This window comes from Helobdella robusta, assembly GCF_000326865.2.
Source record: "Helobdella robusta unplaced genomic scaffold HELROscaffold_30, whole genome shotgun sequence".
Lineage (NCBI taxonomy): Eukaryota > Metazoa > Annelida > Clitellata > Rhynchobdellida > Glossiphoniidae > Helobdella > Helobdella robusta.
In genome coordinates this window covers 2,194,714-2,266,802 of record NW_008704502.1, presented here as the reverse complement: position 1 = coordinate 2,266,802, position 72,089 = coordinate 2,194,714, and the positions used below count along the sequence as shown (strand labels likewise).

At 34.8% G+C, this 72,089-nt stretch overlaps 10 protein-coding genes across 10 annotated transcripts in view; 5 read left to right on the top strand and 5 right to left on the bottom strand.

The window, feature by feature from the left end:
• HELRODRAFT_142791 (hypothetical protein) overlaps positions 1 to 6,691 on the top strand; it is a gene marked incomplete at both ends in the record, with an annotated part of 13,858 nt that extends 7,167 nt beyond the window's left edge. Inside the window, one exon of the mRNA XM_009022167.1 lies at positions 6,469 to 6,691. Coding sequence (XP_009020415.1) covers positions 6,469 to 6,691 — 223 coding nt within the window. The remainder of the gene's footprint in view (positions 1 to 6,468) is intronic.
• Positions 6,692 to 13,237: 6,546 nt separating this feature from the next.
• Positions 13,238 to 23,730, bottom strand: HELRODRAFT_112672 (hypothetical protein). Its single transcript, XM_009022166.1, has 18 exons — positions 23,559 to 23,730; positions 22,744 to 23,187; positions 21,126 to 21,218; positions 19,770 to 19,864; positions 19,327 to 19,426; positions 18,711 to 18,923; positions 18,464 to 18,559; positions 17,974 to 18,052; positions 17,411 to 17,535; positions 17,004 to 17,116; positions 16,805 to 16,937; positions 16,145 to 16,234; positions 15,636 to 15,740; positions 15,110 to 15,230; positions 14,570 to 14,644; positions 14,264 to 14,545; positions 13,391 to 14,233; positions 13,238 to 13,355 (listed from the first exon to the last, which is right to left on the bottom strand). Exons 2-15 carry the CDS (start codon positions 22,993 to 22,995, stop codon positions 14,589 to 14,591), a joined length of 1,671 nt encoding a protein of 556 aa, XP_009020414.1. The 5' UTR covers positions 22,996 to 23,187; positions 23,559 to 23,730; the 3' UTR covers positions 13,238 to 13,355; positions 13,391 to 14,233; positions 14,264 to 14,545; positions 14,570 to 14,588.
• A 4,884-nt stretch (positions 23,731 to 28,614) lies between these two features.
• On the top strand, positions 28,615 to 33,182 carry HELRODRAFT_192254 (hypothetical protein; the record flags this gene model as incomplete). Its single annotated transcript, XM_009022165.1, has 7 exons — positions 28,615 to 28,712; positions 29,893 to 30,029; positions 31,246 to 31,459; positions 31,570 to 31,741; positions 32,154 to 32,254; positions 32,559 to 32,765; positions 32,985 to 33,182. Exons 1-7 carry the CDS (start codon positions 28,620 to 28,622, stop codon positions 33,180 to 33,182), a joined length of 1,122 nt encoding a protein of 373 aa, XP_009020413.1. The 5' UTR covers positions 28,615 to 28,619.
• A 2,661-nt stretch (positions 33,183 to 35,843) lies between these two features.
• HELRODRAFT_174740 (hypothetical protein) lies at positions 35,844 to 38,151 on the top strand (the record flags this gene model as incomplete). Its single annotated transcript, XM_009022164.1, has 4 exons — positions 35,844 to 35,895; positions 37,219 to 37,398; positions 37,615 to 37,715; positions 37,786 to 38,151. 4 exons carry the CDS (start codon positions 35,844 to 35,846, stop codon positions 38,149 to 38,151), a joined length of 699 nt encoding a protein of 232 aa, XP_009020412.1.
• Positions 38,152 to 40,289: 2,138 nt separating this feature from the next.
• Positions 40,290 to 40,916, top strand: HELRODRAFT_81668 (hypothetical protein; the record flags this gene model as incomplete). The annotated part of the gene is made up of 2 exons (XM_009022163.1): positions 40,290 to 40,436; positions 40,821 to 40,916. Coding segments are annotated over 2 exons (243 nt in total), but the record flags the coding sequence as incomplete, so codon positions are not given.
• A 1,542-nt stretch (positions 40,917 to 42,458) lies between these two features.
• HELRODRAFT_192253 (hypothetical protein) lies at positions 42,459 to 54,060 on the bottom strand (the record flags this gene model as incomplete). The annotated part of the gene is made up of 7 exons (XM_009022162.1): positions 42,459 to 42,911; positions 43,026 to 44,546; positions 44,868 to 45,491; positions 45,693 to 46,096; positions 46,405 to 46,558; positions 46,688 to 53,447; positions 53,881 to 54,060. The coding sequence occupies 7 exons, from the start codon at positions 54,058 to 54,060 to the stop codon at positions 42,781 to 42,783; spliced, it is 9,774 nt and encodes a 3,257-aa protein (XP_009020410.1). The 3' UTR covers positions 42,459 to 42,780.
• A 1,906-nt stretch (positions 54,061 to 55,966) lies between these two features.
• HELRODRAFT_151353 (hypothetical protein) lies at positions 55,967 to 56,434 on the top strand (the record flags this gene model as incomplete). The annotated part of the gene is made up of 1 exon (XM_009022161.1): positions 55,967 to 56,434. A coding segment is annotated over one exon (468 nt), but the record flags the coding sequence as incomplete, so codon positions are not given.
• An 808-nt stretch (positions 56,435 to 57,242) lies between these two features.
• On the bottom strand, positions 57,243 to 60,458 carry HELRODRAFT_100540 (hypothetical protein). Its single transcript, XM_009022160.1, has 8 exons — positions 60,402 to 60,458; positions 59,884 to 60,129; positions 59,432 to 59,618; positions 59,030 to 59,165; positions 58,636 to 58,837; positions 58,425 to 58,491; positions 58,263 to 58,338; positions 57,243 to 57,778 (listed from the first exon to the last, which is right to left on the bottom strand). Exons 2-8 carry the CDS (start codon positions 60,002 to 60,004, stop codon positions 57,593 to 57,595), a joined length of 975 nt encoding a protein of 324 aa, XP_009020408.1. The 5' UTR covers positions 60,005 to 60,129; positions 60,402 to 60,458; the 3' UTR covers positions 57,243 to 57,592.
• Positions 60,403 to 62,539, bottom strand: HELRODRAFT_144364 (hypothetical protein; the record flags this gene model as incomplete). Its single annotated transcript, XM_009022159.1, has 3 exons — positions 60,403 to 60,518; positions 62,078 to 62,191; positions 62,446 to 62,539. Coding segments are annotated over 3 exons (324 nt in total), but the record flags the coding sequence as incomplete, so codon positions are not given.
• An 8,342-nt stretch (positions 62,540 to 70,881) lies between these two features.
• HELRODRAFT_140768 (hypothetical protein) overlaps positions 70,882 to 72,089 on the bottom strand; it is a gene marked incomplete at both ends in the record, with an annotated part of 2,005 nt that continues 797 nt past the window's right edge. Inside the window, 3 exons of the mRNA XM_009022158.1 lie at positions 70,882 to 71,067; positions 71,422 to 71,558; positions 71,830 to 71,996. Coding sequence (XP_009020406.1) covers positions 70,882 to 71,067; positions 71,422 to 71,558; positions 71,830 to 71,996 — 490 coding nt within the window. The remainder of the gene's footprint in view (positions 71,068 to 71,421; positions 71,559 to 71,829; positions 71,997 to 72,089) is intronic.

Genomic DNA, 72,089 nt, shown 5'->3' with positions numbered 1-72,089 from the left:
TGTGTGTGTATGTGTGATGTGTGTGTGGATGTTAAAATATAGACACTTCTTGAGTGTTTTTGAATTATATATAATATACTTTAAATATATATATATATATATATATATATATATATATATATAAATTATGATGTGACATGAGAGAGTTAGAGAAAGAAAAACGAGAGGAAGAGATAGAGAGACAAAAAGAGAGGAGGAGATAGAGAGACATAAAGAGAGGAGGAGATAGAGAGACAAAAAGAGAGGAGGAGATAGAGAGACATAAAGAGAGGAGGAGATAGAGAGACATAAAGAGAGGAGGAGATAGAGAGACAAAAAGAGAGGAGGAGATAGAGAGACATAAAGAGAGGAGGAGATAGAGAGACATAAAGAGAGGAGGAGATAGAGAGACAAAAAGAGAGGAGGAGATAGAGAGACATAAAGAGAGGAGGAGATAGAGAGACATAAAGAGAGGAGGAGATAGAGAGACATAAAGAGAGGAGGAGATAGAGAGACATAAAGAGAGGAGGAGATAGAGAGACAAAAAGAGAGGAGGAGATAGAGAGACATAAAGAGAGGAGGAGATAGAGAGACATAAAGAGAGGAGGAGATAGAGAGACAAAAAGAGAGGAGGAGATAGAGAGACATAAAGAGAGGAGGAGATAGAGAGACATAAAGAGAGGAGGAGATAGAGAGACATAAAGAGAGGAGGAGATAGAGAGACATAAAGAGAGGAGGAGATAGAGAGACAAAAAGAGAGGAGGAGATAGAGAGACATAAAGAGAGGAGGAGATAGAGAGACATAAAGAGAGGAGGAGATAGAGAGACAAAAAGAGAGGAGGAGATAGAGAGACATAAAGAGAGGAGGAGATAGAGAGACATAAAGAGAGGAGGAGATAGAGAGACATAAAGAGAGGAGGAGATAGAGAGACATAAAGAGGGGAGGAGATAGAGAGACATAAAGAGAGGAGGAGATAGAGAGAAATAAAGAGAGGAGGAGATAGAGAGACATAAAGAGAGTAACTACTACAGGAGGAAATATTCGCTGTTCACCCTGAAGCATCTTCTTGGTGGTTCACCTAAATGGTGGTTTATACCCTAGTTTGTTGAATGTTTTCTCTCATACATTACTAGTTCGGTGGTTTTTAATGAAACTTGTCAAACGTGTAACACTGGCTGAAGAGTGAGAACGAATGATTGGATGAATGAATGAATGGATGGATGGATGGATGGATGAATGAATGAACGAACTTATCAAATAAAACAACAACAACAACAGCCAATGCTGCTATTCTCACGTTCAAGATGATTATTTTCACTTTTACCCAATCTTCGATCAACTGTACGATATTTTTCAGTGGCTTGCTTTGTCTCGCAAGATGCTAACTAACGATTTATAATGTTTGGCTTCAATTGTTTATCTATCGGCAGGACAAATATTTCTTCAAATTTATTTTCGATTGATTTAATCTTTTTAAATTCTACGTCATATTTAAGGTATAAGTGTATATAAAATGTGGGTGTCATCTACATTTTAGTTTTGTTGTTGTTATTGTCGTTGTTGTTGATGTTGTTGATGTTGTTGTTGTTGTTGTAATGTTGTTAGTTTGCAGTTCTACGGCGTTTTAGCCCAAAGAGGCTATGTAGTCGTCGCGATAATGGTCTTGCCCTCTCGTGACTATTTGAATCTAGTGATCCTCAACTCTTTAAATCTTATTTAACATATAGATCGCCTTCAGAAATGATGAGGTTAGAAACACTGAAACAATCAAAAATTTTTAGAATAATCCACACATAAAATGTGTATATGTGGTGTGTACGTGTTTGTGTGTGTGTTTGTGCGTGCGTGTGTGCGTTGTATGAGTTAGTAGTTCGTGACGCTAGGTTTTGTCAGCGTATTGTTGAATAATTAAGTCTAACCAGTTCTGTGAAGACAGTTGCAGATGAGGAGAATGTTGCGTTGTAATATCTGCTCGAACGCTCGTGAACAATTAAACAGAAACAATTTTTTTTCTCTTTCACGCAATTGAGAAATCAGTGAAGCGTTTGTCAGTTGCGGATTGAGTAATTAGGAGGGCGGCTTGCCTGAAAGGGCGGTCTGCTTGTAACGATTTATCGAACGTTTAGTCGCCCTATTGAGAGGCTTGTGAACGCTCTCAATTGTCGCTACTGCTGCTACTACTGCTGCTGCAGCCGCCACTGGATTATGTAAGATTAAAGAAATGAGTGATTAAAGATTATTAATGAAAGGATGAATAGAGATTTTAAATGAGCATCTAATCGTGATGAATAAACTCTAGTCGGTGGTGGTGGGGAGTGAGTGAACGAATGGATGAAAAAAAAATTGGATGAGTGGATGAATGAATGAATGAATGAATGAATGAATGAATGAATGAATGAATGAATGAATGAATGAATGAATGAATGAATGAATGAATGAATGAATGAATGAATGAATGAATGAATGAATGAATGAATGAATGAATGAATGAATGAATGAATGAATGAATGAATGAATGAATGAACAAAATAACGAATGCTTCTACAACAACTGATACAACATCATGAACGAGTTTCGATTTTCGTTAGAAAGGATTATAAACACGTGTTTCACCCTATGTCCTTCTCTATGCAAAAAATTTTTACCGAAAATTTTTTTAATATTTTAAAATTCTTCCAAATATTTCCGAATATGTCTGCTCACGTTTGCGTATTAATCTAGATGCATCAGGATTGTTTCTAGACATGTATAATAATGATAATTATATCGAGCGGATTGGTCGAAACTAGAAGAATTAATATTCATGAGGAAGATGACGAATGGTTGGAAGGCTAATTTGGATGTTGGTTGATTAGAAGGATAGTTGATTGGGATGTTTGTTGATTGGTTGGATGGTTGGTTAGTCGGCTGGTTGGCTAGTTGGTTAGTTTGTTGGTTGTTTAATTGGTTGGCTGGCTGGTTGGTTAGTCGGCTGGTTGGCTAGTTGGTTAGTTCGCTGGTTGTTTAGTTGGTTGGTTGGTTGGTTGGTTTGTTGGCTGGTTGGCTAGTTAGTTGATTAAAATGTTTTTTGATGTATATGTTTATAAGATGATTACGATTTAAAAAAAAAACTCTCTTCATCACACTCAAAGCATCAAAATGTATGATTCGTTGTGATTTTCTTTTTCAAACATATGTGTGTGACCGTGTTTTCCTGTGTAAATTTCAGTTGTTTATTCGAGAAAACACAATAAGTCTCATTTGTATACGATTTTTGCCGAACCTCCATGTGATTGTGCGTCTGTCTGTTCGCGTGTGGTGATATATCTGTATTTCTGTATTTCTCTGTGACAACTTAAATTATTTTTTCTACGAACTGAACATATTTTTTCTGTTTTTTCTGTATTGTGAAAATAGTTTTCTTTTAAAGTGTGTGTTTGTATATTTGTGTTTGGTTGGCTGGTTGGTTGGCTGGTTGTGTTTGTGTTTGTTTGTACATTATTGTGTGTGTGTATAATCGTATAACCGCATGTTCATTTTTTGTCCGTATGTGTGAATGTATGTTTGCGGATTTGGTTGTTTAATTGTTTGCACGTTTGCGTTTGTTCGTGCCTGGTGAACTGGTGAACATAAGAGGCAAACGCTTGATAAAAGTTCCATTGTCATGCGTCCATACGAAAATGATAGGTAATTGAAATTTTGACTGAGATCATCTTATGTGATGATTCACATCTCAAATATGTGCGCTGAGTGTTTAAGTGTGGTGTGTCTGTGTGTGTGTGTGTGTGTGTGTGTGTGTGTGTGTGTGTGTGTGTGTGTGTGTGTGTGTGTGTGGGTTTGTGTCAGCAGTAGTTACTATCTGAATATTTAAATCTCTACGTATTTTATGTATATTTAGTTTATTGGCTATTCGATTTTAATTGATTTATCATTTTCAAATTCTCTTCAAGTAGTATAGAAAAATAATTTTTTTTGTATTATAGTTAAAAAAAACATTCGCTCGGATGAATGTTTTTAAAATTTTTTAAAATTTTAAATATTAATCTCAACAAATAACAATCTCTACTATATTGTCATAATTCTCGTAAGTTTTCTAGTTGGCTCTAATTTATTTTACACAATTTCGCAAAACAGCCACAACTTTTCAACCGCTGTTGTTCAAACTGCCAAAGTACCAAACGCAACACCTCAAAACTTTCCCAGCAATCACAACGACACCCAGACAAACGAACGAATGACTCCACAGTACCTATGTAGAACACATCGCTTTCAACAAAAAACAACAACAACATCAACAAATATTTTTGCCATTCATAACATTAACAAAAAACGTCACCAAATAAACCACATCAACAGCAGTAGCAGTAGTAGTAGTAGTGGTAGTAGTAGTAGTGGTTGTAATTGTAGTAGCAGTAGTAGTAATTGTGGTAGTAAGAGTAGTAGCAGTAAAAGTATTAGTAGTATTATTAGTAGCAGTTGTAGTGGTGGTAGTTGTAGTAGGAATGCGAATGAAGATATATTTATTATTCATTGGTGTTTAACCTGGCATGCACCCCTTCACGTCATCGTCGACGTATGCTCTGACGTCATAATTTGGATCTACTCGACTAACGTGATGATGATGGTGACGAAAATGACAAGGAAGGCGATGATGATGATGATGATGATGATGATGAATGACAAAGGTTTTTGTTTTTTTTTTGATGATGATGATTACGATTATGGTGATGACAATAACGAGGATTGTTATCATCACCGCCATTCAACGTCAACTTCAAAATTACAGCTATCATCATCAACATTTTCTTCTATCTTTTGTGCACTTTTGTGTTCTGAGTTTTGAAATGGTGGGCAAGTTAGCCAAAACTGTATGAATGTCATCGCTGTATTACGCTCTGACTGGGTTCAAATACAGTCTGTCCGTTTCTCAACGACTTATCTGTATGATATGTGTTGTACGCACACGAAATACAAGGCTTCGTTGACTGTATGTCATTGTAACAGTTTCTTTGTTCACCAGACTCGGATTTTTTAATGAATAATTAAAAAATTTGTGCAAATTTGAATTCAAGTTGTGTTGTCTGGATTTTTGGACTTAGATTTTGGAGCAGAAGTTGAATGATGAATTGAATGAGTGAGACAGTACATGTGGGGCATACATTGTGTTTTTCATTTTTATTCCATTCATATATGCATGACGTGAAATTTTATTTTGTTTTTCAACTACTTCAAGATGAGACATTTGTTACATTGGAAACTTTATGTTTATCTGTATGAACTTCTGTCTGCACTTTTTGCACGTACGTGTGTATGTATGTGTGTGTACAGTGTTCGGTGTATGTGCGCAACGTACGTTAGCATCTCTACGAAGAATGAATGTTTGTACACGTGTTCATGCATACAATGAAGCCGATGTTTGTGAACATGTTCGTCTTGTTCGTCCTAGTTTTTTCTCATGTTTGTAATTTAATACGCTCAACACTTCTTATTTGTTATCTGCGATTCTGTGTTACATTTTTTCTGTATTGATATTCAACCATTTTTTATTTCGCATAATTATTAAACAGTTTACAAACTCCTCTCAACATCAGCTCAACAGTAAGTTGGTATAGGTATATTATGTCAATTAGAAGCAAACAACCGAACTGTGAAAAGTTTTTGTAGGTAATGAGGCTGTATTTATTTATCCAATTGATCAAATTAAAATTAGACACAATATATTACGCTATACTGACACAATTTCAAAATACTACTTCAATAAAACTATACATAGCTCACAATCATGATTGTATAGACAAATACATTCATATAAACATACACAACTCGCGCGCGCACACACACACACACACACACACACATGTACACACAAACACACACACATGTACACACAAACACACACGAACGCACGCACGCACACACACACAAAAGCCGACAAGTCAGCAGTGATGTGATGAAGCAAATATGACATATGTATGCAAGCATCTTTCAAATTCAAATTCATCTCGTCCATACATTAGCAGCCTAATCCCATCTTTGAAAAATTGTTCCTACTGCTACCTTGCTACCACTACTACTACCACTACTACTACTACTACTACTTCTACTACTACTGCTACTACCACTACTACTACTTGTGTATGCGCTGTTGTGGTTATTTTTACTAATACTACATGAACCAAACAATTCTAAAAGTCTTGCAAAACCTCATATTAGAACTACAGCAGCTGACATTACCATTTATATTATTAATACTTATTTTTCTTGTTACAGCTACTATTTAGCTACTTTACTACTACTGTTAAAATATTTTCAAATTATTTGAAATAAATTATTTCAAACATCTATTTATACAAAATAACTTAAATCATTAGAACGAATTTCTTTTGTTGAACAGCCTGCAAGGTGAGAGAACACGAAGTCATCCAACAAAACCACCACCCCAGCCACCAACAGCAGCAGCATTCCCATCAAATGAGCCACAACAACAACAACAACACAAGACCGTCCAGTTGTTCATCGTCGTCTCATCACGCATCCAACAACAACAACAGCAACGCAAACAACAACAACAGCAACAAAAAACCGCGGCTCGTCTTCACGGACATTCAACGCCGCACACTGCTGGCGATCTTCCGCGAGACACGTCGTCCCAACAAAGAGATGCAAGCGACCATCGCCGACCAACTCGGTCTCAAAGTTTCAACTGTGGCCAACTTTTTCATGAACGCCAGACGCCGATCTCTCGACAAATACACCGACGACGACGCCCGGCAGACGTTTGCCGACGTGTCTGCCATGGAAAGATCGGTGTCTGTGGCGGGTGGAGGAGGTGGGCTGAAGTTTGCTGGTGGGCCAGAAAGTTGCGTTGGGGGTGGAAACATGTCGGGCTGCGTCAACGGAGCGTTCCAGCTGCAACATCCGGGCAGCGGTGGGGGTCCACCTCACTTGCAGCAACTCCACAATCATCATCATCACCAGCAGCAGCAGCAACAGCAGCAGCAACGCCAACTATCTCTAAATCCACAGCTGCCACCGCACAACAACATCCCATTCCATCACTTGCACGCCCGGGATCTGGACTTCTGAAAAGGATCAGACGCAGACAAGACACACACACACACTTACACAAATACACACATACACACACACATACACACACATACATACACACAAACATACATACATACACACAAGCACGCACACACGCACAGTGATTTCAATCTTGCAATAAATACACCCAAGAAATTACTTACCATGTAGTGGAAGATGTACCAATCACAACAGCGCTACATGCTGCGGTTACCCTAAATAAAATGAAACATGATTGTAAATTGAAAAAACCACAAACAATATACATTCATTCACACATTCATTCGTTCGTTCGTTCGTTCATTCATTCGTTCGTTCGTTCGTTCATTCATTCATTCATTCATTCGTTCGTTCGTTCGTTCGTTCGTTCGTTCATTCGTTTATTCATTCATTCATTCAATCAATCTTTCATTCATTTATTTTTCTATATATTTATATGTACCTTGTTTTGTGAGAAATACAAACGAAGAAGAAAAAAGACAATGATGTTATTGAAACATTTGAAACTTTTCTTCATCATATTTTATTTCAACCTATTCAATATTAATACGTACGTATCGCAACTTAAAATATTCTCAACGATGTACAAACAATTATCTAAATAACAATGCACGCAAAAGTAAACAGAGCTCACATTGTTTCTACATCAAAAACCGAATAGACATTATTCCATTTGCATCTCGTATTCATTGTTGTTTATTTGATTTATTTATTTATTAATTATCATAATTTAATTATCATTAATATTTAATTAAGTGTTAATTTTATAACTATTAACCGATTGTTATACTAATTTGGTTATTTTCTTGGTCTCAGTCAAATTTCAAAATAAAAACTTTTTAAAATTTTTAGCCCGCCGTCAACATTTGCCTCCAACTGAATAACGTAAGTTTTAAACTTTCTCTTTTTCTAAAGTTGTTGTGCATGTAAACATCACAACCTCGACTTTCAATCCATCCACATATTTAAAGTGTGTGTGTGTGAATGTGTATGTGTGTGTGTGTATGTGTGTGTGTGTGTGTGTAGTGTGCGTATAGAATGTCACTAAGCTTTTCCAAACCATTTTAAGCCTCCACCTTCCTGCTAATTTTTTACCCCCCAACTGTCCTTATAACTTATAACCCAACTGCCCTTATTAAGCTATCAGGAGACATTCCATTGTCTTTCCATGAAATCATTCCACATTTTTCCAGGCGTCAAGTAATATATATACATATTCAGGAATATATGTACAGTGTGGTTTATTCAAATTGTAAATGATTTTTGTTTGTTAATAATTGTTAGATACTTGTATAGTTGGTTTTAATTTCTTTGGAGTCATAAAGTTTTTTATCAGACGTCTTTTTTTATTTTTGACACCAGCCACACTTTTCAAAAGTGCAAATTGAACGTGAAATTGTTAACGAATAAATCCTGTCGTCATCATGTGTCGAGATTACTTTTAACTCTAATGTCAATTTTTAACTTATTTTACCCAAAATATATGTATTATTTTTAGAAATTATGTTTTCTAAGGTTCATTATTAAATCATATTTTTAAATTTATCAACTAAATTAATTAAAAGTACCACTATAAATTTTGTACTACAAAAGACTGTGTATGCACGTTGTATGTGTACTTGCATTTATGCAGTATACAATTGTATGTGTGCTGTATGTGTTTTAATTTATTCTGAATGTGGACTGTAAAAGTTGTCAACTAAACATAAGCATTTGTCTTTGGACGTATTTTTGTCTTTTTGTCTATCAGAAACACGCACGCACAAACGCACACACGCACACGCATACACACGCACACACATGCACACACACGCACACACACCCGAAACACCCATTTTATAGTTTGTTGTAAAAGAAAAAGTCAGATGCACTTAAAGCAGTAATCTAAAATCTACTGTAAATACTGTATAGTCAAAGGTTTGGATGTGTGTTCTTTTATGTCTTTACGTACTCTACTACAACATTTGTATGTGTGTGTGTGTGTGTTTATGGTGTTTGTGTGTATGCGTGTGCGTGTGATGGGTGTGTGTGATCTGAAGAATAATTCAGCGGTTATTAACAGTGAACTTGTTGAATAAAACTTTTGAATGAAGCAAATGACAACCGTGAACTGGCAAGTATGGTACGCAATAACTTGAGTCCAAATCACTCATTTATATTTTTCAAGATGCAATAAATTATTTTATCAATTGTTCGTTTGCTCGTTCGTTTGACAAATATTTCTACACGCTGTTGCATATTCTAAAAGTTAATTTTAAGCACATATATACAGACTCTCAAACATTCAAACTCACACACCAACACACACCCCACACTCACACACACACACACACACACACATATATAAATAAAATATATATCTATTTTTCATTCTGTAATTACTTCCTTCAATTTGTACATTTTGTTACTCAAAATTGACATTTTAAACTTCAAACCAGCACATTGGCTGCCAAAACGCGAAGACGACCTTGGCTGTGTGGCTTGTGGTTGCAAGCATCATTTCTCTTTTTCCATTATTTGTTGTTATTCATCTTTTTGCCATTTTATTTAGTTTTTTTTTCATATTTTCATATTTTAATTTTAAAATAAATTGTTCAATAAAATTTTTTTTTACAGAAAAAAAACAACATTGTTTTTTTTAATATTTTATTACTATTTCATCCTTACTTTAACTATTAGGATTACAATAAATAAAAAAACTGAAATCTCTTTTTAAAAAAAAACTATTTCAAATTTTCTTGTCGATAAAAAATTAAATACAAGCAATAGAATACAGAAATTTATTTAGAGACTTGAACGCAAACAGAAAAATATGAAGAAAAAAGTAGTAGATCGATTGAAATTATCAATCGCCGTCAAGATGAAACCTGTGTGCTTTTATGAGGAGAATGCTTGTGAGCATAAGCTGCTAGAGACCCATCCTGTCGGTAAATATAACAAAAAACAACTGAAAAAATTGGCAAAATGATAAGAAGATATTTTTTTCAAATAATAAATTAGATTGCACATACTTGAACGGTGGAGTAGCAAGGAATGTGATAGCCTGGGCGGGCTGTTGTCCCAGATGACCTCCTGACCCCATTCCAGAGGACAAATTTCCAAGTACTCAAGCCAAAAGCATCAGCGTTTTGCCACGTCAATAGTTAATAATATCATCAACTTCATCCACACCACAAAAACCAACTTTTTTCCTCCTCTCTTTAAATGTTTTTTTTATAATTAATGAAAATTCCATCAATTTCTTTTGTCATATAACTAAAAATTTGGTGAATTTGCTATGTAGGAAGTGCAGAGTGTAGGTCAGGGTCGGTATGTTTTTTGTAAAATTTATTTTCTATAAAATTTTTGTTGCTGAATGAAATTTCGTTTAGTTTAGTTTGGTTTCGTTGAGGTTTTAAGCTTACTTGCAGTACAAACACACCGGCCACAATGACTAATTACAATTAATAAGTACTAACTAAAAGGCACTCAAATAAACAACAATTTTTAAAATATGTATCGAATGTATTTGAAATTTAAACGTGTTTATATATCTTCTTCAAATATTCTCCAAATGATGATATTCTACGGAGTGATGTTAAGAGACATATTGTTTTGTTTCTTTCAAAGAGCTCACAAAATTGTTAACAGTTTGTTTATGAAAACTTGTTTCACATGTAGAACCTGAATCAAAGCCCTTTCTTAAAATATACATTTAATTCCGAACAATGAAAAATATTTCGCTCTCTATGGATGAAGAAACATCTTTAATCACACACACATACACACAACACACACACAAACACACACACACACGCACACACACACGTACGCACACACCACATACACTCCATCAGTTCACACGCCTAACAGTAAAGAATCGCTCCACGTGATTTATTGTTGAATTAATGCATCCAGCCAGCTAATCAGGGCGACAGTTGACCAAATCTTGACCATAACGACACCTTGGAGACCTTCAAACGTACCGTGCTCATTACCGGCCACTAGGCATGTTTAGTTGCCTACATATTCATTATGTATGTATGTATGTATGTATGTATGTATGTATGTATGTATGTATGTATGTATGTATGTATGTATGTATGTATGTATGTGTGTGTATATGTATGTATGTATGTATGTATGTATGTATGTATGTATGTATGTATGTATGTATGTATGTATGTATGTATGTATGTATGAATGAATGAATGTATGTATGTATGTATGTATGTATGTATGTATGTATGTATGTATGTATGTATGTATGTATGTATGTGTGTGTGTGTGTATGTTAAAACCAAAACATGATGAGTGACACTGAACCGTCAAACATCAAGTAACAAATGGATTAACACTTTGATTTGTCGTTAATTGCACATGTCGGCATTCAGTTGGATATTTTCAAGCACACAGACACGCAGGAACCGCTGCAACAAGCACGAAATGTGGTTAGTTACGAAAAACAGTTCCCTGCTGTCGCCTGATCTGACGCTGATCATTTTACATATTGCCTTAAGAAATTTTAGGGTGTTGGTGTCCATCGGGCCGAGAACCTCGATACATATTGGCAAGAATTCCATCGAGGGGAGGGCGTTCCCATATTTTTTCATTTTCTCGTCCGCTGCCCTGACCGCGGCCAAACCGCATTCATTATTTGTCAGGTTTACATATCGTTCGGCGAGGGTGCCAGGGACCGTAACATCCCACGCCAAACATCTGCCGGCTCTCCTAGGTATTAGTGTGCATCCGTCCGGGCGCCTACCATCATGCGCAGAAATGCCGGATGGTTCCTTGAGAACCGGGATTGAAGCCTTGGAGAAGAGCCGACAAATGTATTCGTTTAGCGCTGAGTGACGTAGTTGACGGCCCCCACCCAGGCGACAAACCAAACCGTGGTGCCTAAACTCGTCCGCCCCAGCGACACATCGGCACGTGTTTGGATGTACGCAGGAAGTACATCAATTTGAGCAAATTGAGGGCATTGCGGATAATAGTCAAGGCATCATGGGCCGAAAGACAGGAAACACGACCCAAGGCGAATTTAAGCTCAGAGAGCTTTTGGTCAAAAAACTTTATTTGATAATCGCCCTCGACCAAGGGTGTGAATAAAAAACTCAGTTCTGATGAAACAACTCTGGGTATTCCAGCCAGCGCATGTGGCACCTGAAATAAACTTTGGCAGTGAAGTTTGCATTTTTTAATGTTTAACTCTAAACCAATTGCAGCGGAGTTATGCTTCAAATATTCGTAGCTATCGGCCAGAGTTGGGCCGTCCGAAGCAATGCTGATATCATCCAGATAAGCGCAAACGAAAGTGGACGAAGCTTTTTCTAAGAGTGGATGAAGAGTTAGTGCGAGCAGCAAAGGACCAAGGGGATTACCCTGCTGTACCCCCTCGGACGATTCTACAACCCAAGAGTGGTAGCCAAGAGAAGAGACTCCGCCATAGGCAGAATGGCAAAAATTATAGATATTGGGGCAAAAGGTTTGACAGCCTCCAACATCTAGTCTCTTCTCAAGACATTGAAGGCATTTTTAAAGTCCAGTTTCAGAAACCCCCATTGATCGGGGAGGTCGGTGACCAATCTTCGAACCGCATGAACAGCGGCCTCAGCGCCACCCTTAATCCCGACACCCAACTGAGTCGGGTAGAATTTGGTCTTGAGTTCGACCACTACCAGGGCCAAGGCACATTTGCCGGCCAACCTCCTCCAAACGTTCCCGACCGCAATCGGTCTAACCCCTCCGTCTTTCTTATTTAAAGCTATTAGCCGGTCTCCAAAAAAGAACCGGCGGACGGAGAGTGGGCAAGCTCCAGATAGGATCAAATTAATGAATTGGGTTAAGGAGTTCAGTGTGTCGTCGATTGGGACGGGGCCTGAAAAAACATCTTTAAGGTGCTGGGGTCGTAGGCCATCCAGGCCTCCAGAAGAACCGTTTTTGGACGATTTAACGGCCCTCAGCACCTCGGCGGGAGAAACGCAACCAGCCGTTGGTGTCGATGTGTGTATGTATGTATGTGTGTATGTATGTGTGCATGTATGTAATACATACATGTTAGGATGTATGTATGTATATATGTATGTATGTATGAATGAATGTATGTATGTATGTATGTGTATGTGTGTGTGTGTGTATGTATGTATGTATGTAAATATTATATTCATATTTACCGCCTCAAAGTTGAATTTTCATGGCTGAATGGAATTACCACTACTAAATTTCTTTATTTAAACAAAATAAATGACGACACACTATTATCGAAACGATTTTAAATTAATTCATTGAAACATTTATAAATCAATAAGAGGATTTGAAATATAGAAATTGAAAAACTTCAGTGTATGAACCGTGAGGAACACATTATTTCAAATGGTTGGACTATTTGAAGCATCAAAAAAATTAAACTAAATAATGAAAATATTAAATTCCAATGGCTATTTATATCGATCAGTATTTTACATTTCAAGTACATTTGGAGTTAAGCAATACAAATCACTCATAAGTAGAATTTAATAAATAAATAATATAAAATAATTACATTATAGATAACGAATACTTGACAGCTTAACATTGCAATCACGGTATGTTACAATCATTTCATTGTTTTAATTAAAAAGGGGTTAACATTAACGGCAAAATCGCGTTGGACAATTTAGTGGGGATGTTTTTTTAGAACACAATTACACACACATACACACACACACACACAGTGGGAGAAAGAGAGAAAGGAAGAAGAAGAGAGAGAGAATGAAAAAGAGAGAAAGAGAGGGAGATGTATAAGTATCTAAGTATCAAAAATATTTATATCTAATAATATATATTTATTCATATTTATTTATTCATAATTACATGAACATCAGATCCCCAATGTGCTACTGAATTCATTCGTTCGTTTAACCGCAAAATCATAACAGCAGCATTACTTAGCTGACATCAATTCATTACATCACCGTTGTTATAATAATGACATTAACGTAAATTTCTTAGCGTCACAATCATTTTAGTCATCGTCATCTTAGATTAAACTATTATCTCCCATTTTATCTATTAGAACTGCAAACCTATTAGCCACGTTAACGAAGCTTTCATCACAATTATAACAATCTTATCACAAAGTTCATCATTCACCCTCATCATCACATCAACATCAGCATTCATTGTCATCATCACATCAACATCAGCATTCATTGTCATCATCACATCAACATCAGCATTCATTGTCATCATCACATCACCGTTACTAGCAAAAAGAGCTTAAAATTTAAAAAAATGTTAAATATATATAATCACAAAATATGAATATTTATATTTTTTTATTTATTTTTATATAATAAATAGTAATTTGTAAAGATTTATTTAAAGCATTTAAGCCAAATTAAAAACATGAACATCGAACGGTGTAATTAGGTCGGTGGGTATCCTTTAGAACCTTAGCCTTAGTACCATTTAGAACCTTACCGTGGTACCATCTAGAACCTTACTGTGGTACCATTTAGAACCTTACTGGGGTACCATTTAGAACCATAGCCGTGGTACCATTCAGAGAACCTTAGCGTTATAATCTGAATTCGTTTCCGGATGGCTGCTGACAGTGAATGGATGGGAAGGTTCCTGGATTGTTGGGAATTTTGCTGTTAAGTTGATAAATCCGGAATGAATTTTTAAGAATCGAGCTATATAAATTTAATTGATTGATGAGCTATATAAATTTAATTGATTGATAAATTGGTTGGTTGACTGATGGATTGATTGATTGAATGATCGATGGATCGATTGATCAATTGATTGATTGATTGATTGATCTTAGTTATAAAGTTGGAAAGAATTTTTCAACTAATTAATTTTAATCAATATTTTCATTTAACAATATTTCAATTACAAAAAATGAATGATAAAATTTTCAAAAAGTAACAAGCTCTCTATAGAAAACTTTTCATTCTTAGCAGCAGTATAACCTAGAACTAGCCAAAATACTCAGATGACAACATCAAACAATTTTATATTCTTCCAAAAAATGGACCATTCACACACACGTACGCACGCACACATGCACACACACGCACACACGCACAGAACCTTTGCAGGACACACCTAGGCTCATTAGAACATTCTCGGCGGCAATTCTCTTCGCCTCGTCAACATTCCTACACAACTTGCTGGCCATGAATGGATTGCTGTTGATGTTTGAGATCAACACCTAGTTAAATTTAAAACGTAATGTTGTTAGTTATTCTTTGATGGATTAGCTGGGATAGCTGAGCTGTAACTGGAGTGAAATTATTTTGAATAGATAATTTGAAAGAAATTTTCATTCAAATCAATTTTATTTAAAAAATTTTTTAATTATTTTTTCAGTTGATTAATTAAACGTTAAATGTAGAAAATATGCAACAAAGTCTAACATGTCAGCTAAATTCTTGGTTGATAATTGTAACTCAGGGAACATTTTTTAATATTTTAATAGGGACGTTTGTTAAATTCACATATTCAAATAGATATAATTAAATAAATTTTAAAGTTTCGTCTTAACCAAAATATAAGCACATTATATACATGATGTCAAAAGCAACGTGTAGTAACAAACGCGAAGCATCCGTCTGACCTTGTGGACAAAGAGCTGCTGCTCGTTTGGACAGTTGGAGATTGTCGAGTGCAGCTGGTAGACGGGGCTTTCCCAACCGTTTCGCTGGCACAACTCCTCCAGTAACTTTTTTTGTTCACGATTTCGGTTTTCAATTTGTTTAATTTTATATTTTCTTTATATTATTTTTATTAAAGTGGATAACAATTCGAATATTTTTAATTAATACAGTTCAGTATTAGTTTAACAAATGTTCATCATATGCTTAACAATACAATATGGTATTATATCTGTAGCCAGTAGTTAAACTTTAAATTGGCAAGTAGAGGTTGATGTTTCCACAAAAATGTACAACTACCTCACGATCAGGCCAGATTTTGCAGTTATTTCGCATGAAAAACGTAGCGTTATGCGTCGTGAGCTTTTTATTGCGAAGACTTAATTTTGTAAAACAGGCAAATGTATACAATGATTCTTAGAAAACATTTCTTAGGGCATTTCCACCCTCACAGTCTCCATCATCATCTCACCTGAACTGGAGACTTGCTGCTGATTGGCTTCAGGGTGTGTGGACTGACGGGCACTAGTTCAACACCGGGGTGAAGATCGTACAGACGATTCTTTAGTTTTATCAGAAAATAAATATTATTAAACATAATAATAATATTAATTATTATTATTAAAATGATATTAACTCTTATAATTTGCTTACAATAACCACAGATAAAGTTATATTATTATTATTATCATCATTATTTTCATTATTATTATCACTGTTATCATCATTATCATAATTATCATCAACACTGTCATCATTATTATCATCTCCTTATCTCTTTCCTTTTAACATGCCACCAAATTTAAAAGCGGAGCCGACAGCCGTCAATTTTTTGCTATAGATATATATATATGAACATTTTAAAACCCGCAGGTTGAGGTGTTTTTTAAAACGTAAAAAATTTTGAAATAGTTCTAAATTTTTTTATTTAAATTGAATGAAACTGGTCCTATTATATAAACTTATTAATATCGCAATTTTTTGTCAAAAATTTAAAAGTTTAAATGATAAATTTTTTAAACGCTAATGAAAATACTAATACACCTAACGCCATTTGTATTTTAATAAAATTCTCCCAAATTGTTTACAACTCATGTTTCAATTCTTTCACTTTTAACCCACCCAAACTGACCTGTTTGCCTTTCTGTCCATACGTCCTGCTCATACCTCCCGCCCGTCTCATGCCCTGTCCTCCTCTGAACTTCTGGAAGGAAGCTGATGTCGATGACGTCATCGTTGATAGGGGTGGGGGAGATAGTGGGTAGCTGTGAGGTGGTGAGTTTTAAAGTGGCCATGTTACCTATGTCCTACTGAATATTGAATGCACAGACCTGTTGAATTGTTGATTGTTCGAGATCAGGGCATCACCTCCGAAGGGGTAGTAGGGAGAGCCCGTTAAAAACGGGGACGTTTGCACGGGGGGGTACGTGGGAGATATCATTAACTGTTTGTGTTTTGTTGTTGTTGTTGTAGTTGGTGGTGGTGTTGCTGTTATTATTGTTACTGTTGTTGTTAGCTATTGTGTGTAGAATATGTTGTTCAGTGTCGCAATTGCGTTATCTCTTTTTTGTTGCATGCTGTTGCTTTGACATTTTTATCATTGAATTTTTTTGCAATTATATCTGAATAAATCCACTGCTGATTACTTAGTAGAGTTAAAGAATTGGTTGCCAAATTAAAAAAAAATTATATGTTGAAACATGTAGGTGGGAGAGAAAGAAAGTTGAAATAGACACACTTTCGACGTTCCATTGACGATGTTGAACATGTTGCTTGCGGTGAAACTGTTGCTGGACGTGTTGGTTTCCTTGTTTGCGGGTTTGGCTAGGACGACCTCAATCCTCGATCCATCCATTGTCGTATCTTACAACATAGTTGGTAGTAGGATGGATTGTGAGTCATTTGTTAAACCAGCATGCTTGTGTTAATATTAAGAGTTGATTGCTATTATTAGTTCCGTCTTTGGAAACTGGCGGTGAAATAGTTCAATAAACGTGGGTTTTTTTTACTATTTTTTTATCAAATATAAACCATCCAACTGGTTTCTCCGAATTAGTTGATTTTCAACGTATCTCGTAAAAGCTATATTAAATGTTCATATTTTCATTTTTAGCCACGTTTTTGTATTTTGTCTTAGCTTTTGTGCTGTTAATAAAATTATTAAATTAAAAACTACTGATGTTGTATTAAATGGATCAGCAATAATATCTTGATACAATTTCCAATACGAAATGAAATGAGAAGACTCATTCAACTTTACAACGACATGAACAAACAAACGCCTGCCAACAAGTGACTAACTGTCGAGTGCTTGCATTACGCGCAGGGCATCGTCCCTCTCCTTGAAATGAACGAACGCAAAATCTTTCAACTTTTTAACCTGCATTTCAAGTGTAATATAGCAATAATTTTATTCGTTATAAATTTAGTAATTTTGTATCTAAGCATCTTGTGAGGATGTATTACGTTATACGCCATAGCATGCCCAATACTTTATACAATATTTTTCGTATACCATATTCTAGGCTTAATTCTCCATCACCGATATTTTGCCAGGTCAATAATAAACCACGTAGCCCTGTAAAATGCAAGAAATGCTCGTTTCAGAGAACTCTTCTATAGATTTGAAGCTTTGTTGATGGGTCAACAACATTGAGCAATAAATCAAATATTGGTATTTTATTTTAAATCATATTCAACCTTCGGCTTTGCTTAAAATTAGGTTTATAGAGTTTGTTAACAATTGTGAAAATAATTTTTTTTTTCGAATTTAAAGAAAAACCTTCTCGACAGCTTCCCTCCTTCCATTCAGCGCCTGCACGACAGCCTGCAGAATGATTTCCTCCGTGGTTGTCGTCATCAGGTTGCGTATGTACAATATCTTCACCTGTTCGGTGGTGACGTACGTTTAAAATTGTCACAACTAAATAAATAAATATCTCACAAATTATGATTTGTATCAAAAATGTTAGAGAATCCAGACTTAAAACTCTTCTACAAAATATAAATGTAATAATAGTATGTAAACATATATAAACCTTAGACATGACGTCATCATCAATTTCCGTTTCCGGTTCAGCCCAATCGACTGCGACCTGTTGGCCCCAGAGCGACACACGCCCCGTCATCAACTTCCTCCTCGCCACAGCCGCTGCCTTGTGGCTTTCGTACTCGACGAATGCAAATCCTCTGTTTTTCGTCTTGTCGGCCACACTCGAATACACGATGGCTCTCACTACACCCTCCGTCATCTGATGATGAGTGTTGATAAGTGATTACGGGAGATAATGATGATTCTGAATATCAAATAACTTTAAGAGGTGTTCAATATGTGAATGGTAATAACGATGGTAATAAAACATTATGGTGGTCGAAGAATTCAGTGAGAGTTGCACGTTTTACGTTGGTGTTTCCAATGCCGAATTCCCAAAACAAAAAGTAAGATGCACACTACCTCAGAGAACACGCAAAGTGTGTGTCAAAAAGTTTAGAGGCAGATCCCTCGTTACGCAAAATTTTAATTTCAATTAATTAAACGAGCAAAGTAGATTTATGCGAAATTCCACTCTCTTCAGAGAAACAATAAAAAAACAAACAAGCCAACTTGACCCTAAATGAAATGATAAAATGATGGTATGGTAGAATGAGAGTAACTTGTTTCATGGCCTCAACTACATCTTCTTCCTTCTTATCCAGAGGTATGCCCCCAACAAACAACCGACAGTTGTCCACTGACTGACAGGCACCAATGTATCTTAGGTGTTGAGGGTAGTTGAAGTTATGGTTATGTAACGTTCTAATGGGTTAATTTAACCAAACAAATTCATTAGAAGCAGAAATATGAAACGATCTTCTACCAACACTGAAGCAGATTGTTTCATTAAACAATTTCAAACGAGAGTTAAAAATTTATTTGCTCAACGAAGCATTTAATCAGAGTTAAATCCTCTGAGGAATGCTAATAGATTGAATCAACACAACAACAACAGCAGCAACAACAACAACAACAACAACAACAACAACAGCAGAAACAGCAGCAACAACAACAATAATAATAATTTTCAAACAACAAAACTGAAGGCAAATGTGTCAGGCACCTTTTCTCTCTGATTTCATAGTTGTTCATCTCCTTACTGGCTGTCTTCGCTTCTTCTCGATTTGCATAGGTCGCGAAACAAAAACCTCTGTTGCCCTGGCGAATGAAAAAATAAATCGATCGAATGTCTTAGTCGTTCTGGCGAACAGAATATAAATTTATTTTAGAGTAAAAAATGAAACTTGTTGTGTGGTGGCGTGGAATGTAAATTTGTCAAAGCAGCTTCGTTGTTGTTGTTATAACAATTTTGTTTTTTTCATTAAAATATAAACAATTAATATTTGTCGATGACTTTCAACAAGTTTTGATTTTCAAACGCAAAAGTTTCGCAGTTTTATTTGATGATAATGTGAATAGAAAGAATCATCGATATGCAAAGTAGTGCCTATATAAATAATTACAGCCGGCTATTGAATATTTGATCCAACAGCTCATTCTCATCATGTTCAGATCAATTTCAAGCGATCAGACGCATCTCTGATCGAATATTCTTATTCACTGAACATGACTGAGCATGCGAATTTTCAAGTTCTCCGATATTTACGGTGAAAATAATAATAGAAAAAATAGTAATAAAATTAAATGCTCATGTTTCTCATTGTTTTTACCTTAAGTTAATTCAGTTCGTGAGATTTCCACGCACTTATAATTAATGCACATTAACAAGCATTAATAGATTTGACATTTATTAATATAACGTGCAATTCATATGAATAATTGGAAACTTAAAGTGAAGTAAATACACAGCGTTTTTAACAATGATGGTAGAAATTAAAATTATTATTTTGAAAAAAGCTTCAAACAAAAATTTTTTTCACTAGAAATTTGAATAGTTTTGCTATATTTAGATAGATACGTAACTCTAAAAAGTTGTCAAAATGTTTCTAACCCGGGAACGGGTTTAACCCTTAAAACTGATTTAATTTCTTCAAAAGTTATTCAAGTGTTTTTCAAAACTGTTCTGGAGCTACGTTCTTACGTTACAACAATCACTATCTTAAATGCATTTATTAAATTATTAATGTTAACTTTTGTAACCGGTTAAACATCTTCTTATGCGTCTGTTTTTTCTTCTTCTTTTTTTTTTATCTCTGAAAATGTTCTTCCAACTTCTCAAACTATACCGCATTATACACACATACACACCATAACAAAAAACACACGTACACACCGACATACACACAGACATACACCAATATACAAACAAGCACAGCAAGAGACAAACACACACGCCAACATACACAACAATATGCAAATCCACACACACACACACACACACACACACACACACACACACACATACCAATATACAAACATACTCACCAACAGACAAACACACACACGCCAACATACAAACCTTGTCAAAATCGACCATGATGCGACACTCATAAAGTCTTCCAAACTTCTCTAAGATGGGGACTAACTCATCTTCAAAACAATCCCTTGGTAGCTAAAAGAGATGATGATGTAAAAAAAGATGATGCTGTGGATGGCCATGGTGATGATGAAAGAGAGAGTAATGAGGATGATGATGATGATGATGGTGGTGGTGGTGGTGGTGATGATGATGGTGATGATGATGATGATGATGATGGAGAGAAAAAGAGAGTGATAATGATGACGATGACGTTATTGACGATGACGATTATGGTGATGGTCATGGTGATGATGTATAAATTGTATTTAGCTTCTACAGAGATATCTATGTAGGATGAAATTCATTTTGAAATCTCAAAAAATCGAGTTGTTGGGTACGTGGCAAGCAATGTAATAACAACAAGATAAGTTATTCAATATTAGCGCAAACATTTCACCAGCTTGAAGAGCTTATCAAGTGATGATAACATTTTAAAACTTGCAGGCTGAATAATTTTGTTGTTGTTGTTGATGAAAAACCAACTGACAACATATTTCTTAAGATGCTCCAGTCATAATTATATTTATAATATAATAATAATATAATTATATCTCCAGTCATAATTAAATTTAATCATTTTATGATTAACGTCATTTCAACTTGGTAGCCATCATCTTTGTCTTCATGAACGTCATTGCTGACAAACAAACATCTTGAATGGCAATCGTCAGCGGTAATTAATTTCTTAGCTAGTCAACAAATCAATTAACTCATTGATTGATATTTGACTAATCGATAAATTAATAACTCTTTAACGTCCTTAATTAATTGATCAATTAATTAGCCTTTAGTAAATGGACATCCTAAAAAACGCATATAATAAATCACTTTCGTAATTAACATTTAATCAATTTATCTATTTTAAAACATTTAATTAATCGAATAATTAATAAATATTCGGTTAATTGATCAATTAATAAACATTCGGCTAATTGATCAATTAATTAACATGTGATTAAATTGTAAAGCGATCTGCGGTGAACTCATTCGTAGTGTCGCCTCACGCACGGAGAGGTCAAACATCATTTAAATGTGTTTGTGACGAGTTTTTTTTACATGTAAGCTCATTAAATACGTTACAAAAATAACTGAAATTTATTTGATATATGATCTTTAAAGGTTAAAATGATACAGAATGAAGTGAAACCATTTTGTTAAAAGTGAATTAAATTTACAATAAGGAAACGAATTTAACAAAGGCAGAAATGACGTTTTATAGAAGGTTCAGAACAATTTGAAATTAATTTAATCAAATAAGGTTAGTTTTTTTAATTTTCTTCTCAACGTCCGTAATGATATAGTACTAAATTTAAAAATCGGTATACATGAAATACGAATTCGTCGCAAAATTATTTCCCAAGAAATTTATCCAAACGTAAGAAAGTTCATACCGATTTCAAAATCATTTTACAGACTACACAAACTCATCGTAGAAAATATTACTGGCTTTGCAAGGCTTCTACTAATTTCAAACTCATCACACACCTAAACAAACTCATCGCAGAATAATTTTTCATTTCGTCATTTCAAAAATTTTTTTTAAAATATTTCTACCCACCTTGCCGACGAAAATTTCACATCCGCGTCGCGGAACTTCCCCCACCCAATTCTTCGGGGGTCCGTACCTTCGCTGACCGTTTTCCTGAACCAGTGGGTAGTCAGTTCTTTTCAACAGTTCCAAGATGGCCGGTGAAAATTCAGGAGTGTTTGTTGTTGAAGAGTTTGCTGTTGAAATGTTGCTGTTGTTGTTGTTGTTGTTGGAAGCGGCAGATGTAAGGATGGGATTGTGTTGGTTTATTGAGTCAGTCATTATTTTATGTCTTATTAAAATTGTGGTTTTGTTGTATGGTGAATTTTTTTCTTCTCAAATTTTTTGATCTAACAGTTGAGCAAATAAGATTTCTGAAATTTTTTTCAGTGGTTTTATGCTTCGCCGAGTTTTTTAAAAGATTTTAATTCACTCGTTTTGTTTAAAATTCTTTGTTATTGTTTATGTGCTTATCTGAAAATATAATCAAAAATAATTTTTTTTAAATTTCACAACTAAGATTAAACGAGTGTAGCACAGCCAGGTTTTTTAACAGGATTTGTCACGTAGTAAGTAAATTTCGCATAGAGCAGAAAAAAATCAAACTCTAAGATCTTTTACCAACCGTTTAAGTAGAGCTACACAAATTTGGGAAACACATTTGATTCGAAAAAAATTAAAAAATGGAATTTTTTTGTGGTTGAAAAAGCAAAAATCGAAATGTTAAAAAATTTACTTTAAATAAAATATATTCAACACACAAATTACACCCACACATATAAAAATTAAATAAATAATAAAAATATTTGTTTCTGATAAAAATTTTGCCAAAAAAATTTTCTAACCCCCGAACTATTGATAATTCAGCTTCCGATTAATTCTAAAAAATCAAATAAATCAACAAAAAGTAAGAGTTAAAATTATTAATCAACAATTAATTATTTCATATATAATTATAATTAATTAATTAATTAATTAATCAGTCAATTAATTTAATGATACAATTTGAAATTAAGAAATCGAACGCGTAGCTTATCTCGGATGACACCTGGCTGCTTCAACTTCAAATATTAGTCAGCCATCCAATCATGGCTCAGCAAAACTCGACATGCGTGTGTATTATATCTTTATCTGTCTTTATAATTCACACACACACATCTTTATCCGTCTATATAATTTACACACACACACACACTGACACACACACACATGAGCGTGCACACACACACACGCACACACACACACGCACACACACACACGCACACACACACACATGTATACACATATATAAATGCAGATACATATATGACGGAATGCAATGTAATGTAACGTAATGTAATCAAATGTGATGTAACAGGGCTCGATGTATCATCATATGGTAACACTCAGTCGGTATGAACTTTCATAATTATTCCAACAGCATTTTCTGCTTTGAAGTTTTATGAAAATTCCAAAAGTTTCAAGAGTGCCTTTTTTCTACGAAAATAATCATAGTTTCGCCAATGTCAATTCACAAAACTACAATCATTTCTCAAAATTATGAAACTAAAACAACATTCTCTTATGTGACTGTTAGTTCTGCGTTGGTTTGAACACCATTCCAATTTCATAACACACTGCCAACATTTTCTTTAGCAAATCTATATCTACAGAGCTTTTAAAACCGCGTTTGTGTTACATGTTTATTACATGGGTTCTTAACTAAGTATAAATTAACGTAAGAACAGACCATAAACCGGCTTGACATAATAGTTTTGTATATTGTATATATATATATATAGTTTATGGTGATAATTATGATAAGTTTAATAAAAAATAATGCGACTAATGTTACATATTTGTGTTTGTATGTACTGCTATTTAACAAGAACAGAGACGTCATTGAATCCAAAATGAAAAAAAATCTTCAGAAATATGCCACAGGCCAATGGCAAGCAGTGAAAACGGGCTCCCATGTGGAGTGATTAGTGGTTTAACGTTATAATATGACTGGTTGTAGAAGCACCGCCGTAATGTCACTATTGACTAACAATATCAGAAGATGGAATATCAGAGATTCTATTGAATATTAAGCAGTTACAAAGAAACTTTATAGCTCTGTGCTGTCGTTACCTTACTCCAAATTAGCATACCTGTTGTGTGTGTGTGTGTGTATTCGTGTGTGTGTATCCGTGTGTGCGTATTCGTGTGTGTGTGTGTATCTGTGTACGTTTGTGTGTTTTTGGCCTTGTTTTTGTGTGAATGTATGTGTGCGTTTCTGTGCGTGTGTGTGCTTATTTGTGTGAGAATGTTTGTGTAAGTATGTGTGTGTGTGTGAGTGTGAGAGAGTGTGTGTGAGTATTTATTTAGTCATAAACTTATTTTTTTACTAAAAACGGTCAATTTAAGTTGAAGTGTGATAAGGAAGTAAAGATGCATTGGCGCATTTAGCCTATTTCGCGAATCTCCAACTTTTTAAATTTCTAAATTTTGCCAGGAATGTATCATTCGATAATTAACTCTATTAATTTTAATACATCTATAATGACGTCAATAAAAAAATATATATATTATTTTTACTATTATTATTATTATTATTATATTTATTTTTACTTTACGTTAATTAAAACAATCATAAAAGCACTCAGCTTGAATATTAAATACCAGCTACAGTGTGGTAAGTTTAACTTACATCCAAAAATTATGTTCTTGTGTGTGTGTGTATGTGTGTATGTGTGTATGTGTGTGTGTGTGTGTGTGTGTGTGTGTGTGTGTGGTTTTTTTATGTAATGTGAGTATATATGTGTGTTTGTATGGTTTGTATGTTTGTATACGAACCCGTTTTGTATATGTGTATCTATATGCGTGTATAGAGGTGAATCTGTATACGAGTTAATTGTTTATGTATACATAATTCTGCTTGTATATATTATATATGTGTTTGTGTATGTTTATGTGTGTGTGTGTGTGTGTTTTTTTGATGTTTTCATGTTTACGGGATCTGTTTTGAAGTATGTCTTGGTGTTTTTATGTGATATGTGTTTGTATGAATTTGTGGTATTACTGGTGTTAGTAATCAAATAACATTGGTATATAAATGTGTGTAAACAAAAATACTATATAAGATTTTTTCATTATTTAAATAAACATTTTTAAAGATTAATCAATAAAGTAATGAATTGTTGTTGGATGTTTATGCTTGCACCGGCGGGCTTCTTCATTCCAAGCGTCTTTAGGTTTATAAAATATCATCACAATCGTTGTTATCGTTGTCACCATCAGTATTGTTATCATAATTATTTCTTCGTCGTCGTCGTCACCCTCATACTCAACATTACCTAACACAGGTGAGTTAATGATGGAAGCGAAGTTCAAGTGACTATCCTCTCGATGAGAAACTGTTTCAAAACACTTCACAAACGTTTCTTCTATACCACTACTGCTACTACTGCTGCTACTACTGCTGCTACTACTGCTGCTACTACTGCTGCTACCGCTACTATCCTTCTTACAATCGTTACTACTGTTACAAATACTTTACTACAACCAACTGCTGAAAGAGAGCAAGACGTCAAAAAACAGCTGTGAACATTCTCGTAATTCTCACCAGAATTAAAGAGTAATAATAAAAACGAGAATAAAGAAATATAAATTTATTCATTCCAAGAAAGAATATTAAAACGACGAAGTCAACTATTTAGGTAGAAGTTAACATCTTTCAAAATGTTGTTGTAACGGTAATCGATAAAACACATTTTAACTACATTGGAGATCATACGGCTGTCTTTGTCATCCTTTCGTCATCATCATTTACTATTAAATTGTTGTGTATTCTATATTTAACTTGTAAAATTATTTCGGCTACTTTTATTTATCAGAAATGGAACTATGTTAAATTCAATTGAAGTCATAGGCACTTGGTAAAATTTACCTAAATGCATTCATTAAATATAAGTTTTTTTTTAACTGGTTCATACATCAGTTGACTTTAGAATTCAAACTATTAGGTATGAATTCGAATCAACTCTAAACTTTTCCTATTTCGGATAGAATCAAATCCAATCTGTCAACTTAATTATCCTTTATATTTGCCAATTTTTCTAGGCGATACCGGTGTTCCATTCTTTATCTCGTGTTTTGGTTACCGTGAAATTTTTTCTAAAGCTCACTTCAACTTTTCCTAAAGAACTACTTTTCCTTTCATTATTTAATTGACCATATTTTATTCAATGTGTTGCAGAAAGAATTTTCTTTCTACGTGTCTTATCTCGCTGACTGTCCGCCAAATATTTGCATTCTCAACTAGCTAGAATAGAAGACACCTGGCACAACTCAAGCACCTTGTCTTAATCAACCTTCACCAACTTACCTACTCAAAACTTCGTTCACCAAACTTGATCAATCTGTCGAAAATATAATACATTACTTTTCAATAGAAGCTATTCATTTACAGATTTTCTTCAAATAAAACGTTATCTGCCTATTTAAAATTGCATCTATCCAATGGCCCAAATGATCTCAATCATAATTTAATATGTAGTATGTACGTATATTTTGATACACGCCAAGTTAAGCTAATATTATTACATAAAATTTTGAAAAATTAATATTTTTAATTTTTCTGTATACGGAATTAAAATTAAAATGAAATAAAATGCTGTTATAAAATATAAAAATCAATAATGTTGTGAAAATAATAAAATTGAGAATTTAGGAATTTGGGAAGATTTTGTAGAACAAATGTCGAAAAATCAACAGGCTGTGTGTCTATTGAGATAAATTTGCAAACAAGAGTAAGAATTGCATATTAGGATGGGAATTATGAAATTATTCTGCGAAACACATCAGGAGAGAACGATGTAGTGAATGTAATTAATTTGAAATTAATTTAAATGAAATTGAAATTAATTAACAAACGCGAAGCGAAAATAAGTAGCTATTGAACACATTAACTCCAACAAAAATAATTTAAAAGTTGTTAGTATCGTTTGTATTCTCTGGCGAATGATGTATAAATCAGAAACGCAGCTTCAAGTTAAAACTTTTAGAAACATCTTTAAGCTAATTTAATTGCATAAATTTAAAAATTGAACATTTTATCATCTCATTAATTAGAGAAAATATCATAAAATTTGAGAAAATATTAATTTATAGGTAATTAAGTGTTAAGCTAAAAATGTTATTGTAGTGTACATATTTAAATAAAAATAGTGTGAATATTCAAATAAACTCCCTTGCAAATTTCTTCCGATATGTTACCAAGAAATTAAAATCGCAAATTATGTTCATTTTGGATGCGGATATGCTGGCGAATGCCGTGTGATTGCGAAGGATGAGGTTGATTGCGGTTCGGGAAAACCTTCCCTACTCAGGACTTTAAGTGTTTGTGTGTGTTTGTGTGTGTATGTGTTGTTCGTGTGTGTGTGTTTGTGTGGTCCGTGTGTGTGTGTGTGTGAGCGTAACACGCAGAGAGCCTTATTATAATATTATTTAAAATTACACAAACAATAATAACCTAACAATGCATCACTATTGTATTGTTTGTAAAAGATGATATACCATCATATACTATCATATACATTAAATATAATAGTGTATGTTGAAAAATATCATGACATATTATCATATATATTTATATAATTATTCGTCTGTTTGTATACGTCTATTTTATGTATTTTGCACTTATATACACACAACACACACATGCATATACACAGACACACACACTCATATATATATTTATTTATTTACTTATATTTATATGTGTAATGTATGCCATACACAGGCATATATTTCACACACTGGCTTACGTATCATAACAGTAAGTAGCCTACTTATAAATTATGCATCTCAGTTCAGTTCAGTCAAACCAGATCTTGCGTAGAAAATTGTACTGTGAGGATGATTATTACTGATTAATGTCGATAATGTTTTCATCATCCAGTCGGGTTACTGACATTGTTGCTATTATCATCTGTATATCCTTTGTCGGAGTGAATTGTTCTTTTAAGAAGAAAGAGGTCTTTTTTTATATTATTATTCTTGTTATGTTTGTTTATAATTTATTTTATAAAAGGTTGAAAAAAGTTAAAGGTCAGAGGATTCAACAACACGCTACAAACATCGTTTATGAATACATGCTAAACGGTGACAGGCGGGAATCTTTTTGTCATATTCGAACCCGGTTAATGCGAAACAGTAACCTAAACCTTTCTCAACCTTTTCAGATTCAAGGACAACTTAAAAAATGTATGTTTCAGCCGCGGACTACTGAAAATTTTGCTACTGGCGCACTTGAAATTTACATATATATATATATATAATTATTAGGTCATATAATGATGTAACAGCTGTACGCACATAACTAGTTCATAGACTCTCTATTAGACTTAGAGAGCTACAGTTATCACATTTGGCTATAGGTGTATTAAAATTGTTATTTAAAATTATTCATTATATATTTTAATAAATGTTTTAACTTCAAATTAAAAGTATAATTTTCGTTTTACGTTGATGTTTGCATACAGCGTATCGCACGGCTTATCTGGCGTATCAACAATTTTTATGTCAAATATAAAACAAATTGTAATTACAATGAACAAGTGTCACATGCTAACATTAATGACTAATAATAAACAGAGGTTTTTTAACGTGTCAAGCCAAGTCCATTAGAAATAATGCTGATAGTGTGAGCCTTGAGCTTGCACAGTTCAGCATAGCTTATCCAAACGAGGCGTAATACTCGAAAGACTCAATCGGAGTTCATCTATTATCTTTAAAAAAAAACTTGCACTTCACACTTTGCCCGCGGACCACCAGCCAAATGTCCGCGGACCACAGGTTGAGAACCGCTGACCTAAACCACTAGACCATCACGCCGCATTGGTTCGATTTTTAGGGAATCGTCGGAATTTTCGAAGGGTCGAAATGAAAGTGGGATGATATTCATTCCACTCGGGAAACTTTTAAGATTTAATAATTTGAAGAATAATTTTTTTAATTTTAAAAACGATTTTTCAAGCACGTATTTTTTATAAGAATTTTGTTCAAATTTCCAAGTTATAAAATAATATGGAGCATTATAGTACACCCAATCGTTATATTATTTTATTGAATGTAGAGAAAAATTAATTTAATTAATTGTAGTCATACTATGCAAACGTGACTCTAAAGTCAAAGGTCAAAATTAATGCTTTGAAGGTTTTCATATTCTCCACCTCGAAAGACAATTGGAAATTTTATGACTGGTCCAAAATTACGACCGTTGTGCAGTTTGGCTACACCGACGGTGACCTCGTTCAATTTGCTCATTCCAGAAATGTCACCGTCTCCTACGCGGGTTAGTTCTACTTTTGGGAAAAATATTCTAACAAGTTGGACTAATGGGAATAAGTTAAAATAAATAATTATTTCTCAGAAATATCTTTTAAAAATATGTCTAAATTTATATAGATAAGGGTTTATTTATGTGTGTCTATAACTGTGTCATTGTATATGCGTAATAGTCAAGTCGCAAACAGTTTGTTTTTAAGTTTAAAATTTATTGATAGTCGATAGTAATGGTTGTTAGGGATGGTTATTTATGGCATGTTGGTTTGTTTAAAATGTTACACGTACAAACATGCTCGTTACAGTGGTCGTAACGAGGAGGCTAAGCTTTTATACAATAAGCTTCTTCCTCTTCTTCTTTTCGCTGGTAACGTAATTATAATGGAACTAAACTTTTGTATTGAAAAAATACGTCATTTAATCAAAAAATTTTCACTGAAATGACGCATCGCTGCCTTCAAAAAAGAGCAAACAAGAGCAAACCAATCCTTTCAACAGCGTTATTGTTTTACGATTGAGGATTCACAAAAATTTCATGTGAGCTATTTTTTAGTTAATTTAACAACATTTAATTTTAATCTTCTATAATTGTAATAATAAATATTGTTAATATTATGCGCTTACATAGACACACACAGGCCCAAACAAACACATAAACAAACACACAAATAAACACATAAACAAACAGACAGAGCATGTTTCTTATTTGCGTCTCTTCATTTTCTTTAGCCCATGTATACATCATTATTATAATTATTATCACATCGGTGCGAAAAATCTATAAATCGCGCAAATTTGTATTTATTATTAATTATATTATTCAATCAAATCATAAAATTTTTAAGTTGCACATAGGTTGCACATATATTTACATGTCTTAATTATATTTTCATTTGGATAGCGATATCTTATATCCTATATGTAACGATATATATAAAAAAAACTCTAATAACATTTTCGACCAAATATACCGGATCACATTCGTTAGTTTTCACACAATTTCCTAGACCCTCCCTACTGTCATTCCACGCTGCTTTAGATGTTTAGAGCAGGTAACTTTCGAAAAGGAAACAGCTCTTTCTCACTGTGTTTTTTTCCAATAACTGTCCTTTCATATTGTGCACGTAGGCTTTGGGTGCACGTAGGCTTTGAATATTATTGTACTATGATTATTATTTTATTTAAATTTTCCGTCATTAATGATGACTTATTAATTCCTTAACCAGCTAACTTTCCAACTTCCATCCTCTACAACCACACATCACTGAAGCTATGGGCCGACGAACAACTTGGCTACATAAAGTTAAACAACCTGGATGGAGTGAACATAGATTTTGAGGATGAGATCAACTGTACAGACGTCTACGCCAGAAGTTCTTTCTCGATACTGATGCAACTGTTGCGAATGAAACTGAAAGCGTTTAAACCAAATGGACAGGTTGGATGTGTTTGTGAGAGACTAAACGTGGAACATCGAAACTTCATAATTTTATTTAATACGGAATAGTATTTATGAAATTTAATTCGAGTTTCACAAACTCTCACAAGTTGTCAATAGATGTCGCTTGGTCTCCAAACAACATCGACAACCGATGTTACGACTACCAGACTCTTGCCTCGTACGCCGATCTCGTTTTTGTAATGTCCTACGACCAACGAAGTCAAATTTTCGGCGACTGTTTAGCCGGGCCCAACTCCGCTTTCAACTTGATGACTGAAGGTTTGGTAACTTTTTATTGCTGCTGATGTTGTTGCCGTCATTTTTGTTATTTTTATCATCATCATCATCATTATTATTATTTTTATTAGTATGTTATCATCATCATCAACAAATCTCAGCCATTTAGCTTCTCAAGCAAATCTAAAAAAAAGCAACGTTTAGTTAACGTAAGTAAAAACAGTAGCAACTGTAGTGGAAGCAGTATTTTGGATAACATGTTCAGACTGTATATAATTTTTTTGAATTTTATGCTCATCAATTGAGCAATAAAGCTAATCCTCGTCTAGGAATGTACTCATTGCAGCGAGCCTTTCGGATTTCATTGATTTCATTAGTTTGTGGCCTATTTTATAATCAACTATTGAGGTTTGGTGTGAAATTCACTTTTGTTTCATTTTTATCAAACTGCCAGGAATCAAAAGATTTGTGGAGATAGGAATCCCAAGAGGAAAAATTGTAATGGGCATACCTTGGTATGGGTATGATTACCCATGTCTCAATTATTATCCGATAGTTAGTTAGTTTTTAAGCATACGTTTTTTTTTAAAGATTAGTCATGACCCATGATTGAAAAGTTTTTGTTGGTATGATTTGAAAAATTTAAACTCTCAAGCGATCGAATTAGTTGTTATTCAATAATGTATTGACCAAACTATATAAAAGTTGAAATATTCCTTATTTACAATTTATCACCTAATTATCCATTTAGTTTTATTAATTCAATAATCTGTTTACATGTTATTTAAATTTTCTCATTTATATGTAATTTTTTCGTTCTTGTGTGTGTAAAACGATTCATTTCTCCACGTCATCTCAGCCGAAGAAATGCGAATTGAAAAAGGTTCCATTCCGAGGTGTGGCTTGCAGTGACGCAGCTGGGACACAAATCGGCTACTCGACTATTTTGAAATACCTGTCCAACGACACCCACTACCAAAACAATGTCTGGATGCCCTTAAAGAGGATCTGGATATTGTCTCAGGATTGGGATGAAGATGCCAGATCTCCATATTTCACATACGAAGTTTGTTTATTTCAAATTTTGTAAAAAATGTTTGACCTTAATGAAAATTAGATTTGCCGATTTCTTTTTGAATTTTTAAAATTTTGTAAATAGACTGATTTAAATAGAAATGAGATTTGCCGATTTAATTTTGAATTTTCTAAATTTTTTATAAAATTGACTAAATGGACAAATAGATTGCACGTTTCTATATAACATTTCTAAACGAATCAAAAACAGGACCAGGCGACCCAATCCTACCACCAAGTCTGGTACGACAACTACATCAGCCTATCGCTGAAGTACTCATTCGCCACTTCACACGGATTGGCGGGAGTGGGATGTTGGGAAGCGGATAGTCTGGAATATTCTAATGAAACTTATTCTAAACAATCAACCGCAGAAATGTGGCAGGCTCTACCGCGCCCATCATTTTGAAATAATCATTCGTTGACCGACGAATTAAGCATTTTGTCTTGTCTCGTCTTTAACCATCTTCGATTTGTGGGTAGGCCGCATCATGAACATGTGAATGCTGGTAAAAGACCATAATTAGAGCAGTGATTACTTAATTACATTAATTAGTTGCTCCGTCTTTGTGAGTCTAAAGCGCCAATTATTACATTTATTTATGTGTGTGTGTGTGTGCGCCCGTGTGTTTGTGATCGCAGTTAACATTATACAGAGCATAATTTTAGTTTATTTAGTTTGGGACATCTTATTTTATTTCTAAACTATACGGTAAGTATCTGTCTACTTCAATTTACGCTTATAGTTAGATATATCGCATACATATAAATATATGTATGTATGTATATCTAATTTACATACATGTGTGTGTGTATATATAAATATGTGTGTGTGTGCGTTTATATATATATATATATATATATATATATATATATATATATATATAAACAAAATATATATATAAATATATATGTTTGTGTGTACGTGTGTGTGTGTGTGTATGTATGTGTTTAAATAACTGTAACAATGACATATTTATGCTGGAAGGTCATGTATAGAACTGAGTACCTTACTACATCGTGAATTGAATATACCGAATATATGTCTACATTTGCATGAGTGAATATATATAGTTGTAGATATCTGATAGATGTAACACTTTGGATTATATTTAATTATTATATTATATGTGTTTCTACGTTTGTGCAAGTGAGCATGTATAATTGTATACATTTGGCATTCGTGACATAAATTTTTTCACATTTAATTATTTTATTTGTTTCATTTGGTTTAAGTTCGTTAGTATATATTTATGTTATTATTGTTAAAGTAGTCTTTAGAAACCATTCATTTTCAACATTTTTTCCATAATTTTTTAATAATTTCTTTCTTGTAAAAAGCGGCTTCGCATTTTTTATTTGGCTCCTTTTACGTTTATTCCACACATTTTCATAGATGAAAAAAATTTTCCTTATCTGTGTTTGTTTTATATTATTTGAATCAATTTTATAAAATAAAAATCAAATACTAGATGTGCATTCTGCTAATATTTCCGATCTAATATGTTTAATTTTTATTTTACCTTGACTCGAACCGACTGTTGTAAGTCCAACGAAGCATAGCGAACAGAAACTAATTAATACGATCCGTGAAAAACCCGGGCAGATGAAATGAAATAGAAGTAATATAACGTGTGAAAAAGTTGATGCGATATTGGTTTAGAAATATCCATAGAAAAAACAGTAGCGGATTTTGACAGCTTTTGAGTGGGAAGCCAAAATTTTGTTAATGCTTAAAATTAAACGATGCGTTTTAGTGTAAAAATAGTTAGTTCAAAGACAGAAATACATTCAAACGGGACATGAACGTTAAACATAACAAGATGGCCTTTCCAAATTCACCACAAAGACTAACGATTTCCCACAATTCAACAATCGTGAATGTGACGATAATACAGCTTTTGTTATCTACATTGATAACAAGGTTATTGAAAAGGTGAAATACGAAAATATCAATATCAGCCATAGGTGGCTAAAACTTTTGTAATAACTCCAAAGAATAATCAGAAGTCATCAACGCATGTACCTTCATCATCTATTTCCCGTGATTTAGCCTTTGTTAAAGAGGAACCAGTTGAAACATATGTTGACAAGTTTCCTTGAATTTTTCAAGCTCCAACCAGTATCAATATAAAATAACTCCAGGTTTGCAACAACGCAAAATAATATTCAAGACTATTTTGTGTAGTGGAGTTAAGAAAAAAGATACGAAATATGCAACATTTGCTGCTTCGACATCACAATTTGTTGCTTCAACATTATCCGCTTTTTCAAAACCATCCTGAGGCTAAAGTTGGATAAAACCACGTTTTAGAGTTAAAACGTGTTAATATTAAATAAAACTATATGTTAAAGTTAAACCACAAATTTATTACGAAATACAATTTAAAACAAACCACTTAAGTTGCAAAGTAACAAGAAAATACCAAAATAAAGCAATAAACAGATATAGGAGCAAAAAAGCGCCATTTAATGCTGAGGCTTTTAACATTGGAAGATCATCCTTTCGCTTTATTTAATGAGAAAACTTTCTAACTCAAAAGCAGCTGTAGCGATTTCATTTTAGCTCTCAAATTAGCGCATCGACCAATATCGCTACTGCAACCGATACTGAAAAAGGAGCGGCGCTCGTAACCGCTACACAACCACCCCATACTTAATTCAATACTGAAAAAAATAAAATTTAATAAAATATTGTACTATAATCAAGTTTAATAAGATTAATTTTGAGTTATTAGAAAAAATAAATTTTAATTAAATGTTTTTTAGATTTTTTGGCACAAATTAACAATCCACGCACCTTCTTGAGCGTGTACGGCTGTTAGATAGACCCTTAATATTAAAAAGAGCAGAAAGTGTCGGAGTCTACCAATTTAGTTTATTTTCCGCGGTGTGGCCGTCGAAGTTTTAAAACTCGATATTTAACTGTTTCCGGATTTGTGTTTTTATTTTTTTTCAGTTGGTACACGTGACTGCTTCTACCGACTACGGTTTAGATAGATTTCGGGTTGTCTAAACGTTTGACTGCGTGAAAGAAGCAGACATCGCATCCAATTAAATTACAGCCAAGATGGCTAGAAAACGTAAATCTAAAAATAACAAAGAAAAATGTTCAACCGCGGGTAATTTTTTTTCACTATTCGAATTAATTTTTATTTTTTAGAATTTGGTACTACTAGAATCTAGTAACTAGATCACAATCCTAGATTTGATTTGTCATTAAAAAATTATTTTTAATTTTATTCCTTTTAGTAACTAAAAGGAATAAAATTAAAAATTTAGTTTGTTTTATTTATTTATTAACTTTAAAATTTTAAATTAAACTTCAATTAAAATTAAAATTTTAGTTAGTTAATGTTTGTTTAGCTAGCACTTACTGATTAGCCTTAGCTTGGCTTTAATTTTAATAAGTTTGATTTTAATACAACAGTTCAAGATTCACTCTGCAATTGAAAAAGTTGTTTTAAAATATGAAAGTTTTTTTAATGATCGTACAAATGTACTATTTTTTCTTTGATCTTTATTATGCAGCTCTGACATATGCAGAACCGCTTACATATAATCCCTGTATTTAAACCTTCATGCCACAAAGACTGTATTATCCACATGACACGACATACATACACGTTATATATGACCATGCAAGCACCGCATCATATGCACATGGCATATGATAGTCCTTGAGTTTTAAATGGACAGTATTCGAACCAGGCCATCTCGTAACCGCACGAGACATAGCTCTTCTACCTGCTCAGCTAACTCACTATTTTAGTATTATTTATGTAGGTTTTTTAAGGCGAACATTTATCTTTAAATTAGATTTAATTGAGTAAAAAATATATAGATAGTATTATAATGTTGTAGTTTAATTAATAATGAACCTTGTTTCCAGTATTTGTTTTATCAAAAAAAGCAATATAAAATTATACAATCCATACAGTTGATATCTTTCTCTATTTCCGTTTATTACTCACAAATTCTATTCGGCATTTATTTGACCTGTGTGTTAGGCAGAGGTCTGGCAATAAAAGTGCCACGTTATCCATCTGCTATCTCATGCAAATCCTTTTTAAGGTTCAAATCTTTCTTAAGGTTTAACAACTTTAAATACTATTTATCTGTGACTAAAATTTTTAAGGTCTTTTTGTGTGTTTTGAATTTAGAACCTTGTATGTGCTGCACTAAATGTAGATACTTGTATTATGTTTTGTACATGCATGCCATATGCAGAGTACAGCTTCTAAGTTACATAAATTTAACATTAATAATTTAATTTTGTTGCAGCTTCTATGTAAGATATTTAAGCTAGCATAACATAGGATTGCAAAACATACATGATTATACATTCAAAAGTACATAAATTTACTGAAATTGATTAGACCATGATTAACTTTTCAAGATCATAAATGGTATATTTAAGTGATGTATTGATGTTTTTTTAATAGGAAGCAAGAAGGATATCGATGTAAAAAATGAAATGCTCACAGTTAAAAAAGAACCAGACGATGAAGTCGGTTATATCCTAAATTCTATTGATTCATATCCACTGGGAGATGTAAATGATGATCAGCCTACAGTTTCTATAGAGAATGAGATCAAACATGAAATTGAATTTTCACCTCCAGGTTATTTCAATTGCAATGTTACTCACTTTGTTCTTCTTGGTGATAAACATTTGTAATTTATTGAGGGTGAATGTGCCAGAAGCATTTGAACTAAATTTAAATTAAAATAAACCACATGAACAAACTTGCTGGCCAAATGTTAAAAATCATGTCTCTGTATCCTGATTTGGTTAAATTGAATTTTCATAAAGAACTTTTTAAATCAATAATTTGTAGAATCACCAAAGGATATGGACTCGGAGCCAAAGCCTAAAACTCGAAGTTATAAAAAAAGTTCTTTATATCGGGCACTGATACCCTACAAGAAATATTATATAGTTAGTATTCAACAGTCATTTAGCATTCAGCACCTGTAACTGATTCATTGTTGTTTTTTTTGTTATCTAGCCAAAGAAACTGATGAAAGAGAAAACACTGAACTTGGAGGCCATATTAAGATTGACAGAAAAACCTTTGATTGCTTTGTTTTCACAAATGTCATCTAACGAAATCACAAGAAATTATGCCTACACCTGCTGTCTCATTCCCAGTGAATGTGCGCTCAGCTTTCAAAGCTTTGGCAATGAGGGAAAAGCTCGAAACCAGATGTATGAGCACTTACTAAACCACCTCACTGAACTCTTGAACAAGAAGAAAGCTGATCCAACTTTTGTTTTCAGTGCTGATGTTGTCAAGAAAAATTTATTGTTGGGAGAATGTATGGATGACAATTATTTTTTAATTATTTTTTTAATACACATTTTTCTACAGTAATTGATTTATTGTTACCAAATAAACTCCAGTAGCCATTTTTTGGTCAATGGAGTCTTTGAAGTGCTAGTAATAATTGAGCTCGTTGACTTCAATCTACTGACAATCTGGGACCATTAACACCTAACATGTTTTTATTTGAATTGTTTTTTTTTGTTTTGAATATGCTTTTTTGCAAAGTTTTCAGTTTGTTGATGGAGTAAATTTTTATTTTAGCACCTGGAAAAAAACAAGGGAAAAAAAAAATGAAAGTGAACAAAGAATATCGCAACACCTTCAAGACAATCAATGCCAGCGATGATAATATTTTGGTAGAGGAGGTTAATGATTCCACCGTCCTACAAATGTCAGAAATAAAGTTGGAAAAACTTGATTCAGATGGCAATATAAAAGTTGATGTTGTCAACAATGATGAGGACTTCCTAGGTCTCCACAATGAGTTACTTACTGATGAGGATGAAATGAATGAAAATTTGCACAAAAAAAGAAAAAAGTTAGATGATGATGTTGAATGGAATAGTAAATCATCTGCTTGCAAGAAAAAGTCTCCTGGTAATGCTACAAAGAATGTCACTCCAAAAAATACTCAACAGAAATCAAAGAGCACCATCAATAAAAAGTCCAAAAGCAACAAGTTGAACACAAACGTTCAAAAGATAAAATCTGCAAATATTTTAAAAAACTCAAGGCACCAACCTCCAATTTTGTCTAAAAAAACAGAAGTATCACCTGAGTCATCAGCTCATAAGAAGTTTGTTGGGAGTCGAGACAGACACATTTGTTCAATAAAGGATCACCCCTGGTGCACTGATCACTGTTATGACTTCAAGCATAGGAATTCTTATAAAGACAAGGCAGTTAATGAATGCCACGAATCAAAAGATCATGCATATGGTTCAATTAAAGAGGAGGAACAAGATGCTCCACTGCATCGAATTACATTTCCATTAGAAGACAACTTCAATCAGCTAAAACTCATTCTACCCATTGTCAAGGTCTGCTTCATTTTATAACATTTTCAATTTGTACTGCTCTTTTGATATGGTGTAGGATGAGACATTAATTTTCATTCAGGTGTCGTTGAATGAACTGCCCAATCATCTCGGATGTCTGCCTAGCAATGTGTTTGACGATTGTACTGATGCAGATGATGTCGAATTACCAACCATCAAACCTTGCAAACGTAAGTTTTTTCCATTATAGATACATCATTCTGATAGCTAATTCAATACTAAAGATAAATTATACGTTAATAAATTTATAATTGGTACATTTGTAAGATCAATTTTTATTTATCTTACAATCAATGAAATAGTGGCTGATGGTTTTACTCCCACCAGTAGTTTGATTAACATTATTTGATTTATTAGCCATAATCATAATTAGTTGTTTTAGAAATTTCGCTTTTATACAGTAAATTCCTTTTCGACAGCCCCACCGACTTTACTCTCTGGACCTCTGCCAGATGGAATGAACCAGACTGGCATGTTGGCAACACAGTTTACTGAAGCCTTTCAAACGGTTATGAAGAAAGATATAAATAAGGAGGAAGTTGAACGCCTCGAATCCAAACAATCTTCTCTTTCTGATCTTGAAATAAGGGTTGGTAATTTTATGATTCATAAATGCTGCTGTTGTAGTATTTGGGTTTGGCATTTGAATGGCAAATGGCAATCCCAATGTTTCCCGCCTTTTACATGCACTGTAGAGAAATATTAACAGTTATTATATTAGTCAATAATAATGCTTGCAAGATTTTTATGACTTCTATCATTGAAGTTCTGACAATGCATTCATTTATTTAATAAACACTGTTGTCTGTCTTTTAGCGTCTCGCAATTTACTACACGGAAGAGTTGAGGAACAAGAAGAGAGAGGATTCTGAGTTAACTTTGACTTGCAAGATCTGTAAGACCAAGCAATTTACTGCCACTTCCACATTACTCTACCATTACAAAAGTCACGCTGGTATGTTTAGAAGATGAATTTTAGCATCATTAGCCTTTAAATTAACACTAATTTAACCTCTTGAAACTTTTCGAATTTGTAATCTTAGGTTGCTAATCTAGATGGTTGTATGAAAAACTTTGAATTTATACTCTTGATTGGATTTCATATATGCCAAATTTATTTATTTTTTAGGTATAAGGCCGTACATATGTAAGATCTGTAAAGCAACATTTACAAGGCAGCACAGCCTCAACTACCACACTCTCATCCATAAAAACCTCAATCGATTCAGGTGCGAGGATTGCGGTCGGATGTTTAGGCATCCCAGCCACTTTAAGGTGAGTGTATTGCAAAATGTAGTTGGATGGATATTTTTCACTATTCTCACTATTCTACCATCATGTGTGATTTACAATTAGATGAATCGTATGTATTATAAAAATTTGTGTATCGTGGTTGGTGGGTTGTTTTAAAGATTTGATGAGGTTGATATGTGAGGTTGGAGGTTGAGAAGATTCAATTGATTCTGTTTTTTTGGGTTTTAAAAATTAGAAAAGGTTTAAGTTAAACTCATATTTCAAATAATATGAGTTTAACTTATATAATAATATTTCAATGTAAAACTTGGGCTTGAGAAGGTAAATTTTGGGTACATCATCTTTGTTGATTGTCTGGTGATACATTTTTAAATTGATGTTGAGGAGATGCTTGATTGATTTCAGGAACATTGCCGGAAACACACAGGGGAGACCCCATTCCTCTGCAGCGACTGCCCTTTGCGGTTCAAAACTAGAAATACGTACAAACGCCACATGCGGACTAGGCATAACAAGTCAGTCGCCAGCATCTTCACTACAAAAACCAACCACCTTATCAGATCTAATCACCAGAAGAATAATGCCATTACTATAAGTAGATTGCATCGTGATAATAATAATAATGATGATGGTGATAAGATGATTACTAACTGGATCAATAAGGAAAATACTAACATCAACAGAACCATAATAAATGGTAAGTTGGTTGACAACAGCAGTTTCAGTTCGACCTCATCCAGCGAGCAAGCTGTCAAAAATCTTTTATTCAACACCAACAAAGTAATAGTCATTGCACCAGAAAACAATCCGGAACCATCAACTTTCTTCACCGGTAATACTGCAAACTTTGATTCCAATGATGTTATCTTTGTAAAGGAGGAACCAGTCGACAAAGATTGTGTTGACAAGTATCCTAAAATTTTACCAGCCCCAGCTGGCTTATACATCAATCCACTTTTAACAAGGCGCAAAATAACATTCAGCAGTAGGTTGATACCTAAGGTAAAAGATGAAAATGGGAATTACATTGCAACAGCACCTGTTGTTACATCACAGACCAATGTATCTGCTGCTTCTACATCACCACTTGTTGCTTCAACATCACTGCCTGTTGCTTCAACATTACCATCTGTTGCTTATGTTTTATCATCTGTCTCTTCAACGTCATCAACTGTACCCACAAATATGCCGAAACCTAATGTAACAATTTTACCCCCTCCAGCCATCTTACCAAGAAAAGGGCCAATCATCCTATCGAAACGGTGTCTGCCTAGAATACCTGAACCAATTATTATCGAACCTGAATAACATTTTGCAGCAGATTTTCTGATATTAAGTTAAGTACTGTTTCAATCATGCTAAATTATGGTAGCAAAATTCAATGTAAATTTATCATTCAACTTTATTTAAATTTATTTTCGAGTTACTGATTGTCTGATGTGTACAATTAATTCTGTTTGATAGTCGGATTTAAATTTATTTTTGGCATATTCTTTTTTGTTTGAATAACTTATTTTAGTTTATTTTCACTTAGCTTATTATATTAAAATAATATGTATTTATTTTGCCGACATTCATTCAAGTTTGAGGCACATTGCAAAAGTTAGTTTTTTTATTTTTTATGTTTCAACCGAATGTCCCATGATGGGCAGCAAAGCCATTTGGATAGAATAATATTGAAATTGAACTACCATCTAAAATAAATTCAGTAGTATATATAAAACTTAGCCTGCTCATTATACACCAATTTACTCTATAAATTCTACTCTCCGTTGATTTGATTTCTGTAACCAATAAATATACTTCTGGCTATTGTACGTGCCTTTGTTTTGTCCTGATGTGGCGATGTGCCAATCGTTTGACCAGCGGTCGTGGGTAAATATAACATAAATGCGGTCACCTCAATGAGACCCTTGCAAAAGTGATAGACACAATAAAAAACATTTTTATAGAAATGGACGGTCCATCAAAATTTTTTTTTGTAAAAGGAAGTGTGCTTTTAAAGTTTGCTACACTTACGGAACGAATTTTTTAAACCTCTTCCCAATATTTTTAAATTAATAAATTTCAAATGGAAAAATAAAATTTCGTTTTGATAAATGTGTTAATGAAAATTTCAAACGAGGCAACTCAAAATTTTCGGAATAATTCTGCCGTGTATCTACAAATAGCAATATATATCAAATGATCTTGTTTTTATACAATGCAACTTGCAAATGTTAATACATTAACGGTGTCATTTTTATGAAACATTCAACTGCCACCGGAATATGTGCATTTGTTGGAATATTAACTGACGAGTTAGTTTGTTCAATAAAATACTGTTCTGTTCAGTTGAACGTCTTTTCCACTGGTGGGTGACATTCTACTGGGTGCTTGATAAGCAGGTGGGTTCTAGCGAAGTTGCATTCTGAGCGTCATCATCATTTTCACCATCTTTGTCATCGTCATGCTTTCTTTTGATCTTGAGCCTCTTACTTGATTTACTTGAGGACACTGGAACGTAGAAAGTATAACTTCACAAAATATCACAAAATACGTGCAAACCTACAGACAATCAGTAAAAACAATTTGAATACCAGAATATTCACATCAGCATTCAAAACCTACCAGCTTTTCTTTTGCCAGATCTCAAGCCACTGGGTAGTGATGACAACGTAGTTATTCTTTCCATGGATGTGTTCCCCATCTGTGTGCTATTGTATGTACTAACAACCGGTGTACTGTCTTCTGTACTCCTACTGTCGTTGACTTTTGATTGGGCGCAAACAATGCCATCATCCTTCTTATCAGTTATCGAATTGTCTTTCGTGGAGATAATAATCTCATTGAACCTGTTTATTTCGAGGGTACAGTTTTTAATGTCAGATTTACTGTCATTATGTTTATCATCATAAGTATTATTGTTATTATTATCATCAGTGCTATTATCATTGTTGGTAGCACCAGAATTAATTTCCTTAAAATTATTGATGGAATTGTTGATAAGCTGTGTGCATATAGACCTATAGAGTTCATCGTCATCATGTTCAAAAGCGGATATGACGTCATCGTAGATGAATGACGATGCCGACGTTGGCGAGTTGAATGAATTATTATGGCAAACTTTCAGCAGGCTGTTGTTTATGTTTTGAAATTTTTTTCCGATAATTTGGTTGGAATTTCTTGCTTCAGCAACACTTTTGTTGTTATAACTTTTGAAGATGGCGTGCTTGATGTCATTTGCATTTCCTTTGTTCTCTTTCTCAGAGTTGCTCCTGGATATCAGTGATAGAGATGGTAATGTTGTTGATGTTGACACTGACATTAGTAGCACGTTGTTGATGTGTTGAAGGTGGCGCTGCAAAAATTGTTTGTCACTTTTGACGAGCACCTTCATAGAGTTGATGCCATTGATGAGATGTCGGTGCGAGGGGTTTGTTGAAATGTCAGTTGCGTCTGTGGCTTGTAACGATGCGATTGCAGAGTTTGTAGCGACGTTGTTGCTGGCGACGTCACTGATGTTTTTTCTGATCGTACTATTATAACTGTTGTTATGACTAATGTTGCTAGCATTAAAACTGCTATTGCTAACGAGACTTTTGTCTTTGTCAAAGCTAGTTGAAAAAGTCTTGTTGAAAGCCGTTGAAGATTTTAACGAATTCTTTCTTGATTTTAAATTGCAACAGCCAATAACAATGCCTTGGTGAATGACACCATCCAGTCCATAGGCACACAGACCTCCCCAGAACTCCACTGCTCCATAGCCGCCCCACTCATCCACCATGTAAACAATCTGAACATTTTTATTTTCCAGCTTCACTTCATTTTGCATCGTAACCCTGACAACAAGTCCCACAACATCGTAATCACTGTGTGACAATTCGTGTAGAATGTCTATGAACCTTGTGACGGAACGAGGAGTGTAGATGAGGTTGAGCAGGTTGGAGTCAATTTTCATCTTGTGGTACTGGGTCAATCTGGAAGTGGTCAAGTGCAGTGGCCAATCATTGCTGTCTTTATATATATTACGAAAAGTGGTACTGTTGTTGTTGTTGTTGTTGGGAATGACGTTATAGAGAAGGACTCGAGTTCCCTCTTGTAACAATTCACTCACTTCATGACTCACATTCCAAACTGATAACTGAGCCTCTGTAAAAATTTCATATTTCAAGTTTGCTATGTTAACCAATTTGCATCATCATCAGCATCATCATCATCATCATCTATTAACAGATTGATTAAGCATTCATCATCATCATCAACCATCATCATCATCATCTATTAACAGATTGATTAAGTTAATGACATTCTAGATCGGGATAGATGAATTAGTAGCGGAAGATAATAACCCGAAGAATGTTATTTATTTCATTGAACAAGCGTAATGAAATAAATAACCAATGAAACAACGGATGAATTAATAGATGAATGAATGAATGGAAGGATGAATGAATGAATGGCCGAACCAACCTGAAGCAGCATCAATATCCCTCCAGTGACAACCTCTGATGATGCATTTGAACATTGGCGTCACCAGCCGCTTCATGCCAGCCTCATCAGCCACTCCTCTCATCTTCATCTCCATGAATGCGTTCATTTCTTCCTTCCGTTTGACCATCATTTCACCACCATCATCACCATCCATGTTGTATTGAGAGTCAACAAAGTTGATGTTGCCTGATTTCTTCTCACCGCAACAAGTCTTCTCAAGAAATTCTCGTTGCCACTTGTTGTACAACTCCTCCATCTTCTTATCTCTCTGCCTCTGAAACATGCGATCGTACTTCCTCTCCAGCCTCTCTGACCTCATGACCCCCTTCACACCCTCCACAAACTTCTCGTGGTACATGGTGGGGTACCTCCGCACGACCACCACGTCCAGACAGGAGATGTTGCCACCACAGCCGGACATAGAAGATAGGGGCCACCTGGGAATGGACGATGCTAGCGTCACAAATCCCAACTTACAACCTGCACGTGCTCTCCTCGTACAGTTGGAGAAGATTTTGAGGGCCAGTCCGTTGGGCTGTTCGAGAGGGGAGCATGCTTCAGATGGGCCTGCCAACTCACTGCATACCATGAACAGCTTCGTGCCTTTCAATTTGGTTTGTTTGTTTGCGCGTGAATTACGTTTCAAACAGAAAATGTTAGCAACCTACAAAACGAACGAATTTAAGATGTTTAACGTCGATGAACTCTTGAAAAACTAAATAAAACCCACCAGAAAACATTCGCAATGTAAACGAGCAGAAACTGAGGAACGAGACAACACGAAACACACAAACAAAGACATACCAATTTGAACTTTCCTCTTGCTTATAAGAGTGTCCATGTGATCATCAACTAATGCATCCATGCAGTACCATCCATCAGTCAGCAACAGCTCGTACCTGCTACTCTTTATATCAGTCTTATTGTTGATGTAACTGGCGCTAATGTAACTGTTGTTAGTTTTGATGTCGCGAACGTCAGCTCTATCAAAGCCACTGTTGGTGTTACCATAACTTTGTAAACAGCTTTCGTTGACTAACATACTATCACTGATACCATCATCCTCATCTTCCTCCCCGCCATCGTTGTTATTACTCTTCCTTGTGATGTGAGCCACACACAACACCATGCCCTTTTTGCTCGAGTCATCTCGTTCGCATATCAACTTAATGGCACTCCTACGACATGCCAGTATCTCTGTATCGTATCTGCATTTGATATCGATCACCACCATCCTCATCTTATCATCATCATCTCATCACAATCATTTTATATTGAGTGTTTATAACATATAGTTATCATTAACGTTATCTCAAAAACAGATGAAATGATATCAATCGGATGAATGAACTATCATCATTATTATCACAATCATAATATTAATCGGCATCACATTCATCCGCAACCTCATCTTAATCATCATCTTCATCATCCAAACCATCATTTCAATCCTTCCAACCATCATTTCAATCCTTCCATCCATCATTTCAATCGTCTCAGCCATCATCCTTATCACCTAAACTTGAGTTGCTTCATGACGTACTGGGGCGACATCATACGTTTACCGCAAAAGACAGCCGGATGCATCCTGTACATGCAGGCCAGCTTCCAAACTACCCACCTGTAGTGGTTGGCTGTCCACTCTATGGTCACCATTGACGGGGTCACACCTAACAAATGATAACGAAGATGGAGAAAAAAATAATAATAACAATAATGATAATAATGACAATATTAATCCCAAACCAATGGCGGCCAAATTCAAAACCTTTATTCAACTAATTACACCCCACACGAACCATTGGTAGTTAGGAGTGCCTGGTACATTTCCACCTTGCTGATGTATCCATCGTCGTCAGCAACTAATGTTCCTCCGTCTTCTAGCTTCAACACACCCCACCTATTAGTGCTACTATTGGTACAACTGTTGGTTGCAGTATTATTACTGCTGTTCTTCTTATCTATGTAAGTACTGCCATTGTCTTCATCCGCGTCAGGTGTTTGTTTTAACGCAGAAGATATTAAAGATATATTAGTTTCATTATTGTTAGCACTCATTTCGTTAACACCTTCATCATTTTCATCATCGTACACACCAGATTTTACATCATTTACATCGTCGTCGTCATCACCGTTGCAGAATATGGACACATGAAATTTGAAGTCCTCTGCGTTCATAGCATTGACGCCTAACGCTAATTTGTATATAGTAGAATTGTCGTCTTCGCTGTTGTGGATGTGTTGTTGTTGGCAGTTGTTGTTGCTGTACTCTGCTACGAAATCACGCAACGACAACCTGGTGATGTTTTTGTTGTTTTTCGATTGGTACAAACTACCAAACTGATGCCGGACGTCGTTGTTTTGTATCTTCGATTGCATTATGTTTTGTTGTTGTGCACGAGCTTGCTGCAAATGTTGACGTTGACTTGTTGTTATTGCAGCTGTTCTATATGCAAGTTTTGTTGCAGTAGGTTGCTGTGTTGCCGGCTGACAAACTGTTGATGATGTGTTGTTACCAGCGCTAGGCTCGTTATTTTCCAACAATTTTGTTATTGCTGCAGGATTTTTCGCTTGCAACGACTGCGGTTGCTGAGACGTGGTTGCGCTACGATACGGAGTGACAAACTTTTTGCTGTGTTCGGTGCTCCTAACTCTACTTGTGCCGGTGTTGTCGTTGTCTATCAAATTTTTACCAGAAATGTTGCTGGAAAATTGTCTTGGGTGGAGATTGCTTTTCTTGGCGGTTCGATTGTCGCTAATGATGATATATTTTTTGCAGGACTTAGAAGAATCACTTCCATCCCCATTGTTAGTATTATTTTTACTGTTATTAGCATCACTATTGTTACTTTTATCACCATGATTATTGATATTATTATAAATATTATTACACATTTTAGTATCCTTTTCACCAAAATCTTTATTTTTGTCTACATTATCATTCATCAAAGTACCATCCCCGCAACCAACGTTGTCGTCATCATCATCCTCATTTTCATCATCACCGTCACGGAAAAAGGACTTGACATACGACAGTGAAGCTTCACTCACTTCAATCTTTCTACCCGATGCCGATTGAAACAGTGAGGATAAAGATGATGATGACGTCGTTGCAACCAATGACGATGACGTCATTGCTACAAATGATGATGATGATGACGCTGTTGCAGTCAATGATGGTGACGCTGCTGATAAAGCTGATGATGTTATAAACGAAGGCTTGGATTTTGCTTGTGATGAAACATTTTTTCCAATTATTTTAGAGCAACTCGTCATGTTTTGAGATTTGTTAAAATCTCTAGTCACGTAATTATTATCATCATCGTTAGCGACGTTATCATCTTCCTCATCATCGTCGCGAAGAAACGACTTGACATGTGCTAACGAAGCCTCACTCACTTCAATACATCTTCCTGACGCTGTTTGAAATAGTGACGACGATGATAATGCTGCTGCTGCTGTTGAGGATGATGATGATGCTAATGATGATGATGATGTCGCAATTGATGATGTCATACTAGATGTAATCAAAGAAGATGATGATGGGATTGTCAGCGATGATTTTTGATCCCATTTCCTTGGTTTATTAAAGTTATTACATCGGATATTATCGCCTTTTTTGGTTCTATTAAAATTATCTTTATTACGGTTATCATCGTTGTGGTTATTTATGTTATTATTAATGACGTCATCGTCGTCATTTTCCACCAAAACATCACCCAACAGTCCCCTCATTCCCACCACAGCACCGTCACTCACACCGACTTTCTTCCCCGACGCAGTTTGAAAACAAGACGACAACAACAACGATGATGATGATGACGTTGCAAATGATGATGATGATGATAAAGATGGCGTCACAGATAACGACGATAATGACGATGAAGAATTCATAATTGTCTTCATAGTTGCATCCGATGTGGATGAGGATGTGAGGGCTGGAAATGACGGAGCAGTGACAACATCACCATGTTCTCCACTCGCGATTAACTTAACGTCCAAATTAGCGTCATCATCCACAAGACAATTCTTCATCATCGATTCAGCCTTTAGCAAAAATTTCCTCTCAATATGCACCTTTTCACCACTGGCTTTTTGGAAACCGGTGAACATCAAACTATTTCCATTATTAAAGTGATTTTTATTCTGGCTCTCTTTTGAATAGATTGGGTTGATGTTGGTGTCTTGAAAACTATTTTTTAGCGTGCTGTAGTTAGGATTCCTGCAGTTTGTAGCATCACATTCATTGTTTCTTAACGTATTATTTCTTTCAATGTTACTACTCTGATAAGAATCGTCGTTTTTCAAAAGCGTTTTTTCACAATCCGATTTCTCTAAAATCTTAGCATTTCCTTCACCTACAACCAACTCATCCCCACATTCCTCATTCCATTCCAACTTATCAGCAGCCTTATTTCCGCAAGCAAATGGAGTGACAGGTGACAAGATGGGAGGGCCGTCAGATAAGATAGATGTGTTGCATTCAACTGCCACAGCTACTGATGCATCCTCTTTGCAATGATGAGCTGAAGAACCAAATGGTTCTACCTGAACGAGAATGGGCATTGGTGATGGAAGAACGGGTCTTGTGCTTATTCCAAAGACCTTACTTTCTCCACAGCCTACATTCTCACTGATACTATCAACATCACCATTATTACAGTTTTCATCATCACAGCTATGACAATTTGCATTATCATCATCTGCTACTAGATTTAAAATAGCAACATCCTCAAAAGCCTCAGTAGCAGAAATGTTACGATCTTCATCATGTTGGTGCAAGCTGTCATCAGTAGCAGTGACAGTTGGAACAAAGTTGTTGTTGAAGTTGTTGCTGTGGGTATTACCTAGGTACTGTGTGTTCACGGATTCATCAAATACAGAATTTGCAATGTAATCAAGGATCATAGAAACGTCATTGTTCTTTATTCCGTCATCATTATAATTATAATTATTAACATAATTATAATTATTAACATAATTATAATTATTAACATAATTATTAGCATAATTTCTGTTGTCATTTTGATTGCTAAGTGCTGTCATGGTATGTTCGTAGCTGAGAGACGGATTTGTGTTAATATTACTAATGTTATTATTATCATTAGAATAATTATAAATATTATTATGAATATTATTATTATTGTTGTTATTATTATTATTATTTTTAATGTTATCATTATCGGAGTAAGATGGCTTGAATGATTTTTTGGTGACAACAACATCAACATCATTTTCTTCATCACTGAGGTGTTTTCTCTTCAAGTTCACATTATTATTTATATTATTATTATTATTATTGTTACTGTTATTGTTATATTTATAATTGTTATTCAATTGCATATTGTGGTCGGTACAAATGTTGCCAGTAAAATTTTCACAAATTTGCAACAAATCCTTGGGGTTCGAGTTATCTATTCCATTTTTAAGCATTTCGTCGTTTGACTGCAATGTGCCGTGTTGAGAAAATCCAATTGTTGTACTCTTGTTGATGTCATCAGCAACTGTCTCATTGATGTTGTTGTTCGTTGAGCTGTTGATGTTGTTGTTCGTTGAGCTGTTGATGTTGTTGTTGTCGTCAACAGCAACTCCGTCATCATCAAAAATGTCCGCAAATAGCTTGTAAGCTTTTGTAAGTTTACAATCTGAGAGGCTTAAACATTTACCTCTTGCTGTTGTGAAACCAGTTCCTGTAGAGTTGTTGTTGTTGTTTGTGTTGCCGTTGTTGTATGTGTTAGTGTTGCTGTTTGTATGGCTGACATTGTTGTTTTTATTGTTGTAGGTGCTGTTGTTGTTAACGTTTTTCATGGAGTTTTTGTCATTGATATTGTTAGTAGCGTTATTGTTTGTGATTTGAGCAATGTTTTTGATGTTGTTCACACTAAAATTAATCTCATACTTATTACAATCGATAACATTGTTGCCGCATTTTGAACTGCTGTAGTCTGAGCTATTGTTGTTGGTTTTAACACTATCAACCGAAAAGTTCTTCGAGGAAGCCTTATCTTCGCCAACACTGATGTCCATTTTGTCAGTTTGAAAGTGAGTGCAGGTTGTGGTGTAATTCTCTCTGAAATTATGATAAGAACTGCCTCTGATGTTGACATCTCTTTTGACATCATCATCATTATCACTGTTAATACTACCATTGGTGTTGTTTTTACTGATGTTATCATCATTTACTGCACTAGTGTCATTAAAATTGATGCTGTCAGCATTACTAGCAGCCTTAAATACTCCTTTGAAATCAATGATATTATTGATTTTGACACCATTGTTATTGGTGTCGTTAATGTCATCATGCATATCCTGTTTGTCACAGCTTGCAACATTAACAAGACTGCTGATGTTGCCTGCTCTCAGCTTGACGTCATCGTCCATATTTATCCTTCTCAAATTAGCATACAGGGTTATCTTTCTTAAATCCTCTTTCTTCCATTTGCTTACTGGCTCCAAAGGAATGTTGAAAAGTGAACTTACAGAAGAATCATTACAATAATTAGTATCTCTGGTTCTGTAATTGCTGTTGAGATTGAAGACATTGCTTGGATGGGATTGGACAATTTGGGATCGAGATGGGTAGATAAATTTTTTCTGTCTGGCACATTGAATTGATGTTAGCAAGTTTTTGCTGTTACTGGCATGGTCATTACTGTTACTACTCAAGTCATTATTTGTTACTTCCTTGCTGGCATTGATGCTATCACTGATGCAATTAATGGTTTTATATTTACTACTGATGTTGATGTTGCTGTTATTGCTGTCGTTTTGAATTGTTGAAGATGTGTTGGCACATGTAGCATCCCTCTTGTCTTCTCCTTCATCTCTGTTGCTCCTCAGACTGTTCTCAGTGAGTTTTTTTATAACTGTAGTGTTAAACAATAAGGATTGTGAAGATGATGAAAATGACGATGCTGAAACTGCTGATGTTGATTTTGGTGAGGATGAAGACGCTGATGATGTTGATGTAAAAGTTGATGATGAAGATGATGTTGGTAATGGTGCAGAGCTGTTGTCAGTGGAGAAGAAGAGTTTGGTTCGATGGTGATTGACATTCGTAGACCTGATAGGTGTGGATGTCTGGAGACGGACTTGTCTCGTCGGATGTGATGTTGACGAGGATGACGGCGACGTGTGAGAGCATGACTCTGTGGAATGGTACAACAGATGCTTCTTGCTTTGTTTGATGGTTGAAGGCACTTCAAACGAAGACTCCTTCATAGATTTGTGGTTGTTGTAGCTTGGAGTTTTGTACAAAGTGTGCTTCATGTCGTTGCCTGGAATCATTACTGAAGAGATTGGTTGGTTGTTGATGTTGTTACATAAGTGATCTGTCGTCGTCATTGAATTGGAAGATGCTGGAATGGGATGAGAGTTGTTGCTATTTGATATCGTATCTTCCAGCCTACGTCCAATCTGCAACAAACTGAGATCCTTCATTGAGTCATTCATGCTGTTACCTCGCTCGTCGTCATGTGAATTGTTCACTTTATTGATGTCGCTGTCGTGAATGCTGCTAGTGTGATCATGTCGGTTGCCAATGATGCTATCAATGCCTACATTCATGTTGCTAGTGAATTTTTTTATAGGTTTTCTTGGTGACATCAGGTTAGGACTAAAATTAATGCCTCCAGAGTTAATATGTTTACTGCATTTTTCACTGATAATTTCATCATTATTTTCGATTGAAACATACATCTTTGAATCATCCAGAACACGATTATTGACAGTGTCATTAATAGAGTCTGTGAATATTAAAAAATTATGTTTAGTTTGATTAGTCTCTCCAAACTCCATCAGTTCCTCATTCAAATCTTCCTCAAAAGATCTTTTCTTAACATTTGTCGACTTACGTTTTGGCGCCTTTTTTAATTTTTTAAAAGATTTGGGCTTGGGGGTTGAGAAGAATAATGACAGAGCATCATCATTCTGCAAGTGTTTTGTGGGTGTGTTGTCCTTTCTTAATAGCTCTTTATAATTATTAATTTCAGACGAACTTTTACAAACAATTTGGTCATTTTTATTTATGGGTTCCACCATCACATCAGCAGATTCATCAAAATGTAGGTCGGTGGCACTGGTTGATGTTAAGTTATTGGTCATGGAAAGAACAGTAGAGGATAAAAGTGATGTGTCATTTTGGGGTTGTTGTTCGAAGTTTACGGTGGCCATTGAACTGGTCCACGATGTGTTCGTGTTGTTTGCACATAATGCCAGCACTGATGGCACACAACGTTCATTGCTAACATTTCTTATTGGTGGTGGATAATCGAGAATATTATGATCAAAACTAAAAGACGAAATTTCTGTGGAGGTAGTAATATTTTCAATTTCACTAACATCTTTTAATTCAGATATTTTGGGGCTAGCTTCATTTTCGTATTCCTTAGACTTAGTAGAATGACGACGTTTGTTAGGTTTGACATTTTGATTATGCTGTTGTAGCAGGAGATCATGCTCCCAGTTCTCATTCCTTTCCCCTAAGAAATCTAACTGTGTTGGAGATAGCAAATTATCAAAAAAATTGATAAAATCTTGATCTGATTCATCATTCATTTCCTTGTTTAAAAGAAATTTATTAAATTATTAATTACTTATGATTTAATTATTAATAATTTATTATTAAATTATTTATTGTTAAATTATTAATTACTTATGATTTAATTATTAATAATTTATTATTAAATTATTTATTGTTAAATTATTAATTATTAAATCATTAATTATTTACAATACTACTAAAACGATTGAATTCTAAAATTGTATTTGCCGCAAAAGTAAACTTTTTAACTAAAAGTAAACACTGACAAGAAAAAACTTGTATGGAAAGACTAAAATTTTTGTTATATGTAACCATTGAATTGTAAGGTTAAAATTCACGTTGTGTTAAAATCATGTTTGCCGGCGAGTTAACCACGACCAGAGGTTAACTACGTTATATATGTTATTAATAAGTAATAAATTTATAACTCAGACGACTGGAGTATTGCACTTTGTGTTGTAAGTTGTTCTGAGGTTCTGAACTAAATCGAATTCTGTCTTCGTTATGTTCTCGAAGTTCGTCATTTGCAAATAGGTATGAATGACCAAGGAAGGAATGATGACGGAGTTGCTGTTGCGCAAATGAGTTAAGCCTCTTTCTTTTCTGCGGCTCTTGTGCCGGAGTCGACATTAGTAAAGTTGGTTATTGTATCGTTGCATTTTCGTTAATTTGGTTTATTCGGTTAATTATTTAGTTAGGTTTTAATAAAGGAGGATTAATAATATATCTGTCGTTGCGTTTAGTTAATATCGAACCCGTTACATTGGTACCAGAAGTGGGGTAGTTATTTAATTGGTGTACGACAATATTTGATTAATTAAATAACTAATAGGACGTTTTGACATTTATATAAAAAGATTAATTAAATACTTAGTTATAAGTTATTACATTTGTTGTACGTTTGTTGTAAGTTGAGAATTCAAAATTATAATGGATCGATTGACGAAGATGAAACAACAAAAATTACAACGTCTGTCGAACGAACAGATAACAAAGAAGCTACTGAAGAGATCAATCGACGAAGCCAGTGTGCGATTGATGAGCCGATCACAGCTGTTAGAAACGTGGACAACAATTTTGGCGGACAGCGCTGATTCTCCATGAGTATTGCGGCGGAGGGCGCTGTGTCGAAAGATGCCGAAGGTGGATTGACCTTATACGAAAGGAAACAGTTAGAAATGGAATATAGGCTTCGAGAAGCGGAGATTGGTAGACAACGAGAAAAAGATGAGAGGGAATATAAGCTCAAAGAAGCATAGATGGCCAGACAGCGTTAAAGAGATGAAGCAGAGATGGCCAGACAGCGTGAAAAAGATGAAGCCGAATTCAGGCTTAAGAGTCAAGAATTAGAAATTCGACGACTAGAGGTAGAAGGTATGAATAATCGAAGAGTGGCCAATGATGCTAGTGAGGATAATAACACGATAAAACTAATGCAACAGACTCGATTTTTCGCGGAGTCGTTAAAACATCTGATAGGAACTTGTCCGTTAAAGCCAAGAGATATTCCTGCATTCTTTGAACACGTAAAGAAAATTTTTCGAAACTATCACGTAGACGGAGAAATTCAAGCCAATTTGTTGATAATGAGTTTGAACGAAATGGCCAAAACGTGGTTGCATACTATTTCCGCCGACGGTCTGAAGGATTATAGCGAAATTAAAAGACTCATTCTGCAGGAGTTCAGGTTAAACCCGACAAAATTGAGAGATGAATTCTTCGCCCTGAGAAGACAGAAAAGCGAATCGTACACGAGTTTCGGGGCGAAATTATACGGCACGCTGAACCACTATTTTCAAAGCCGTAACATTACGGGATTAGAAGATGCAATGAAATTGATATGTGCAGATAGAATGAAAGAGTTGCTATCAAGACATACTCTGAAATTTATTTTGTCACAAGAGCAAGCAGCTTCCTGGATGAGTCCTGACGTGTTGGCACAAACGATCGACAAATATGAAACTGCCATGAACATGAAAGTTTCGAGCGGCAATACATATATGCCGGAAAGTATCATTCAGATACAATCATTTCGAGAAAATGAGCACCAGATGTATAGAAGTAGCAACAACAAATCAGCTTCACCCAAACAAACCTGTTTTTCTTGCGGGAAGATTGGTCATATTGCAAAGCACTTTACATGGAAAAATAGAAATACACCTACGGCCACTGAAACGTCATGCGCTGTGAAACGAACAAAGAAACACAAAGACCACAACAAAAACGTCAACAGCAGAGGCAGTCAAAAAAGCAACCGCAACAACATCAGGAACAAACTAATGATGAAATATCAAATTATAAAAGTATTAACAACATCAGCTCCTCAAAATATGATCATAAATCTTCGGGTGAGACTCTACAACCCAGATCGTCCAATGCCGAAAATTTTTCGGAGAGCCTCAAAACTTCTGCGAAGCCGTCGACATCAAGACAAGTTCCAGTAGAATTTCCGTCAACATACGCGTCCTTAGCATCGTCGACAACCAATGAAAGAAGTCACACAGTTTCAGAAAGCTTGTCAGTGGCGTGTGTAACGTTGGAACACCCATCCCATGAGCTACTGAAAGACAACAACTTCACCTGGCACAAGTACAATTCTTACCGAGCCAAATGCCTCAAGGATCGTCGGAAGGTTGGGATCGGGCAGTCTACAGAAATGAACACTCTTTTCAGGTTTTGGTCATTTTTTCTTCGTCACCACTTTTACCAAAAAATGTACGAGGAGTTCAGGCAACTTGCCATTGAAGATGCCAATAAAGGGTTCAGGTATGGCTTGGAATGTCTGTTTCGGTTCTATAGTCATGGTTTGGAGAAAAGATATCGACCTGACTTGCTTGAGCACTTCCAAGAGGAGACCATCAAAGATAATCAAAATGGCCAGTTATATGGCCTGGAAAAGTTCTGGGCTTTCCTCAAATATTCAAGGAAACATGTGCTGGTCGATGGCAGGTTGAGGGGATGGCTCAGCAAGTATCAGAGACTGGAGGATTTCAAAGTTGAGCCCCTTCTCGGTTCGGGGCCAAGCTTCCATCTCAACAGTCAAATGCAACCTCATTTTTACTCGAACAGGCCTCCAATGAATTATATGACCAGAGTCAGACAGGACTCAGAAAGATCAGATCCATCAAGGAATAGAAGTGGTGGCCAACATCACCAGCAACATCAGATGCGAAGCTGTGCCAATGCCAGACTATACAATGCCCGAGTTAAAGAGGCACAAAGATTACTTCAGTTTGGGCTATTCTAAAATTCCGATCATGGATTTGCTTATCCAAAATCAAGAGTATAATACACAATTCTATTATCGTCCAGGTGCACGTAATGTTGCAAAATTTTCCTCCAGGATATAAAAGTCAAGAAATATTTATTGCATTTTTGGACATTGATTTTTGTTTTGTTTAGTTTTTATTTTTGTATGTGAGATGAATGTTACATTCATCCTCCTAGGCGTTGGAGGTGTGTAATGGAAATTGTTCCATTACATGGTCACGTGGGCTAGTTACTAGCACAAAGCACGTGTGCTTACCTAGGAGAGAGCGCCGTATGGTCACGTGGGTTGGCTACTAGACCAAAGTACAAGCGCTTACCTAGGAGAGAGCAATGTGCAAGTCTATAAATAGCCTGCGCAAATGAGTTAAGCCTCTTTCTTTTCTGCGGCTCTTGTGCCGGAGTCGACATTAGTAAAGTTGGTTATTGTATCGTTGCATTTTCGTTAATTTGGTTTATTCGGTTAATTATTTAGTTAGGTTTTAATAAAGGAGGATTAATAATATATCTGTCGTTGCGTTTAGTTAATATCGAACCCGTTACACAAGATGTTATTTTTGTTTATTTTCAAGCAGATTAAACAATTTTTCAAAATATTTACAATAAGTAAAAATGACATCGAAGTATTTGCACTGCACTCAACGAGTTATCATTGAAAAAAATTATTACACAAGGGTGACATTAAAAATTTTAATGTCTCCTCAAAATTCCAACACAGTAAAGATATACTTGTATGGCTTACACAAATTCTCAATGCCAATATTAAGAATACATAATAACAATTGCAATGTAAAATACGTTTTGAATTTTATAACAAGATCAAAAAAGCTTCAACAATATATTAAGAAAGCACCGTTTTATAACAAAATAAATAAATAAAATACGAAAGAATAAATCATTTGGCTGATTTAATAATCGTCTGAATCCAATCAATGAAATCGACAACGTTAGTGAACATGGTAGGTTTGACTCCGTTGGGAGACGCACACGATCCGTAGTCATCCGATCCGGAACTGACCAATCCCCTAACCAACCATCTACCAGACGGATGACGACATATCAGTGGACCTCCGCTGTCACCCTGTTACAATTTCACGTTATATTATAAAATAATTTTTTAACAACTCTCTCTTACTCCCTCTCTTCTGTCTTTGTCTCTGTCTCTCTCTGTCTCTCTCTCTCTCGTATTTTCCAGAGGCACACATCTAATGTTATTAGCGGGTATCGTTTGCATTCAAACCCAGTCACAGCCTGGTACTTTAACTACCGCCCAGAGACCTCATCCAAGTAGTGCAACCAACTATCATTATTTAACGGCAAGAGCGAATTTTAATGAGCGTGCCGTATACACAAAAAGATAAATCATTGATAAAAGAAATTAAAAAAAGATCGAATGAAAAAGACTAATTGAAAACATGACTGAGAATTTAACTGGCAGAGGCAGAAAGTAATATTTTTTTAAATCTACGGCAATATATTAATTTATTTATTAATTTTGTTTATCTCGTACTTTCATCAAATAACACAACTTATTCATAATGAAATGATGTAACTCAGTGGCTAACGTGGCATGGCTTAATGGAGTTGGTTAGATAGCTAACGCATAACTTTGTCGCATCATTCACGTAGCTGGCATCCAATCTTTATAAAATTATTAAAATTTATTTTCGTTAAGTTTTTTTTTTATAAATTCATTTATCAAAATCAAAAGTTGAACATTCACTAACGTCTTGCATACTTCTGGATCCAATTCTTGCAGTTTGACCTGTCTTAAATCTATGACGGGATCTATTCCTTGAAGATAAATAAAAAAATTAAACATTTCCAATTTCAGTTTTTACTCTATTAATAAATTAAAGCAATACTTTTACTACATTGCCAGTAGACAAGTTAAAACATAGAACAGGAACATTCAGAAAGAAAAAAAAATTGGCTAGCCGAAGTCGTCAATGTTGGTATAGCCCCACCCCAAGCCATAACACAGGGGAGCCTTTTCTTCAGGTTTTGGCAGGCATGCAGTGGCGATGTAATCATTTAAAGTGGCGGGTTTTTCTAGTTCAACCAGTGCTATGTCAAGGTTGTATTTGTTGTCGTTGAAATTGTAAAGATGGTAGATATGGATCTTTTCCACTCTGATGACCTGAGGAAGTTTTTAAAAGTTTACAAATTTTCTGCCTCAAACTTTTTAAATTTTGAAAATTAAATGAAAATTAAGTAAAACGTTAGTAGCTTAAATAGATTGACTGGTAAACTTCAAATATTTCATTGGAATAATTATGACAAGTTTGATTTTTAAAAATTATTGAATTAAAAGTGGAAGAATTGATGTAACCTGCAGATGTTTTGTCGATCCGATATTCTTAGTGGACCCCAATCTAACGCTGAAGTGATTTGGATGGTCGAACATAGGACGATGTTTGTCGTCGGTTGATGAGAAGACGAAGCAGTGAGCAGCTGTCAGAACGAACCTTTTCAATGTAGGTAGGTGGGTAGGTAGATGGTCTAGTGAACATTCACGTCAGGTAGTTAACGGTTTCAGAATCGAATAAAAAAATTATAGAAAATATAATTTGATAATTAATTTACTAGAAGTATCTAGTCAGTTTCAGATAAAGCTTTTTTTAATTTTCGATACGAAACGGAACTTGAATTACTACTGAGCCAACCAACTAAAAACAAAACTCATAGATTCGTTTGAACAAAAGGTTAAAAGTTAAAGGTCACGCCGCCAAACCTCTCATGGACGAGAGTACCTCCACAAATATGTTTGTTGTGCCTCATAAGGGCAGCCATGAACGGCCACTGGACCTCCTTCTGAACAACATCCCCTCCTATAATGTAGGCTCCAACGGTTGGGACTGTTGATAATCCACATGTTTTTGGGGTGCATTGTAACTGAATTGTTCGGTTTGACCCACAACCTAGTTTGGATATTATGAAGGTTTAAATGAATTATGATTACTGCGTGCGAATGTATTCAATTGAAATCATTTTTTTGTTGCAATACTGTATCCATATATGAATATGATGGGACGCGTGTTTTGCTTCGTCTATGTTTGCTATATAACTTATTCGTCATCATCATCTCCATCATCATCATCTCCATCATCATCATCTCCATCATCTTCGTCATCATAATCATCACGACTCGCAACAGCAATTGTTATAGCTACAACCAGCACCTACTTCTAGATAAGTTGAACTTTTTTATATCGAATTCGCTACCACCGCCGTCAATTCTAACAAAGTACCAATTATACATCCTGGTGACATTATTGAGGATGACGTCACCAATGGACGAGTCCATATCGAGGTGTGTGCAGACTTTGTTGTTCCACACGTTGTTCCAACCTACTGAACAGAATGGTACGTACGTGGCTTGTTCACCACTGAAACCCTTTAAAATTGGGACCGGATCCACGGGCTGAATGACTGTTATTATTATTATTTATTTATTTACTTTGTTATTATTATATTTATTGTTTATATTATTATTTAATAATTGTTAAAAAATAATTAACATTAAAAATTTGCTTATACACGGAGTTTGTATGTTTCGATACTGCCAACTATTTAACCATTGGCTAAAACACATGAAATAATAAAATATTGAAATAATTTTGAATTCGGTGATAGTTTTGTGATTGAAGATAAATATAATTTAACGATTGGCTGGAGAATAAAAACAGAGTTGGCAAACGTACAGCAGTTAATCTCGTCTGATCCATCCGGACAGTCCGAACTGCCATCGCATTTCTTCGAAAGTTCCACGCATGCGTACTTGTACTTGCATTGGAAACTCGTAACCGGGTTGCACTGGTCTGAGGTTTGAAAAAAAATTGGTTATAAATGAAACAAAACGAAATTTGACGCGATATTAGAAATTTCAAGAAATGTAACGTCGTAGTTATGACCTGACAAATAATTTTAAAAAAATTTTTTCAGTCTGGCTATTCCAAAAATGGAATAAACATTAACTATTAAAAATGCACCAAACCGGTCTAAAAAAAAATGGTATTCAGCATGGTATTCGTCCGATTATCGAACGGTATAACTGACTGTTCGATTTAGTCAAATAAATTGTGTAAAATATGAACATTAAAATAGTGATGGATTTTTGTACGTTGTTGGAGAGGTTGAATGGTACTAACTGCACTTGCTTTCGTCCCAGCCATCGCTGCAATCGCTGTATCCATCGCATAACCAACTCTCCTCTACGCACCTACTGCTTCCAGGACATCTCACCTGGCCCTCTTTGCAGGATTTGCCTGGTTACATTTAGAAGTTTGTAATAGTTACGGAATGTTCAACATCGAGATCAGTGGCGGATTTATAAGGGAAGGAAGCGTTGTGAGCAGTTTTTTAATGAAAGTCAGAATAAGGACTGTTTTATGTGTGAAATCGACCAAAAATTGAACTTGATAAGCAAAAAAAGGTTGTCAGCCACATCACCACAATCCTGGCCTCCCGTAAAAATGTAAGCGGAACGGAATATATTAAAAATTGTTGAATATTAGTTGGTTGTACGGCTGACCGACTGACCAACCAAAGAACCGACCGACCGACTGTCCTACTGACCAACCGACCGGTCGACTGACCAGCCAACCAACTAACCAGGGCAATTGTTTTCATCAGAGCCATCGTTGCAGTCTTCAAAACCATCACACACACGTGAACCATACCTGAGGCACTGTGGTGTGTCCTTACACATGAACCCGTCACATTCTAGTACACGCGAAAAAGTGATGAAAAACGAAAAATGTTATTAATTTTTAATTAATTAAATAACTTAGTTAAAATAATTTACTTTAAAATCTTAAAATATTGACACCGCGCCTAAAAAGCGTTCTCAGAAGGTTAATATGAAACCAAAAACAGCCCGCTTCAAAATGATAAAATCGTTACTCCATCAGACTCTAAAATTTCACATCATATAGCCACATCACCACGTGACGTTCGATTACGTCACAGCATTACATCATTTCTTTACAAAGTCACTAACTGCAATTAATCCTGGAGAGTTCATTCGGGCAGTCGCAGGCATCCAGCAGGCATTTGTTGTACGGCTCGCACCAGGTTGATGTTACTGAAAGATTTCGTTATTATTGTCTTGATACAACTATTGTTATGATAACCAATAATAATAATAATCATCATCATCATTATTATTATTATAATTATTATTATTGTATTTAATTACAATTCTTAGAGTTATCAACAGATAACGACATCATCATTCCAGAGCACCTCAACCATCACGTCACCCAAATAACAATAACAACAACAACAACAACATTAACAACAACAATAATAATAACAATAATAATAATAATAATAATAATAATAATAATAATAATAATAATATGGTGGTTACTTGCACAAGAGCAATTGACCTCATCTGATCTGTCCAGGCAGTCTTGTACTCCATTGCATCTTTTGGCATTGCTGTAACATCCACTTCCCAGTTGGCATGCTACCTCACCAGGGGCACAAACTTTGGCGGAAAATATTTCGAAGAAAAAGTTTATGATGTTCATCTATTTAAAATTACTTTGAAACTTTGCGGTTGTGACAACTTGTGTTAATAGTTTAAATAATTTAGATAATGTTTGGCTTAAAAGTTTCGCGAACATTAACTCTAACATAATTTAATGCCTCACATCTCATAACCTACACACACACACACATAAACTCAGACACGCACACATACACACGCATAGACACACACACAAACACACACACAAACACACATACCACAATTCATTTCATCTTCTCCTCTATCGCAATCTGGATGACCATTGCACCTAAGACTCTTATTAATGATTGTAGTACCGGTCGGACACTTGTATGTTGCTGGGTTAAATAACAAATGTCACGCCTTTAATGTGTAGCAATATAGTTTTGTTTTTCTTCATCTTATTAGTATTATTATATAATTATAATAATTATTATTAATAGGTAAAGGTTAAAGGTCTATTACACTAATCCTATGATCAGAGAAACAATACACAATCATCGCATATGAATACATGCTACAAGACGCTTTACACACGAAGCGAGTGATATGTGGAGATTGTTTTTGTCGTATTCGAACCAGGTCACTGCGAAATATCACCATGCGACTTTAACCACTAGGCTATCACGCTTTGTAGTTATATTAGCACACAGACTACAAAAAGATCTCGATCTTACCACAGTTGCTTTCATCGCTGCCATCGGCGCAGTTGTCGCTCATGTCGCACACGAAGTCCTCGTACAGGCAGCCGCTACCGTCACGACATTTAAACACTTTGTCAGCTGCAAAATCGCCAGCTCCACATTTGTACGCCGGTGGTACTGCCAATTTTTTTTTTAAATTTATTTACCAAAATTTATGAATAAAATTGAAAGTTTTTTGAAAAAATCTATGAAAATCTATCTATTGCTTAGCTAGTTTTGGGCTTTTTGGGTTGTACCATAAAAATTGTTTATCTTATTAGTACAATTACGGTCCAAATTTGTGTAAAATGTTTTGAAAATTTTATGTCATAAACTTGTGTTCGTAACTTACAAGCATAGTATAATAAATGAATAAATAAATGAATGAACGAATGAATAAAACTTGTATTCGTAATTTATAAAAACTGTACAATAAATGAATGAACGAATGAATGAACGAATGAATTAACAAACGAACGAACAAACGAACGAACAAACGAACGAACAAACGAACAAATGAATAAATGAAAAAATACTCACTAATGCAAATATAACACTTTACAAATATTAAAAAAAAATTAACAATTTCATTTAAAAATTTTCTTCCAAGCAACAACAACCTTTCTGCAGCTGACACTGCCCTCTGTAGATAAAGAAATCATCTAGCGCAATGTAGGACAGCGAGTTTGCCGCGGTTGTTGATGATGTCAAAGGCTTCTTAACTTCAAAACGGATTGTTGAAGTGTAGAAGTCTAACGGAAGTTCCATTACCGCCCACCTGGTTTAAATTCAGATAGGAATATCCGGTTACAACTTGAAAGAAAATTGATTCGACTACAAAATGGTTCACAGGAAATGGATTCTATTACTGAATGATTTACAAAGAATGGATTCTACTACAGAATTTTGAATGGATTTTGACGTTTGGTTAAAAATTTTTAAAAAGTTGTGAAAAAAATCTTTATACTTTGATAAGAAGGCGTTGCAATTTGAATTATAAAACGTTCTTTTTAAAAAGAAATCGGTGTATATTAATGGTTGAAATGAATGAGTGAACGAACAGAAGAGTGATTGCGTGAAGGAAAGTAAGAATATAATGAATAAATGATTGAATGAATGGATAATATATAAATAAATAAATGAATGAATGAATGAACGAACGAACAAACGCACCTGGGTTCGTTAACATGCTTCATCACAAACGTTCGCCTAGCAATGAAAGAATCAATGGCCATAGGAACCATCACAACCTTACATTAATGACGAAATTTTTAATTTATTACTATATTAATTGTTTTATTGATATCATCGCTATCCAAACTTGAAATTGTTAATTAACTATTCATTAAAATATTTTTTGTCTTCTATTTTATCATATTTAGTTTTTAAATTTATAAATTTTAAAAATTAAAAACTCATATATGAATTTTCGCCACGTCCAAATGCGTCAAAAACATGAGGCAAATTGTCAAAATCGCTCCTCATAATCAAACACGTTAACAATTATATGAATGATTAATAAATAAATTGATTAACTAATCAAACACGTTAACAATTATATGAATGATTAATAAATAAATTAATTAACTAATTGGTTAGTAATTAATTGAGTAGATAAAAAAACATTTATTTGTTACCCTTAGTTCACTTTCATCAACCATACTATAGTGAAACTGAAAGCACCCAAATATTCCTGTGGATTCGGAAATGAAAACGGGAATTTCCAGGACAACCAAGCCATCCGGAGCAAGAGGTGACGTGTCGAGGTATAAAATGTTACCTGGATTGAGATAGTGGGATGGTGGGATCAGAACGGTGGGATGTGGAGTGTCGTGTGTCCAGTTGAAGTTATAAAATGAACGCATCTTCGTGAGAGGTTAATTAACAATTTTATTTGAAGTAGAATATATTTATTATCTTTGGTATAGAACGTCATTAATATTTATTATCTTTCTTCTACATGATTTTAATAAACCATCCCCATCTTTTCAAACATAATCATATCGTCATTTCTGACTACTCCATTTTTAAACGTCATCACCAATAACGTCTTCATCACCACAATCATCGACATCACCACCATTGTGACGTCATCATGACATCACTATAATCCCTACCATGTGATTGGCCAGGAGGGGGTCCACCGGCATCAAGCAGGTAGGTGGAGCTAACGTTAGTGACTGACCAATCAGCATCGTCCAGTGGAGTGCCCAACTGTCTGAGGTCGCATTGGAGAAAGTCATCCATGTTGCAATTGAACAGTGAATCTGCGTAGGTGGAGATAATGAAATTAGATTGTCAAATATTAAGCGCTATATCATTGAACTTTATATTCACCAAAAATTGCTATAAATTTTTTGAAAAATTATCAGTTGTTTTAAAATAAATAGTAATGTATAGTTGAATCTATGTAATAATTTAAGATGTACCTTCTTTAAAATGAAATTGCAATACGTCGCAAGCAAGATAACAATACCTATAAAACAAAAGACAACACGAAGCCACAATACAAAATACACACACGGATACACACAAACACACACACACACGAACACACACACACACGCACACATACAAACACACACACAAAACACACACACACCTCTGCAGTTAAGTTCGTCCGTGATTCCACCGCATTGTGAAAACACATTGCATCTCGTTGACTTCAGACTCTCACATGTGTAAATCTCTTCATAGTCGCATTTCATCGTATCCGAACCGCACACTGTCATTACCAGTGAATAAGACATTCATATTAATCCGGTACTAAGACAAACCTATAGAAACAAACCCATCCTAAAACACATTAGAAACGCGATACAAACGCGGTATGATGATAATTAAGTTATAATCATGCCGTTATCTACAATACGGTACTGACGGTGGGGGATCTAGTATACAATCGACCAAAATAAAGTCGTCAGCCACACTACCACAAATGTTGGCCCCCGTCAAAATTTTTCTCAATCCCCCCGTCATAATTTTGCCCAACCCCGTGAAAATTTTGCTACCCCCGTCAAAAGTTTGCCCACCCCTCGTCAAAGTTGTCCAGATCCGCCACTGGGTACTGAACAATTTTTTTAATTAGTCGATGATGACAGTGAAAAAAAATAATGTTTTTTTTAAACAATGGCCTAATATTATTAACTAATAATTAATATAATTAATTAATTAATAATTAAATTAATTAATAGTTGCAAGGATAATGTAAAGACAAGCGTGTTGGCGAAAACATTCCAAATACTCTCCTCCAACCTTCCTCTTCACATGCAACATCCAACATGGTGACGTCATCGATGGCGATGAAGTTCATTGGCTCGCGCGACGATGACGTAAAAGTTTTCACAGCGAATACGAAGGAGTAGAGACCAGGCGGTACGCTGATTTTTACCGGGTACCTAGGGGTAGAATTTTTAAAGTGAATTTGTGTGGCAGTTGTTTCAATGTATAGATTCACTTGATAATAATTAGAGTTACCTAACCCAATGTAACGTTCTATAAGACCATATGGCTTAGTGGTACTTCAACTTTTTTTAAACTTTTATAAGAATTTTTACATTTTCCGCAATTACTTTTCATTGCTCAATTTGCTTTTTTTTTAATTTTTCTTATTTTGTTTAAAACTTTACCAGCTGTTATAAATTCTGTCTTGTCGAAGTGTGATTTTCTAAAAAAATAAAAAAAACTACACTTTGTTTTGGATAAAAAAATTTAATTCGTTCGTTTTTTTAAATATTTTGTTTTACTCGTCTACAATCTTACAGTTACTCTTGATGCATCATACTCATTCAAAAGTTTGGCGGCTGAAATGGAAAAATTTGCCGTGGGAATGACAAAATTAGTTGTGGGAATGACAAAATTGGTTTTGGAAGTGGAAAAATGATATATACCAACTGACCACATAGAATCGGACACACTCAGGCTGGATCGATACACCTCATTTGAATCTTCCATCACTTCCAGGTATCTGTAACTAGCTTCCTTTTCCTCCATGGCTAGTCTGTGCACGTACAACTGGCCTGGGATAAGAAACAATTATTTAACATAATCATATCATTTATTACAAAATAAAATTGAAAAATGATTACAATAATTACGTACTCAATTAATTAATTAATAAATCGATTAAATATCTTGGAATAGATGAAAAATCATACACAGCTAAATACACACACACACATATATACACACACATATATACACACACACAATCACACACACAATCACACACACTCTATCTCTTAGACACACACACACTCTCTCTCTCTTTCTCTCTCTCTCTCTCCTTAATCACCGATTCCTTTGGGCCCTCTGGTCAGCAGATAGAACAGAAGACATGAATCCGATTGGACGTGCACCACAGGGCTGATCATGTGGGCCTCTGATGAGCCCCCTAGCATGAAATGACCTGTTGGGCATGATGATGATGTCGATGATGATGGTAATGATGACGATGTGGTATAGTGATGATGATGTTGATGATGATGATGATAACGATGATGTTGATAGTAAAATGTTTTGGTGAAAATGTTCTCCATAGGTCAATAAAAAGTAATTACAAAATAATTAAAAAATTTCAAAATTTTCAATTTAACCAGAAGTAGTCTTGGTGGTGTGATCGTATATCGGGCCGTAGTTGAGTGGAGGCATGGCGACCTGACCTTTTGACCTTTCCCATTCCCCTCCCAAATTCACCTTCGTTTATGTAGAGTTATTTGTATCACAATCGATGTCAAAGACGTTAACTAAATTGGCTTCGTTATTTGTCGCAAATAGAGTTTTTATCATTTTCATCATCACTTTATTCAGATCTATGGTTTGTACTGTTTGTGATTCATCATCTCAATCATTGAAATCATCGCCATCATCACAATGGTGTTTGTTAATCAATATCACCATTCCAACACTATCGTCACCATAACCGTCATCAGCATCTTCATTATCGTATCTGCCATCTTCATCATCGTCATCATCATCTTCATCATCGTCATTATCATCTCCATCATCTTCATCATCATCATCTCCACCATCATCTTCATCATCATCTTCTTCATCATCATCTCCATCATCTTCATCATCGTCACTATCTCCATCATTTTCATCATTTTCACCATCGTCATCAACTCCACCATCATCTTCATCGTCATTTTCTTCACCATCATTTTCATCTTCACCATCTCCATCATCATCTTCATCATCATCTTCTTCACTCTCATCACCTTACCTTCAATGATTTGTAGCCGCAAACTTTCACGTCTTCAAATGTACAATTGATGCTGGAAGCTACGAATTATTATTATTATTATTAACTTATTTATTATCATTACTATTATTATTCAATCATTTGTAATTATAATTATAATAATTATTATTATTGATCTTTTTGAATGAAAGAACACCTGTAATGTTATATACAAGCATTTGCTAATTTGAAAACAGGTTAATTTAAAACGACGAAATGTTAAATTTGGCAACATTAAAATTGTTGTTAGCGTTGATGTTATTGATGTAAGAAGAATTATTGTTAGATTTTTTGTAATGTTAGATATTTCATAATGTTATTGCATGTTACTGGCTCGTGTTATGATGATTTTAAGATCGTATAGAGTGTCTTGGCTGAGTTAGCCTGGTGAAGCTGTGGAAAATGTTATAACTAAGGACGTTGTCAATGTGAATTTGTTGTTATTTATCGGTTTTTAAAGTTAAATACCGGAAAAACAAAAAAAATTATTTAATGAATTTACAAACAATATAAAAAATTAAAAATTTCATGATTTTGGAATCTAATGAAGAAACAAATACCTTTTTCTTGTGTCATTTCTAGGCTCATAAATAGTTTAAATGCTAAAAACCTTGTTGCCGGTTGGTTCCGGCAGAGTTGTTTGTTGCAGGGAAATTGACAGATCTTCTCATTCGAATTTGACTATCGTCATCATCATCATCGTTGTTGTTGTTGTTGTTTGTTACATGTGCAATGTTGTTAATTTGTAATAGCTTATGTTGTGTGCCGTTGTTGTGGTTTTTTATGTTGTAGTAGTGTTTGTTGTTGTTGCTTTGTGTGTTGCTGTTGTTTTGTATATTGTTGAGGTTTGACATGTTATTGTTTGGTATGTTGTTGTTGTTGTTGTAGTTGCTTTGTATGTTATTGCTGTTTCTCAAATAAGTTTTAAAATGTTTATAGCTGCTGTAGCCAAACCTTTTAAATTTTTCATTGTAGCGATCGTCATCATTGTGAAAATTTTTAAGAAAAAGAAAGATTTTTTCGTGACTTTGCCTGTTCTGTGTGGTGAATAACGTTTGTGATGGCTGTTTCTGCTTCAACTGCATGCTGAAAACTAATTGTACTGGAGACATTACTGATCTGAAAGCATGCACTTGTCTGGGTTTGAAAAAATTTTGAAGTAAATTTATATTTTGGTGACTGTGGTGAGTAGTTGGCCGAAGTTTGGGGAAATAATCCTGTTTGTGAGAGGGGAAAAATTTTAATTTTTTATAATTTTGACGATCACTAGTTTTCTGTTCTTGGATGTGGTGCTGGTGATAAAGTGATGGCTGCAGTTGCTGCAGTTGCTGCTGTTGCTGCTTGTGGTTGTGGTGGTTGTGATGGTCTCCCAATTTACTTCTCTGAGGCTTTTCTGGCATTTTACATTTTCGCGATTCTCCAGTACCTCATTTCATTTTATTTTTTTAATTGAAATTTTAAAGTTGTTGATTAAAATCAAATAAATGAATATTAACGATTAAATAAATAATCAAGTTTTTAAAATAATTTAAGGTTAATAATTTGTGAATCATGTGTGTTAGTTTTGAAATTATTGCATGAAACTTGTAAATGATAATTTGGTCCATTGAAGCCTAAGCTATGAAAAGCGTACGTATGTATAAAATCCAAAGTGAAATAGGTTTGGAATATAAAAAGTTTGCATGAAACTAATTATTATAGGCCTAATTAATATTCATTATAAAGACTAAGCCTTGATTTTTTTAAATAAATTTTTTCATTTATACATTAGCAATCACGTGATCATCAAACCATCATCATCATCATCATCCTTGAAATCTTTGTCATCAGTATCTTGTCATCATCGTCATAACCATCATCTCCGCCACACCACACCACACCACACCAACCACCTACCACAATTGTCGAGGTCTTCGTCCATAACATCCAAGCAGTCAGCAGTACCATCGCATATCTTACTAGTGTTCCACAGACAAGTGGCCCCATTGTCACAGGCAAATGGACAACCTTAACACCGTACATGTGTGTGGTCAGTGTTGATGGCAAGATGGGGGCTAACATTAATAATATTCCAATCCTAATAATTATAAAAATTATAGAAATAATAACCATAATTAAAAATATAGCACAGACAGTAATTTAAAACGTATCATAAAAGAGTGATAATGTAGCATTTAAAATCGGCGGGCTGATTTGGTTTTTTTCATTTCGATTTAGCAACTCTTAAAAGAACGTAAAAAAATGTTTGCTTAAGGACCAGGCATGTTACTTGGTGGGTAAACAACAACTCGGCCTTTGATTTCTCTTTCATCAAATGCTGCCTCTCTTCTATGTCAGTCGCAATCAATTAAACGCTCTTGTCACAATGTCGTGTGAAAAAACATTTTTGAAATTTGAACAGTTAAAATTTCGGTAATTTTGAAGAGATTTTGATAGTGAAATGTCATAAAAATTTGCCCGTAAGTGTGATTATATTTGTAAAATACTCACGTATAATTACTACCCAGCAGTACAGATGTGGTTTTTTGGGATTGGAATCATTAAAGTTTTGTCTGCTGAGGATTTGAAATTGGTTTCCTAACAAAAACGCCGCTTATAACACATAAATTTGGCTATGATGTCTGCTTATTTGATTGTGACTGGTAAGAATCATAAAAACGTTAACAAAACATAGTAATATGACATCAAATTAGACAAAAAAAATGGCAAACGAAGGCCAACACCATCCTCAACAGCAACCAACTCATAGCACTCTTCAGCCATTGGCTGTGGTAGGAAACGTTCGTGAAGACGGACGGCTTCATGACGACATCGCAACCGGTACTGAGGAACGTGAACACACCGACAAGACGCCAAGGACTGAAGCTGTTGATGCTACTGCTGCCGCTGCTGATGCTATTGCGACAAACAAGTGGCCCGCCACTGTCGCCCTACAAAATAAGAATTTTAAAAAGCTGATCAAACCGATTTTTAATTAAGGAAATTGTAAATAATTCAATCCTCTAGGTTTTGGGTGAAATTTTTATTGTGCAAAGATAATTTCTTACTTTATGGCCTTCGTTGCAACTAATTTTCATGACACATTGTATGCATTTATTAATAGAATGTATCAGTCTATTAAGTTACTCCATTAAATTCTTTAATAAATTTTAGACAGAAAAGTTGGCAAAAAAATCTGGTTGTGGTATTATTTTTTAACGTGGATTAGGGTTAGAAAGTGAGAGAGAGAGAGAGAAAGAGAGAGAGAAAGAGAGAGAGAGAGAGAAAGAGAGAATAGACCTAACCTTGCAATTAGCAATGATTCCCCCAGTGTACCCGGCGCAAATCATGGATGGAGAGATGAAGAAGTTCGTCTTCCTGCATTCATCCCACGACCACAGCTTCAGCTTGGCCACTTGCAGAATTGTCGCATCTGAAGTACCTTGGAAATGTTAACGTGATGAACATGTGGCGGTTGTGGTGGCGATGGATGATGCTGTAGTAAAGGTGGTGATCAGACAGAAATGGAAAAAAATTTAATGGTTAGCAATGACAGCATTGATGGTGCTGGTGACTGAAGATAATGATGAGAGGCTGAGAAGAAAATGATATTGTCGGTGCCACGGAGTGATAGTGCTGCATTATTTATTTACAATATTTCAATTATTTTCAAAGTTATTTTGTAAAATTGTCAAAACTCCTATGCCACTTACTGTTATAAAAATTTGTGAGTCCCCAGCCAAGCGCGTAACAAATTGATGACGTTGTGATGACGTCATACTGCGGGTCGATCAGGCAGACGGGCGATAAAGCTCTGTTGAATCGAACGGGGGTCGCCAATCTCAAAATGGCTATATCGTTTCCCCAATAGTAACAGAACCTGCGGTTTTCGTAACTCGTTGAATTAATTTAATACAGTCTCTCATCTACCTAAGCCATGTCAATTTTTTAGGTGAAAAGTCATTTTAGCCGA

What these genes read in the sequence shown, in the direction of transcription:
- HELRODRAFT_100540 (XM_009022160.1), bottom strand. Translation starts at nt 60,004, where the DNA reads ATGGACTCGTCCATTGGTGACGTCATCCTCAATAATGTCACCAGGATG. An exon ending in AAAGTTCAACTTATCTAGAA is followed by an intron (nt 59,619 to 59,883) that starts GTAGGTGCTGGT and finishes TATCCAAACTAG; the next exon opens with GTTGTGGGTCAAACCGAACA. An exon ending in TACCAACATTGACGACTTCG is followed by an intron (nt 58,492 to 58,635) that starts GCTAGCCAATTT and finishes TTTATCTTCAAG; the next exon opens with GAATAGATCCCGTCATAGAT.
- HELRODRAFT_112672 (XM_009022166.1), bottom strand. Translation starts at nt 22,995, where the DNA reads ATGACTGACTCAATAAACCAACACAATCCCATCCTTACATCTGCCGCT. An exon ending in ATGGACAGAAAGGCAAACAG is followed by an intron (nt 16,235 to 16,804) that starts GTCAGTTTGGGT and finishes ATAAAACTAAAG; the next exon opens with AATCGTCTGTACGATCTTCA. An exon ending in CCTAGGTGTGTCCTGCAAAG is followed by an intron (nt 14,645 to 15,109) that starts GTTCTGTGCGTG and finishes CCAACAATCCAG; the next exon opens with GAACCTTCCCATCCATTCAC.